This window comes from Coturnix japonica, unplaced genomic scaffold (assembly GCF_054131305.1).
Source record: "Coturnix japonica strain WE unplaced genomic scaffold, WE-NBRP24 Scf040, whole genome shotgun sequence".
NCBI lineage: Eukaryota > Metazoa > Chordata > Aves > Galliformes > Phasianidae > Coturnix > Coturnix japonica.
Window position 1 is genome coordinate 4,836,792 of NW_028188943.1, and position 70,189 is coordinate 4,906,980.

Consider the following 70,189-nt stretch of genomic DNA (forward strand, 5'->3'; position numbering starts at 1 on the left):
AGCAGCATGTGTGCTCCTGGGACAAGCACTCAAGGAGCTCGCCAAGGCTGTGGTTCTCAAGTCAGTGATAACAGGATGAGGTTGCAAGATACATTTAGGATGATATCATGCAAACAAGGAACATTTCTTTTGAATGAAAACACCAGAGCTGGAGTGAAAGCTGAGTTCCCACTGAACTAAGGAATGGGTCCCACAGCTTCTAGACTGAATTGCATCTATTTCTTTGCATCTGTTTTTGTAAATGCAGAAAGAACTGCTCAGAATGGTTTAACATCAAGGAACCAATGCTGCAGACTGTTATCCATGCTTGGATGAATGCTGGTCAAGGATGCGGATCAAATCACCAGCAACCATCTACTCTGCAAGGCCAAAGCCAACCATAAAGAGCAGCTGCGCTATGGAGAAAAGGAGGAGTTTTCATCCTTTCATTAAGCTATCAGTTACAGAACACAAATGCAATTAAAGTAAGTATTAAAAGAGTGATCCTAACTTTTGGCATTGGTAAATAGCTCAGCTAAAGCAGTGTACATTTGCTGTTATTACGTAGGTTTGCCGCGAGGTGGGTTCTAGACAGCATCTGGATCCAAAACTGGTTGATTCCTTGTAACAAAGCTCAAGCTACAGTCAGACAAACGTATTGAAACCTATTTGCTGCCTGCAGTTTGGGGTGGGCTGTCTCCAGTTTCACTTCTCTTTAATATATGGAAAAGTATTCAAACTCTGAGTGTTGCTTTGAGGGTAATCTTCACCATTCCTAAAGACATCTCAAGTGCATTGAAGCACCTACATGTTGTATTAGGCGAAATCGGACCCTCGGGATGTAACGTGATAGGCCCTCCCCTGCTGGGTCATGCATATGTAAAAAAGATAAGGATGAAACTGGATACCTATATAAGGGACCCTCACATTCCAATAAACGCCATTTTACAGCTCACCATAATGGTGTAACAAACAGCTGTGACTTGGTCGGGGCCGTCGATACACATTCACAAAGGGACTTGACTTTCCAGGTTACCAGATCGAGGTAACAAATGGTGCCCCGTGTGAGGAAAAGTCCTGGAGGTGAGTGTGCGACGGCTAAAACCGCGCTGACGGACGCGGTATCCACGGTTCGAGCCCGTGGAAGCACTCTCGGTGGGGTGCAAAGGGGAATGCAGCGCTGCGCCTATCCTACGGCCGATAGTTCGTAGAAGACCAGGAAGACTTCAGGTCTCTGGGTAAATGTATTCCGTCATTAGAGTAGTATTGCAACTTTGTAAAACCTACTATGGTAGGAAAGATACGCCTTCTAAGAAGGACATTGCGGCCGTCATTAGTTGTCTTGGAGAGGGAGCTTTCCTCTCCTCAGGTGATTTTGGATCACAATAAACGGGACTCTTTAACTTTTTCGCTCTGTGAGCGCGCAATGAATGAGCAGAAAGATGCTGAGTTCAAAACGTGGGGGTTGGTGCTTGGGGCGCTGAAAGCGGCTCGGAACGAGGGGAAGACTGAAACTCAGGTTGGGACGGCGGAATGTGGGTCGGGAAGCTTTTTCTCTTGCAGATGTGAGGATTTGAAAGACAAAGACAAGGTGGCGGGAGCCATCCAGACCGCACCCATCACTCCGGCTGAACAACGAGCAGATGGCCCCGTCCAGCAGCATTCCACACATTCCACATCCTTATCTCTTGACCAGGAGAAGCCTTCCTCTGAGGCCCCATATCGGTATCCAAAGCAACCGGTATCTTCTGCTCTCCTTCGCCCATCCTTGGGGGTGGGGAAGGGGAGTGAGCAGGGGCGGGAGGATGGGTCCCTTCCTCGAGATGGGATGGGTTGTGGGTGTGGCTCCGCCCCGTGGGGCGGGGTGGATAAGACTAACCAAGATAGAAGCCAATCCTCATCAGCGGGGGCGGAGGCAGAGGCGTTCCTAATCATCATAACCCTTCCCCAAGAGGGTGGGCTGCTGGTCCAGCTCTACCTGGGGGGAGGGAGAGGGGAGAACAAGAGCGACCAAGTCTCGGATTGGTCAAAGATAAGAGAGGCATTCCTTTTTATCGTTAATTGGGGGCCCGGTCAGGGGGCCCCGGGCTCGAGTGGAGTCTCTGAAGCAGAAACAAGTCCAGCTGACGAGCGAGCCACGGCAGCCCGAGTTGGAGTCGGTTAAACTCCTGCTGACAACTTGGAGGAGAGGAAGAATGCTTAGGATAAACTGTATTGAATATTGTCACTGTCGTCGTGATTGTTAAATGTTCATGGTATGTGAAAGTATAAATGCAAATGGTGTATGGAACTGTTAATGTTATAGGGATGTGTAAACATGAATGCTATATGGAAGTGGAATTATTAATGTTACATGGAAGTGTAATTGAGGGTTCGAGTAGTGGAATTGTGAAAAACAAAAAAACGGGAAAAAGGTTACAAAAGAACAGTGAGTTAAAATATTGAATGTGATCTGCTCTAGCCAGAGAAGTTTAAGTGCCAGCAAGAGAATGCAAACCCCCGCGCTGCCCCCCCTCACTGCTTACCCCCCCCCCCGCCCCTCGGCTCCGCCGCTTGCGAAAGTAAACAAATCGTTACTTCTGAATAGGGACAAAAGCAAGACATTAGAAGTATCTCTTGCTACTCGGAGCAAGAATGCCTTCATTTTCTCCCAATAATATACACATTTAGGGGACTAGGGTAGGGACTTGGACAAATTTGTTGATGGAGCTTGAAATTGTATGGAGGGGGAATTGTGGGGGTGGAGTTGGATGGAACGGTGGCAGCTTTACTAGAGCAGGTCCTGAAGATCCCAGGATGAGTTTTGCCCGTAGTGGGCTGAAGAAAGCTAAGGGTGAAGCAAGTAACAATAGAAATAAGTGACTATAGCTGTTAATAAGTTTTCTGAGTAGTTTGTATTGTAGAGAGATCTAATATAGTGGTTTGTTATCTTTTAAGAGCAGGTATTCCACCTGGGCTCTGTATCATGCACTGGCCATGCATATATGGAGTACATGTGAAAAAACCTTGCAATCTCTAGCAAGAATTAAAACAGGAGAGAATCTGTGATGGGTGAGAAAGGCAAAGTGCACTTTGAAGCAGGGGACGCCCTGCAGGCACTGCCTATCGCATTCACCGCTATTGTATTCCTTCTCTCTCCTTTTGGTGGTTTGCCACCTCATAGTTATCGATAAGTAATAATACATTAGCTTAGAAATTTTCATTTATAGAATTGTCTAAAATGAATGCTTGAATGAGTGTGTATATGTCAACTCAAAAGATTATGACGTTACATGTAATCTTCTGTTTAGTGTATTATCAGTCAAGGTTTTGATTGAGTGATGGTTATGTTAACATTTAAGTCCCCTGCAGCTCAGCGACACTGGGCCACTGCCATTGTGGTCCTTGGTGTGCTGCGACACATCAAGACAGACAATGGCTCGTGCTTCATCTCAAGATCTACTTAATGAGCATTGGGGAATATCTCACTCGACAGGCATCCCTGGGAATTCCCAGGGACAAGCATTGTGGAAAGGGCCAACCATCTCCTGAAGGACAAGATACGTGTCCTTGGGGAGGGGGAAGGTCACAGAGGTAGGATCCCAATAGCCCAGCAGGCTGAAGTATTGGCACAGCACATTATGCAATCAATCATTTTGAACGAAGAGGTTATGCCACAATAAAGGATAGAGAATCAGAAAAAATTTTATGGGTCCCGTCAAGAAGAATAAAACCTGATGCAGTCATCACCCAAAAGGGCGGTCTGGGAGAAACGGAAAACTAATCGAAAGCTGAGTACTTTTCTTTCAGGCATACTGTTTTACAGAAAAGAGCTGCAATAGATTTCCTGCTGCTGGCTCAAGAGGCACAGGTGCAAGGACTTTGAATGAGAAAATGGAGTTCCAGCAGATATATGAGAAGCTTTGAGCAGAAGGATGAACTGTATAATATAGCCCAAGATGCCTTGAAAATACTAAATACAGAACCACTAACATTATTACACACTGCACCACATACCTCTGCATGTTTACGTCACTTTTTAAATAACTCACCACAAAAAATTATATAAGTACTAACACTTTTATATATTAGGATTAGGATCGGCGCTTGCATTGTAACGGGGCATGGTTTTATTAAGCATGGGGAGAGGGAGATGTTGTATTAGGCGAAATCGGACCCTCGGGATGTAACGTGATAGGCCCTCCCCTGCTGGGTCATGCATATGTAAAAAAGATAAGGATGAAACTGGATACCTATATAAGGGACCCTCACATTCCAATAAACGCCATTTTACAGCTCACCATAATGGTGTAACAAACAGCTGTGACTTGGTCGGGGCCGTCGATACACATTCACAAAGGGACTTGACTTTCCAGGTTACCAGATCGAGGTAACACCTACACTTCCTGGTCTCCAGCTTGCTCCCTCTTTACTCTCATCCTGGCTTCTCTCCAGTCATGGCTTTGTACTGCACTTCATAGCACCTCCGAGTGAGAAAATGTATTCTAGCTTCCATCCTAAATCTGACTTCATCACCCTTTTTTTCCCCCTAAACTTCAGTTTTTTCTGTTTTGGTTCTTGGGTTCCCTTAAACATATAGGAAGATAAGTGGAACATGTTGTCAGTCTAAAGGTTTTCTGCTCTTGGGTAAGGTGATACAGTTTTGCCCACTGACAACTTGTCTTATTGGTAACCTCATAGTTTGTGTAATCAGAAAGCATAGTATTAGCTTCACAGACTCAAAGCAGAGAACAGATGCCTGAGAAAGGGAGGTGGAAAGTCACTTGAACTGTTTTTATTACCGGCTGTAGAAAGCCCAGGAAGGTTCCAAATTTGGAGATGGGAAGTAAGACATGATGCTATTTTTATTTGCCTGCTGTCCTGAGAATAGAACAACCAGTGGAATGATGCCCCAAAGTCATTTCTGGTACAGATGTACTTATGTTGTTAAGATCTACTAAAAGCCTGGATTTTCAGTGCTTAAATTCAATTGAAAATATGCCTAGGGACTCAAACTGCACAGACTTGCTGAGAAGTTTGTTTTGAGGGAACTTCTTCGTGGGATGCTCTCTCATGGAGCAACCCCCAAAATATCTCATAATTTTAGGGCAAGGAATTGCTCTAAGTCATCACAGAAGTTCTTCGGCAGCACAGTTTGGTGCTGGTGATAAAATACACGTAGCTTTTTCATCTTGAAATATTTGGTATTTTAAAAAAGAAGACAGTGTTATTTACTTCCCCTTTTGTCCCCCCCAATGGATGGTGTTGCTTATGTGCTGTTGGCAGATGGGATGTGGATCATTTTAATTAGATTTTATTGGACTGTTATACGGCCCATAATTGTGATCATTACTCATTTTCACTGTGGTTCAGACAGATCCTCTATTTAGACATGATGATATTTTGATGAGACAAGCCCCATGTAACTTGTTATGTTCGGGGCCAGTAGCCAAAGCAGTGGAATTGGGTGTTTTCACACCATAAAAATTAGAGTAGATTAATAAAGGACGTAATGGTCAATTTGTGTTTCTAATTGTGCTCAGACTGCGTATGCTATGAGCAGAGTGTCTCCTTGGGCTGCTGGGTTCTGCTGCAGGCTTTTGCAGCCAAAGGAAGGGAGATGTGGCAAGGGGACAGGGGTTAGAAGCAAGGTCTGAGCTGCGAATGGATCCATGATCCAACAGATGCTTTTGTGAGGCTGTGTCCTTTTCTCAGATAGGACTGTCTGCTTACCTCCACCCCATGGTCTCCTTATTGCTTGGTGATCAGAATCAGCTTTCGTCTCCTGGCTATCCAGAAGCACAACTGGCATTTTGGATGTAATACTTCTGGAGTATGGAGCTGCCTCTCCTTTTGTGCCCTGAGGAACGCTGGTCATACATTGACAGGGATCATGGTTCAAGGATGTTGCCAGAAATACTTGGAAGAAAGATGTAGGTTTTGACATCTTCTGACCTCAACTACACTGTGTTTGCAGATGTTTGTGTTGGAGAGTTGAAAGTATTGGGGACTGTGGGCTTTGGGGTGCAATATTAGCAGCTGCTGATGCACAGATGTTAACTGAACTGCAAATATCTCCATCCCAGTAACAAAATGGTGAATATAGTTCAGTAAAGCAATCAGCCACCTCCCTCCAGCTGCCTGGTTTGTGTGTAGAGCCTTTATCTACTTTTACTTTATCTGTCTCCTCCTCCTTTTAAACAGGGGATGAAACAAAGCAGAATATTCCAACAAATGGATACAGCTGACTTAAAGATCACTTTATTAGCCATTATGCTCTTGTTTATGGTCAATGATTGTCTTACGCTTGAAAAATAAGTAGTGCTCCAAATAAAATGCTTCCTGTGAAGAATCAGTTAGAAACTCAGTCGCTTCCTTCTGCCTAGTGGTAAATATTCTAATTTATTAATAAAATGCCTTTTTTTTCCTTCTTGGAATTGGATGAGCTCACCTAAGAACACTGTTTTTCTCTTTCGTTTAGTTCTAATAGACTCCAAATCAATGTTACTGCATAGGATGAGAGAACCTTTCCTAACAAGAGAATAATAGTCACTAAATTCTGGTGTGAATTTTCACAGAATGAAAGCGTACTAAAATGGATGAAACATCATGTTTCATTTTCTCATGCTGATTTTTCAAGTGAATAATTGCGAGCCATGATTAATGTCACCCCAGAAATCTGGCATGCTTATTTGTGAACATATTAATGAGTCTAGTTTTATTATTATTCAACCAACTCTAATGCCTCAGTGTGAGCCTTATATTTCCCAGTGTTTCTATCCTTATCCTTACAGAACTTTTTTTCTTCTCATTGGTTTTGCAATCCAGATTTTAAAGGCAGTAACTTTCGGCTTTTCAGGACTTTTAACAGTCCCCTTTGTGCTGATGGTGCTATGGCAGAAACTGCTTTCCTTGTGCCATTTAATCTTAATGTAGATATGTGGGATAGGCAAAATAATTACACTAAGAGCGCTGGATGAATCTTTTATTTGGTTCTTAAATGCTCAGATAAAGAACATTACTCATTAAAACTGAATCTGTTGGGTGGAAAATTCATGCACATTTTCGCTGCAAACCAACCAGGAAGCCTTTCCGAGTTGAATGTTTTAGGGGAGTGAAACATGCATTGGTTTTGCCCTTTGGTGTGTATACAGTTCGAATAGACTGTGATATTTTTGTCCTCTTATCTCAAATACACGTTGGGAATCGGAAAGGTAGAGCAAAGGGGAACAAAGGTGATGTAAAAATACAAAATAATTAGTCACACTCTATGGAGATGCGAACTTTGGATTCTTCAGCTTGGAAAAGGAATCTCTGCTGTGATAGAAGTGAATAAAAGCCTGAGCTGCCAGGAGGAAACACGTAGGGAGAACCTGATCATTGCGTTTCTCACAAGAGAAAATGAAAGACATCACAATGATTTATCAGGTTGCAAATTTAATACAAACAAAAGATGATACTTTTTCATATGACATATGGTTACATTAAGGAGCTGTTTGCCATGCAGTAATGGGAGATGGAAGTTTGCCTGGGTTCCGGTATCCTGATACATGGGAATAATGTTATCACTAGACACTGAATATGTTGTTACGTATCTTGCTAAGGCTGCTTGACTTGCTCCTACTTTTTGTTTTTCCCAGGCTGGCTGCTGGTTGGAGGAAGGTCACAGAATCAGATGGGCTTCTAGCTGCCCCATTTCTGTCATTAATTGTAATGATTTCAGGAGGGATGTGAAAAGGATCCCCCAAGGCCTGACATCTCATTGATTTCCCCATCAGTGTACCAAAGGGTCCAAGAAGCAGTTATCTTGGAGGTTAACACCTTCAGGACTGCACTTGCTGCCACCTGGATGAGTTTGTTTCAGCAAAGCCCCGCTGAGGTCTTTGAGAAATACTTGCATGCAAGTCCCTGCAAAATCTGAGTTCATTTCTGCATTGCCAAGGATGAAAAGGGGAGCATGTCTCAGAATGGCAGAGAGGAAGGTAAGGAAGAGGGGACTGTCAGCAGCAAGAAAAGTCCTGCTTTACCTACCGAGAACAAATCGGACTAGGAAATATCTGGCAGAGTTCACAATAATTCAGACATTGTCCCAGACCTTAATTGCTGGCACAGGCAACCGTGTCCCTGGTAGGAGGGAGGTGGATCATGTCTGTGTGCTCCACCTGCTGCCTGCAGAGACGGGAACATTCCAGGCCAGGTGTTGCTGAGCATTGCTCTTGTCTAGCAGCAAGATAAGTTTAATTATAGGGCTAATTATTCCCATTCTGGAACGGACCTATTCGTTGTACTTGCAATTGCTTTCTAACTCTCTTCCTCTGGTGTTCATGAATTATACATTTATCTTCCATTGTCACATTACTGACTTGTTTTGCTTAAGTCTTTGGTGTGTGTGAAAATTGGAAACAAAGGGAATTGGCGAGACTTGAGTTTAGGTGATACTTCATTGTAATGGCATTTGTCAGCACAAAAAGGCACTTCATGCTGGCTTTCTAACTTTCTTGTGAAATAGGTATTTTACAGTTGTGGTAACGAAGGGCTCCTATCAGTGGGGAATTGGACCCAGATGTTTGTGTTCTGCTACAACTGTTAAGAGCATCAGGCAAAACTTTTCTTCCAGTTCAACAAGGAGTAACCCACTGATGTCCAAAGAGCTGCTGGATTTACTTCAGGAAGGCAGTCCACTGGAATATGTCTGATTTGAAGTGTTATTCTTTTACATTCAGCTTAAAGTCTTTAATGTAACCTATGCTTGCTTTCTTTGGCTCCGTGGGTCTTGCAGAGCTTTGAATCTTTGCACTACTAGTAGCAGATGATAGTTTTCTCTGCCAAAATGTTACAGACTTGCTCATTAAGATGCTGTGTTCTTGTGGGTTACCTTCCTTTTGACATTTTTGGACCTTACTCAAAAACAGCCAGTCTGGGTGAAACATTGGTTTAGAGCCATACCTTCCTCCTCACTCTTTGGAAACCTGCTGTCCTTTTGTAGGGTCCACAGAAAGGATATTCATAGATCACCCTGTTGACAGTGCAGAGCTATTTGTTGGAAACAGGATTAATTCAAGTCAAATCTATTCTGATAAATGAGCAGCTTAATTGCATTTTCACTCTTCTCTTTTCTACCTTACAGTGAGGACTTTGGTTTCTGCACATGTCCTGGAAAACTGGAAAGAGAGAGGGAATCTTCCTGTGCCTAGTTTTGTACCTATGACATCTTACATTAAACATAAATGACTACTTTTATCTAGAGCAGGAATTTTATTTCATGTCTTTTTAGGCCTTTTGTCAGTTAAAGCTTTGAACCAGGTCAAACCTACATGTGAGATTTTTCTCCCTCCACGTAGCCAAACTTCAAAAGACATGTTACTCACCCCATTTTAGTGTTCAAGGCTTGCATTAATTAACCACGAAAGGCATCTTCCATTCCTTTTCCTTTCTTTCTTTTCCCTGGAAGCAGTTTTTATCTTAATCATGGAGCCAGGAGAACCATCACTAGGATGGATAAGGATATACACACAGTGTCGGTAACCTGAATATAATCTCTGAATATTCCATGACTCTGTAATGTCTGTCATGCTGGGATTGAGCCCTGGTGCTGATGAACTGCCTGGGGCACTGTGTTGCAAATGCATTCTTTCACAAGCTAAAGCAAAGCAGAGAAAACCATATAATGAATTCCAGTCATGTAACATTATGGACTAAGCAGAAGTGCCACTCCTTTACTAGGATAGTTGTAAGAAGACATTTTTGAAACCACGTAGCTCAAATGATAGCAGCCACCAGCCAAAACCCCAAAATATTTCTGCATATGAAACAGGCGCATGTGGAATACATGGAAAAGCTACAGACTGGTTTATAAACTATATCTGTAGAAAGACCATGAAATTGGAAAGTGATAGCATTGCAAAATATACTGCGAATATAGTTTTGTCAGAAAAACTAGAGGGAGGATTTGGATCTGAGTGTTGATCAGAAGAGCCACAGTGTGGGCAATTCTGCACAGCAATCTCTTCTCATATTTAATGCCATGGAAGGGAACAAGGGACATTCAGTGTCCTTTGTGAACAGACAGGATCTGCTCATTGACTCCGCTGTTAGTCCTTTTCCCCTTACACAAGAGGAAAACTTGCAAGTACCCAAATTTTTTGCTAACTACTGAGGACAAAAGGGGATAAAAATAATCTGCAATCTCTTGAAACCTATGCAAGCTATCTAGGATATACAGCACTGTGACAGGGCATAACTAAGCTCTGAGATCTCCTATCTAAGTTTTCAATGTAAATACGTCTAACATGCATCCCATAAGTACAATTGAAGGCTGGAGAGAGATAAAACCCCAAACCACAATTAAACATTTTTGCACCACGGGAAGACTGGAAGATGTAAAATGGTGGCAGTGGGGCTCAGACTTGGCAGTATTTATGTGAGGAGACATTGATTTGTTTCAGCTTGTGTTTTGAAAATATGGTGTTTCAGCAGAGGTTTATTGTTGATGCATTTGTTGTGAAACCAAAGAAAACGTACATGAAGTTCTTGTCAAAACCATCATGGGAAGGAAAAGGGCAGCCAAAAGTGGAGGAATGGGCGTTCAGGGGCTTGTCAGAGAAGTCAGATGTATTTGAATGTATGGGTCCGAGAGAATCCACCCAAAGGTGAATTTCAGACCCGTGGGTTTGAAGGAACAAGGTGAGAATCTGAAAAATCAGTATGGGTTTATGAAGGGAAAATCATGCTTGAGCAGCACAGCTGCCTTTGGTTAAGAAATAACTGTATGGGTATAGCACAGGACAAAGCGGCCCATCTTATTTGTGGAACTAAAACCATAGCCTAGTGCTGGCAACAGTATGGAGCAGCAGGTGGGATCAGAGGGCCCTTCCAACCATCATTTCCTAGATTTTGTGGGTTGCTGAGCTGAAGCAAACGAGGAGCTGTGAAAACATTTGTATGACTTGGTATGGTACTCAGCTATTCAGTGCCATGAGGAGCTATTAGCTTTGGGAAGAGTTCTAGTATATACATTTCTGTAAGAAGAGAGGTTTGTTCCAAACATTCATAGGAAAAACCAACCTTCTTTACTTGAATGCGGTCAGAGAAAGTTTATAATCAGGAAAGAAACCTGGCCTGTCATGGGTCAGCAAGGACCAAAAGCTAGGAACCCAGATTATTTATATTACCAGTGTCTTAAAATAATTTAAACTTCAGTCAGTTTTCAAAGCTTCCAAAAACATTAATCCACAACAATGTAAAACTCAGAGATCTCCAGCTTTCATTTCCACAGCCTGTGCCACTCAGGCTGAGCTGGGTGCAGAGAGGCCAGGGTGTGAGCAGGATGGATAAATGCTGCCCTTATCCACGCATCAGATCCTGCATGTAGAAATCCTTTGTATTCGTTATTCATGAATGCAATATGGCATGAGGATCCATGATCTTTATGGACAATGAATTCTGAACTCCCTGGGAGAGGAGAATATTTGCCTGTAGAAACCCAAGTCCAAGAACTGAACGTGCCCAGCTGGGGAAAGCACACACAGAAATAGTCTCTTGTTTCTGGCTGCAGCTCATACAGGCAGATCGCTTATTTACCTCATCTAAATATTTGACCTTTATGCTTTTTGGAAATTGTATTTTTTTTTCTTTTTCTTCTTAATTATGTGGAAGGAGCACCTCCTTTCAGTGCTCTGATGGACTTCTCTATAAATAGCCCCTCACATCCCAGAACTTCACAATGAAACCTTCAGCAAAGTCAGCATCCTGAGGACTTTTTAAGCCTGAGATGGGAACCACGTGGAGTTTAATCATTAATCACCAGCCTTTAATTAACAGCTCTGGGCTTTGAACAAAAGGTGCTTGCTGCAAGGCTGCTGAGGGGCCCTGAGCTCTTCTGTGCGCTTTCATTTGAGGGACCCAGTGGCATTCCTAAAGGGGGCTGTTGGAGTAACCTTCTCCTTGTGGGAAGGGGTCACGCTTCCCAAGAAGAGCAGATGTTTGTGGCCCAATCTCCATTTTCACAACTGCCCTGCTGGCAGGCTGGAGGTCTGAGATGGCTCAGTGCAGGGATGCTACCAGTTCCCTAAGCCCTACTTTGCTCTGGAAAGGACTTGAGCATCTCCAGAGCCTTGTTGCCTCCATCAGGTGAGGTGGGCTTTAACCAAAGGAAAGAGGAAAGTTGCTCCAGGCTTGGAAAATTTTATAGGGGAGTGTTCAAAATTGAGCACTTGGGAGAGAAAGAAAACATTGCTATAAAAGTTGACTCAGCCAATATTTTCTACATTCTTGCTGCTGTGATTGAAGATATTTGTTTTTAATATAGGTTTCTCCCATTTGTAGTCTGGCTTTCCTGTAGTAAAAACTAAAGGGCAGATCCTCAGCTGATATAAATTGGCTCCACTGAAGTTAATGAAGCCATGCTGGTTTGTACCAGCTGAGGGATCTGGCTTGTGCTGCAGTGCTCCATACCCCCATTATCCTGCCATGATTACGATACTAATTCAGTAAAATGGCTTTGCAGTGTAATAAAACCAACCCAGAGCATGGAAGATGAAAGGACTCCCTTCTCCATTTGACCTGGTATTTTTCAACAGAATGTTTTCCCTTATTTTCTCTTTTGTTAGGAAATGCTCTAAACTTTTTTCTTGCTTTCTTGCTTTTTGGCTTCAGCACGAAGGCTGTGTGTGTGCAGAAAGCATGTGGCACATGCAGTGGTGTGATGGGTCAGGGCACAGTGAGCCTCGTGCAAGGGAACGAATTGGTTCTTCAAAGGGCAGGGCTGATCCTGCAGAGCAGCTGAAGCCCTGAGCTAACCTTGACTCCTGAAAAATGGGAGTTATCATACTCCAGGGCAGAGCATTGATCATTTTACTCATTCTCTGCCCTGTGTAGTTTTTCTTGATCTGCCTGTGGTGGAAGACGCAGCCCAAGAAGCTCAATAAAGCTGCATCCACTTCTGTCACAGGGGGAAAAAGACGTGTTGGTGGCTTTCCTCCTTGTGATCAGCTCTTCAGCCATAGCAGAAAGGTGAGCAGTGGGGAGCAGGACGAGCTGTGCTATCTGGTTGCTTGGAGCTGTTGAAAACCGAAGGGAATAAAGAGACACAGAGATGTGAATAAAGGCAGACAGATGCATGGCTGGATCCCTAGGATGAAATGTTTTGTTTGCCACAGCGCAGCTGAACTGCACAGAGGTTTTGTTCTGAACCAGGAGGGAGTTTCACAGGGATGTTGCTAAATGGAGGCAGTAAATTTAACTTTAAAGGGCCGTGAATGGAGGCTTTTGGCTAAAAGCTGAAGTGCTGTTACTTTTTACTGGGCCTGTTTAACTCCACTTGGAACAGGACAGTGTGTTTGACTTATAAGGCTCCTGGAAGGCTTGGCCTGTGTGTCCTGCTCCTGGCAGAGTAGCAACGAGCCATAAAGGTGAGTGTGTGCCAGCCTGGCCCTTCTGTGCTAAAGGAAATACAAACAGATCTCACCTGTGGCTTAGGGAGAGCTGTGGGTGTAAGTGCTGGGAGCCGGGCTGTGCCATGGCAGCACAGTTTTAACTGTCAGAATAGCTAAAGGGTTCAAAGGCAGTCAAAATGTCCAATGTCCAGAATTGGCAGGTTTGCTTGAATCCTGCTCCCAGACCTGTGCTAATCCTCTAATATCATCGTAGTAATCCTGATTCAAAGAAGGGTTTTCTTACCAGCTCATCATTTCAAAACAGTCTGAGCCTTCTTGTAGTATTATCCAATTTAAAACTGTTTAAACCTTCTGCTTCTTTTAGGGAAAAACATGTGTTTTGCACCAAAGTCTGCTCAGAAGCAGCAAAACCTCTCATGCTCATATCTACTAGAGTCTCGTTGCAAGCAATTTTAAAACATGCCCTGTGTTTGGATTGTGTTTGAGACTCGGTTATTTGTTGTGGGTTTAGCAGACTGCAATCACCCACTTAAGGTGGAACTTGGCCACCTTCATTCCTTTCCTCCCAATGCTAAGGAAGCATCCAAAATTCTTGTATTTGGCACAGGTTGGCAGTGGATGCTGTCCCAGACTGAGAGGACCATTCCTCATGTTGTGTGGTTGTGGTCTGAGTGTCTTGGCAGTGGGAAGCTCTGTTTACCAAGAAAGATGGACCCAAGCTGCCTGGCTGAGGGGACAGGAGCATGCACACAGGCCTTACCTGTGGGGTAAGTGCACCCTTTTCTTGCATTAATTGGAGAAAAGAATTAATGATCTGGAAAGCTCTGCAGAACACAGGTGTCTGTGTCCTTAACCAAGCATTGGTGGCCAAGTGATGGCTGTGCAGAGCCCAGGGAGCCTCTGTGCCCCCAGTGATTGTGCACTGTTCCTGAGAAGGGGAGGCAGAGCTGGAGCAGTGGGTGCGGGCAGCCATCACTAGACCTAATCAGGCAAGGAAAAGCTTTGGAGCATATGGACCCCAATGTGTGGTCCAAGTACAACAGCTTGGTGAGTGTCCTGCAGGGAGACTTTTACTAGTGCTGCAACAATAATTCATCACTGCCTGAAGGCTTGATGGGTCTGGTACTCCTTGTCTTAATTGACCTCGGCTGGAGACCTGCGTTTCAGACCAGCTTAGTCACAAAGGACTTGGTCTGTACCTGGGCCTTAAAGAGGATATTTATCAGAAAAATCATATGATTAATGGAACTGAGTGATGTTCGCTTGAGAGTGGATGGGAATTGAATTAACAGAGTAGGGATTTTGGCAGGTGTGAAGTGCTGAGACCGATGATGTCTGGGGGACAGAGCACCCCAAGCCCCACTGTTGTGCAGCCATAGGCTGGGAGCTCAGGGTGGGGGGCTGAGAGAAACACAGTGCCAGAGTCTGGGCTTGTATGTGGGTAACACATGGTGTGCAGCTTGTTAAGCCCTCACACCACAGTGCCCAAATTGCCATTGCTGCCAGCCCTCTCAGAAAGGGCAAGGATAAAAAGGAAGCTGATACCCCCAAGTAAATGGTGATGGAGGGGGAAGAACAAGTGAAGAAATAATCAGAAAACTCCCAAAGCTTACTTTCTTGCCTGCTTCTTTTTCCCCACTCTTCTTTCTTTTTCCCTCCATATCAACACCAAACAAGACAGGACTAAAATTAATGGGGAAAGCAGCAATTAGCAAATTAGGTTAGCGGTGTGTTGCAGTGTGCCATGGCTGCCAGGTGTGAGGGGCTCTGGCAGTATATTTATTAATGGCTGTCAGAAAAGTGACACTTTGATGAATGAAGCTGGGTAATCGGCACCCTCTGACAGCGAGCACTGAGAGGCCTCAACATGGTAAACTGCAAAATCAAACCTTTTTTAACCCCCATACAAAAATACAACAACAGAAATTGCTGCAAGAGGAGTGTGTTTTTCCATCAGGGGCTGGAATTCATGTTCTCCCCTAAATACCTCCTTTCTGTAACTTGCTGGGAGGAGCTGTCAGCATGGAAGGTTTTCCCTTTCCTTCAAATATGGGCCTCAAGAGTTTATAAATGCAGGCAGCTTAAAAGTGTGTTTTGTTTTGGGTATATATGGCAACCCTATTAAAGGCAAGGGTCCTGTGCTCGTGCTTTTTGGCCTTTGCCCTTTAAACATGATGGTATCAGTAATCTACAGACTGAGATGGTGTGTTAGGTATCGTTTTCTCTTGACTGGTGGTCAGCACTTCTCCTCATTAGTGCCACTGATGTGTGATGTCCAGGAGCCCACGCTGCCTACAGGAAGAGAGAAAATGCAACAATATGTAAGGTTAAATGTGTCAGATGAAACTTCACCTGCAGCACTGTTGCATACTGAAGTTTCCACTCTTGATAACCTCAGCTGTACTGAAGTTTCCACTCTTGATAACCTCAGCTGTGGGCATCTCCCTTCTGATGAATGTGTGTGTGCTGTGGGACATCAGCTGCCATGCTCCCAAGTGAGCATGGCTATATGGTATAATGGCAGGGTGCATTGCTGGTCACTTGGTGAATGGGAATTCAGAATTACTGGCCAACAAGATGTGAGTTTAGAAGTTCTCTTCAGGAAAAAAAGACCACAACAGAACTGTACTGAAGTTGTTGAGGAGATCAGCCCAGCTGCTGGGATAGCATCTGGATTAAAGATTGCTCTGCAAAATGCTGCACTATGTGAAATATTTCTTCCGAGTTTTCAGGCTTTGCATTGCACGCCGGAGGTAAGTTCTGTGCACTGCTTTGATAGCTCAGCACGGGGTTGCTCAAATCCCCCAATTCCATAGAGAAATTGAATACCTTTCTACAAAATCTTGGTTCTGGGTTTGGCCAGCTAAAAGGACTGTGTAAGTTTTGATTAAAAACATGAGAATCAATGTAAGTCATATCCCAGGCATTCATCTGGTCTTCTAGTTTGAAATGAAGCTGAGTGATCTGTGTGGAGTTACTTGCCAGGATCTGTGGGCTTGTTAAGTTTGAATTGGCACTTGTAGCAGATCTGAAATTATTCTCTTATGCTTTAATAATTGTATTTAGTTTCCTAATTTGGCCGCTGAGTTCATCAGAAGATAATTGAACTTTTAAAAACATAATCTGATCGGGCTGTAGGAAATACTTTAAAATAAACTTCTTCTGAGACTTTGATCTGTTTTCACGCCCTCTCTCACGAAAGCAGCCTGTCTGCAGGGCTCCAACCTGCTGAGGTGCGTGTTCCTAAACCAGGCAGTTCTTGAGCAGAACCGGGTTGCTCCCTGTATGCAAAGGAAGCCAGCAGCTCCCTGCCAAGACAAACTCTGGCTGCATGGACTGCTCCTGGGTGCAGCCACCTGCCTGCATGCTCTGCCTGGGTGCAAAAATCCCCTTGTAAATGATTCCAGGGAGCAAGAGAAATGGCTCTCAAGTCACTTCAGTTTTTTGATACAGCTAAAATTGTTACTTAAAGGTCAGAGTATTGTTCTCTTGTGCACTGAGAAGCGGATCAGTTACCTTGCATGGAGCTGTGGGCTCAGTTCTCCTGGGCAGTTTGGGTTCCTTGCGAGCTGTGGTTTCAAGTGATGTGAGCTTTCCTGCCTTCTGCTGTTGGCTTCCGTCGAACAGGCATGTTTTCCCTTTTTGGTGAGATTTAACCCAATTCCTGAAGTTCTTATAAGCAGTTCCTGAGTTTTGGGGGTAATGGAGTGTGGTTCTCCAGTTTCAGTGATAGCATGTAGAAGTTTATGGGCCCACTGCAGGCCTGTAAACTCAGGTTTTCCAGGTCCTACATTAGCACATTAACTACTGGGCTGTTTTTCCTGCTCACCTACCTGACTTCCTTCCTGTTTTAAAAAGGATTTGCTGCTTTTCATGTTCTCCATTTTATGAATTTGCAAAGACTTCTGTCATTGTATAAGCATGCACCAAACAGTTTATTTTCACTTACTTCAGTGCTTATGGTTTATATTTACTTCCCATTGACTTGCTCAGGACTCAGCCCAGGGAAGACCTCTGACTTTCCTCTTGGTCTGTGACATGGCTGGGAGGCTCCTAGCCCAGCAAGCAATCACTGCACCAAAGCTCAAGGAGTAAGCAAATATGAATGATTGTCCAGGCAGAGCTTGTCTTGGTTTTTAAAGGGGAAACACTGCTTGAAGTTCCCTCTGTGAGTGCCAGGAGGGTGAAATCACCCACTGCTCACTGTGGCTCTGCTGCACAAATGGTCTCTAGGCACCTGCAGTGCTGCCCCTCACAGCTCTGTCCATCCCCTCCATATAGACGCGAAGGTTTGTCCATGACTTGTTCCACCTGCACAAGCTATTTTCTGATTCCTTGTCACTGTCAGCTCAGTAGCGCTGTCATTTTCCAGATACGTGGTGTGTAATTAATGTGAATGTCATTTCCAGATTGTTTCAAAAACTAGATTGAGCATCTGAGAAATTATTTCACTCAGTGCCTTAAGATAGCTCGTTCATTCAGAAAGCTATCTTGGCTGCTTGATTTGAGGGGAGTTGTGGAGGGAAGCAGCTGTGCTTATATTATTAAGGACTGCCAGCCTTGAACTCTTCATGCAGATGCAAAGCATGGGTTCACGTGCTGCCAACCAGGCAGCTGGGTGACAGGGCAGGGGAGGGATGTGCCCAAATTGCATCAGCCCTGGCCATGACAGCCTCACGTCTGTGTGTTGTGAGGATGGTCTCCTTGTGGTGGTCTCTGGGAACAGCAGCTGCATGCTGCAGGGCTGGAGGGATAGGAGGACACATTGTAAGTTGGCTTTGTCCACTCGCTGCCCCTGGGGGCTCACCAGGCTGGGCAGAGATGTTGGCCGGGATATAAGTATTTTATTAGATCTATTATTTCTTTCATGGGGGCAATAAGTCTGCTTTATGTGAGACCTCGAGTGACTCTGTATGGAGCACAGAGATTGGTTTTAGCCACCTTTGCTCCCCAGGACATTGCTGTCCAAAGCACTGGAAGACTGTGCCCAGGTGCAGGCTCCAGTGATGCATGGCATATAGCCATGGCAAGGGCATCTCCCTTGGGTTCTTACTAAGAGCTGTGTTTGGGGCTCATTTAGGGTTATTCTCTGCCATTTTTCTCCTGAGCAAACATCTCCAACTGTCTCCACTGAGGCTTATATTGCTCTATACTTTAATTTTATTTTGCTGTTTGTAAAATGAGGGGTGAAGGGAAGGACTTTGTCAGCAAATGCTTCTTTGCCTCCTTCCTGCCTCAGTGGGTTAAAGCAGCATTCCCCCAGCTGATAATGCCTTCAGGCATTCCAGCAATGCTTTGCTATGAGCTCTGCAATGCCCCTCATGTCCTACAGGCTGGCCAAGGCTTTGCCTCCGTGTGCTGGGGTGGGTTTGTGTTTCTACGTTTTATATGTTTAATTTTTATATATTTGAAAGTAATTATTGGAAAACAATGAAGTGGTTGCTTCCATCAATTTTCTGTGGTTATTTTATTCCCAATAATCTTCAGGTGCCTCTTGAATGGGTGAGATTTGCACAGAGCTAAGCGTGTGCATGTGTCCGTGTTTTCTGTGATATACGGAGCTCTGGTGCTGCAGCTGCCATTAGTGTTAATGGGCTAAAAACCCCCCACATCAAGCTGAGAATACACTCCTGCTAATTGTGTACCAGCAGTCCCCTGAGACCTCTGTGAGAATGATGCATCCGAGGATAGGCGCTTCCAATGGTAGGTTGCTTTGGGATAAATAAATAAGGGGCTAAAGTTAGACGCTGGGTCAGTGCCAGCATTATAACACAGGGAAATCGGCTAACGGCCATGCCAACCTTTATCCTCTTCGTCCTGGCCTGGTCCACTGCTGCACGGTACCATCTTCTGAGCCATACATCACTACTCAGCCTCACCTTGATGTATGATGCCCATAGATCCTTATAGTGGGAGTGCACTCTGATGTATTGCGCCAATACATCATGGACAGGGATCGCCCAGGTGATGTATTAGTGCCCTGAGAATGTATTACTCAAACGCTGGTATTGTTCAGGGATAAAGCAAAGCCAAGGAGTGGATTCAGTTTAATTACAGCGCAGATGATAGTCCAGAGCCAGCAGCACTTTGATGCTGAGATGCTGGCACCCTGTGGAAATATGAGTTGCGACTCTGGTGCTGTTGAGTCACATCGCAGTGTGCCATGAGAGGAGGTGCCGTATTTTAAGGGAATGGTCATTTTTCAGAGAAATATAGGAGGACCATTTCAAGAACTCCATGGAGAGCAATGTGGCTGTGTGTAAGAACTCCTGAGCAGCAGAGGAGGGACGTGGTGGTGCAGGTGAGACACGGGGACCTTTCTGGAAGGCTCTGAATCCAACCTGCTTGCAAATATTTCTGTTGTTTTTGGCAGAATGACATTATGAGAAAATTGGAGAGATGATTCTGTAGTTTCCTTGGATTGTCTTATATAGATGCCATTAAAAAAAACACCTGGAGAAAAAACACTCAGGCCATTAAAAGCAGCCCTGATTATTAAGGGTGGGAAAACCACCTAATGATGCAGTCAAAAAAAGATGGAGAGCCAGGAGGAGCAAGATGGCAGCAGTATTTGGCTCATGTTCATCGTTCTATGTCTATAAATGAGTGCATTTTCTAACAAAGGTAAATACAGTTTTGCAGATGAGACGCTTTCAGCACAAACAGATGAAGTGACTTGTGCAAGGTCACATAGTGAGCTGGTGGCAGGGCCTGGAAGAGAATCCAACTGATCTGACTCAGTTCTCCTCCGACATCCCTAATTTTGGATGCAGAATGGAGAAGGCTTAGTCTGCTGCACAGGAACAGTGGATGCTCCCAAGAAAGTGAGTTCCTTGCAGAGCTCCTCAGTTGTCCTTCCCTGCCATAGCCATACCTGCAGGTAAAGCAGCACAAATAGTTTTCTGTTAGTTGGCTGCTTAAAATACAAGAGAGAGGCAGTATTATTCAGGAATTCATACTCCTTCTTGCAGCTCCTGAGCTTTCTGAATTTGGAGAAGAGCATGTGGTGATTCTGAGTGTGTTCACAGAATCACAGAATGGGCTGGGGTTGAAAAGGCCCAAAATGCTCATCTAGTTTTAACCCCCCTGCTATGTGCAGGGTCGCCAAGCACCAGACCAGGCTGCCCAGAGCCACATCCAGCCTGGCCTTGATTGCCACAACCTCCATGGGTTCCTTCAGGGCTCATCCTTATCGTGCTCCAGGACACACACCAATGTCCCTATCTATGTGTGACCTAGGAAGCTGTTGATTCCTTCTCTGTTGTGTGGCCTCCTCCTGTGACTGGTTCATCACCACTTGTCAGCAGAGCCTGTGGTTCACAGTCATCCCTATCGCCCTGTGATAACCATAGTAAACATTTCTATAAATAGAATTTTCTCCTGTCCAAGTCATCTTGCTTACTCAGCTGTTTTATTTTTAATAGAAAGGCATGTTGATGCTAAGCAGATTTTTTTTTTTTCTTCTTCTTCAAATCTCTATTAAACATAAAAAGATGCTGTGTCTGAATAAAAAGAAAAGGTGCCCCTTAGATATTTTTAAAGCTTCCAAAAATAGTCTCAAGTCTGCGACAAAGATTATTGAGTGGGAATATTGCAGACAGTGGTTCTGCAATGGAGACAGTCGTGGCTCCATGCGCTTTTGGCTGGGAGCTACAAGGAGGGAGACTCGTAGGACAAAGACCTCAAAAGGAATGAGTTTACTGAGGGGCTGCTCTTCAGGTGGTGAAACCACAGCACTGCACAAGTAGTTCTGCTGGTGATCTCATGTCTCTTTTCCCTTCTGGGTTTGCAACTGCCCTTTGAGGCTGGCATCTCATTGCTGGAATTCAGTCTTTGCTGGAGACCTGCAGCCCCACTGCGAGAAGCACCGCTGTGCAGTACAGGGGTGACGAGGGAAGGCAGTGAGTTCTCTGTCTGGAATTTCTGAGTATAAAGGCAGAAGGAAAAGGGACTGCTGATTTTTGCCTTGTAAGCACAATTGATGTTTGACTTGAAAAAAAGTATAACTTGGGTTATTGTTTCTGCCGCTGCACCCTCGGGTCAGAGCACTGCCATATAAGCAGTTGGTTCAGAGCAAGAGGGGAGGCTGAAACTTGGAGAAGAAAGAAGCACATGGGAGTGGAGCTGTCCCAGCAGGGTTCCCAATGCTTTCTTTCTCTCCTATCGTGAAGGCTTTTGTTTCCTTACTTGTGGCAAATGCCAAATCTACCGCTTGTGCTTTAATGCCTGGTGAGAGGGGAGAGGTCTCCAGAGAAACCATGAAAATGGAGAAAGATAAACTGGTGATTATTGAAATGACAAAATATTGCATTGGTGAATGCTGAATGGCTTATATGGAGAAGAGAGCGCTGCAGAATGGAGGGAGCTCTTCTATTGTTTGCACTTAGGAAAAAAAAAATAAAGGGGTAGTAAATATTCGCCTGCGTTGATCACACAGTGAGTAGTTTGCTGTGCCAAAGCAGCCTGCATCAGTGCTCAGGGTTAGTGCTTATTGCAGGTGAACTGCCCATGCAAATGGTGGGTAGTTTGGAGGAGCACAGGTAGTTTTCATCCTGTATGGGCAGACACGAAGGTTGGTTCTGGTGGGCTTTGTTGGCCCTCAAAGCAGAAAAGGAACAAAATGGGACTGAGCAGTGGATAAGGATTTGAGGCTCAGTTCTTATTTCTCCTGTAAATACCCTGTATCCCCTCAATAAAACTGATTTATGGCTTTTAGCCATGGTTCCTCACCTGTAAAATTGGGAAAAATACTTCCTTTGTGCCCCATTTATTTACATGGTCATCTCTTCCTATCTAACACCGCGCTTGGTGCAGCGGGGCCTCGTTCCTTTCTCAGCACTCCATGCGGAATTTATATTGCAGCGATTCTTGTAACTATCAGCAAAAGAAAATTACTGCAGACAGGCCTGAGGTGCCAGTGCTTCAGCTCTGCTCTGATAGTGCTGCTGGCTGTGGTTTGGTGGCTGTCCCCTGCCCGTGGCTCTCAGCCTGTACCCACAGCTGTCAGTGTGAATGACAGATTAACAAATGCACAGTGGCTTTGTTCCTCACTGTGCTGCCCCAGTGCCACGCTGGGTCTGCAGTGCAGAGGGATGCATGGCATTGTCTCACCCACTAACACTCTGTCTGGTAACTGGCAAAAGCAATGCTTTTCACCCGTTGCAATGGGTGTGCTGTAGAAAATGAAGACCGTAGGGATGTGAGGGTCTCGTTTAATTTGTTTTATTTCTTAATCCAAGAGTAAGAGAATGCAAAACTTCCAAGCTGAAAGGCTTTGTGCTCTGCTTGCTCCAGGAGATATTAGTGAGGGATCAGCTGGGTTCACCAGTCTCCACAAGGTACCTTTGTTTATGGATGAGGCCGTGCAGTTGGGGATCAGAGGTTGTGCATAGCTGCTGTAGAGCACGCTGGGCTGCGAAAAGTCGGGCACCAGAGATTAATTTCTTGGTTTCTTAGAGCCAAGGTTTAATAGCAGACCTGGGGAGGACAGTGATTGAGCTCACAACCAGCAGAACCTATAGTTCAGGTCAAGTGAAAGGAAGGAGCTAAGGGACTCAGCATGCTGCTTGCAGGAGGAATTCTAATGGCTTCATGGTATGGGGTCTGCACAAGGCATACAGGAGCTAGTGCCCGGGCTGCCCCATGAAGCCTGCACAGCCCCGACCCCCTGCTCACTGCCCTGCTCACAGCTGGGCATGGCAAGAATAAATCTGGAAGGGAACAAGAGAAAACATAAAACGCTGGCAGTTTTTCAGTAGGGAGAATGGTGTGTTTGAGCTGCAGTGGAGAGGGATAACTTTTGGTTCTAACTTTTTGAGTTGCATACTTCAACAAACAGTGTAAATTTGGCAGGATGAAGGCTGGGTGACCTATTCTGGCTGGATCGAGGACTGATTCTGAAGCTGGGATTTAACTCAGCTCTGACATTTCATGCTGCTATTCCATTCCACTTCAGTTTCAAAGTTTTCAGACTTTTTTTTTTTAAAGATGTGCCCTTTATGTAACTCATTTAATTGTGTCTAACTACACGGTGATTTTTTTCCCCTCCCTACCTTCACAAATGCGATTGGATATACATGTAGATCTTAACTTATAGCATATATTACAGTAGGGGCAAGAGAATCTGCCTTGAGCTTTCATATTTATCCTGAATAAGGCTGTACCAACTGGTTCTGCCTTAAATTCTCTACCTCAAAGTCTCCTGGTGTTCTGTTTTCTCAGGAAGGAAACAGGTTGCACTGAACGCAAACTGCGCGGCATGGATTTACTGGTTAGACACAGATGGGATTCCTCTATCAAAGTACTCTTGTGTTGTCTGCATTCATTACACTCACTAGAAAAGCTATTGACATGACAGCATTCTCCTGTTAGGTTTTTTTCTGCTCTTTTAGAAGTGCCTGTTGGGTTGCAGTGGCCTGAAAATGCAGTGACCAAGATTAGAGGTTTGGACCTTGAGAGCCACAGGAGAGGAGCTTTCAATGTCTCCTGTATTTGTTATGATCAATTCATAGTGACTTGAGTCTGCAAATGAAGACGTTCTTATGAAATGTTTTTGATTTTATGCATTTTGATTCTGGTATTAAGTAGTGTGAGAAAAGCAAATCAGTCTTTTTGTTTGGCTGCTGGTTTAACGTCCAGTTCACATTAGCAGGATGCAAGGAATCTGGATGCTTGTTTGGAAGCCACTTATGAGATGTTCGATTTCCTTCTATGGAAGGAAATACTGGAGAAGACTTCTAATCTTATGATTCAAAGCATGAATCAGTCCCCAGATTGGATCTGTGCCTGCAGCAGTAAAAGGGGCAGATTGTCACAGGGTTGCTGCTTTGTTCTTCTCTGGAGCACCCTGTACAGCTGCTATCAAAGGCAGAAGAGCAGCATCAATGGAACCTGCTCTGCTCAATGCAAGCTCTGAGTCTGGTGATTTTCAGCAGCATGTCATCTTAAATATATATATTTTTTCTTTTCTCTTTCTTTATTAGTTTCATGTTCCAGCTGACTTCCTCCAAGAGAGGAACATGCTTTCCCATCAGAACTACGTGAAACACCTGAGTTCATTGGGACTGGAAGAAAACTGTCTCAGAGACAAAGATACACAGCTTCCCTGGATTGCTGGCTACGTGCCTGATCTGAGGTCTGTGGTCATTTACTTTGCAATGGATTTTTCACTTTTCATTTGCCTTGTATAGGTATCACCAAGTGGTTTATGCTTTCTGCTTTGCACTGTCTTTTTTGGGGGAAAAACTACACAACAGCTCTGCACACTCCTTGTGCTGATAATCCCTGATGTGGCTGAACTGAAACAACACCCAGCCTGTGCCACTTAGCTGCTGCTGGACAGGACAATGCAGTGATGGTGGTATTTGAGGGAATGATATTCTATCACAAAGGGAATTTGTTACAACCATAATTTTACCAACACAAACGCAGAGAACAGCACTGATCTGAAAAGCCAGAGCCCTGCCTGTGAGTGAGCACAATCTGCAGATGGAGAGAAGCAACTTTCTGATTTCACTGCTAAACTTCCCCTCCTCAAACCAAAACAGTTTAATCAGTCAGATTCCTGTTTAATGAGTTGCACTGCTGCCTCTAACCAGGACAGTATCTTAGATGATGGAAATAATGGTTTCAGTAAGACTTACTGTGATCTCATTACCCCATAGATGGCCTGTGTACATTCTTCCCCTGCCTCTACCACTCACCTTCACAAGCAGGACCCCAAGTTTGAGACTGAACCCCTCTGGCTGTGTGAGCTGCCACATGAAGGTGCTTTCCTGCACACTGTCCTCTAGTTGCTGCCATCGAGCAGTTGGTAAAGTCTGCAGCTTGCGGACAACTTTTCTTGCCAACCATGCATTACAGAGGGCTAATTGTAAAAGTGGTGCACCTGCTGGCTCCCTTGGTGGCTGGAGCCAACAGGAAAAAAAAAAAAAAAAAAAAAGTAATAGTAATTTATTAATGATCAAGTCACAAATAGTAATGAAAACAATAGGAGCATCTGAAGGAAGCGCTGCCGGGGGCAGAGGTGCAGGTGCTCTGTGCCCTGAGCAGGCTTGTCGGCATTTTTATAAAGCTACTTTACAACCCTTATCAATTTCCTACTGCTTTCTGTGTACCCCCTGCCCCTTTGCAAATGTTTTGCCTGCACAACAGGCTCAGCATTTCTTGTTGTAGGTGATAAAATAGCTGTCACCCTGTGGAGGGAGAAAGGAGGCAAATAAAATAAAATCAAATAAAAATGTTAGGTCCAGGGAAACAAAGCAGAGGAAGCAAAGCATTTCGGAGCAAACAAATGAGTTCTAAGGGAGACGCTGAGTCGGCACAGGGAGAGCGATGATGGGAGCTGAGCTGAGGAATGGGGAAAGATTGAGGATAGCAAGAGCTGGAGGGCTAGGGTGGCTCTGCTGAAAGTGAGGCAGGGCTTTGTGCATGGCCCTGGGTTTCAAAGGAGACTGTATGTACAGCCAGCGCCATACATGAGGAGTTTGGGATCTGAAAATCCCAGCCGTAGTCTGAATAACTGCACTGCATTGGCAAGGTGAGAATTTGTTTAAGTAAGGAGAACAGAAGGCATATGAGCAACACCAGTTCAGGTGACATCCCCATACCAGGTGTCTTAAGTAGACATGGTAGAGATTAAGTAGACATTAAGTAAAGATGGTCGTGCTGTATCTCAAAATACAGTTTCTATATCTATATCAGAAGCCATGCTAGAGCTGATAGATAGATAGAGCAGACACCAACCAGCCCAGTGTTGTTCTTTGAGCCGTAGGTAGGGTCTGCAGTGCTCCTTAGGGGTACATCTGCTAATGTAATATAGCAGTTTAATTCAGCTTGCAACAAAATAAAGCTGAACTAAGTGGAAAACTCTAGACCTGCGATGGCTTAATTGCTCATACATGAGCCTTTACTATGCAATTTGGAAACTTTAGGCCGTGGGAACTTGCTTCTGTGTTCTTGAGCCCATGAACTGCCTTAGTCTGTGGGTCTAACAACAATCAGCTCATAAAATGCTGTGAGTGCAGATTTCAGAGGTCAGCCTGAGTCCGTACCCAATCCATGTGGCTCCTGTGCCCTGCATTCGGCGCTCCAACGAGGTCAGTGAGCTGTCGAGCACACAGTCAGTGCTCTTTAAGCTACTGTGAATCTACCCCTGCTTTCTCTTTTCCCTTTTCTCATTCTCTCCTTGCTCTCACACACCCCCAAATCACAAACCCTCACACCAATGCCAGAAGCCTCTGAGGCTGTCGTAAGCCTGCAGTTATCTGCATTAGGAATAAAGCTGCCATTTTTAAAGCTTTTATACTTTTTATTCTTAACTCCACAGGACCCAGGAATCTTTTCCTGAAGTTAATGTGAATTCAGGGGGTGCGTGTTTTAAGAACTGAGCTGGGTCCTGTAAAAGAGGTAAGAACCAGCAGTTGGCAATGCTAATTATTGCCCGGTGATTTGAGGGGACCTGCACAACGTGCTAACGTGCCTATGATGACACGCAGCATGATACATGGGGAAAGGTGAAGGCAAGGCTCGTATATCCCCATAACACTGAAGGCATATTTCCCTCTCTAATAACTTACAAACAGTCACCATTTGCTGTCTGCAAAATTAACCTCTCATCTCCTCCAGCCTGCTGATCTGGTGCATAGATATAGGATTTTAAGCTTCTCTATTGAAAAATGTCCCTGCAAAGCTGTCCATCAGAACTCCCGCTGCTTTCCAGAGAGTATTATTAATAAGTTCTTCCTATCAGAAATGGGACCCTTTTAGAGCTCAGATAAGGTTTTTTTCCCTGTTAACCAGCTGGGCTGCTTGGCTGTGGACAAATGCCATGATGAATGACGGGTCAAGGATGGAGCAGGCTGATTTCTCTCCGAGCCTGACCTTGTCTCTGGTGTGACATCTGAAATGACAGGTGCATTAAAAAGTTATTTATGTAGGGGAGCTGCGATGCATTGTACCCTTTGCAAGGTAGCACCCAGTTTTGCAAGAGTATTAGAATAAAGGCTGCCTCTGTGTCTGCTGCCTCTTGTACTGCTGGCTTTCTGTAAGCAGCTGCTGTGAAAGCAAGAGGAGAAGCACGAAGCGTTTTTTATTGCACAGAGGATGCTCTGGAAACTGAAAGGCAAAAAAGGGAGCAGGGTCTGAGAGCAGCAGCAGCAGACAGCTTCCCAGCAAATCACCTGCGTGTCTGCAGATTACTTGCCTGGAACAGCAGTAATCAGCTCTGGAAATGCACCTGAAGGGTTCTGGGCTGTTGAAGGGCCAATGTTGTGGATAAAATGCAGCACTGAGGATTAAATGATTTCTACTGTTCAGCTCTTTATGGCCTCAGTGCACTTGTAAGACTTTCTCTGTTGAATCTCAGACTCTTTGTGAGTAGTTGTGCTGTGGCTCCCTTCTGTCTTTACTGTTGCTGAAATTAAAGGGACACTTCTGGCTTTGTCCTTCTTCCTGTAGGACACATAAGTGGAACTGTAACCATCCTGTGAACAGTCACTTCATTCTGGGAGATGAATAGTTGCTGAATGGCAAGAGATCGCAGCCTAAATCTCCAGAAAAATGCATGCAAACCCTATCAGGTTTCTATTGTCATCTGCCTGACATTGTGCTCCAAGTAGGAAATAGGAAAGGCAATAGGAAAGCTGCCTGTGTTTTGAAATCCAGAACTTTCTCTGGACAATAACACACTTGCTTTTGCATGGCCAAATGAGGACACAACATCCTATGGCACAGATTAAGTTGTAGAGCAGGGTTCATGGAAGAGCCCATGTGCAGAGATTTCTGCATCTTTCTGAGTGCTGATCAGATTAATGAGGACCACAGAAACATTGGAAAACTGTCGTAGTGACACATCAGTATCCTGTTAGCTTCAACAGAATTACAGCATTTGATATCAGCTCTTCCTTCCTTGCTGTTTCTCCACCCCTCCAAAACACCCCCTGAAACACTTGCAGGAGAAATTGTAAAACACATGTAACAGCTTATTTTGTATGATGGGACTGTTAGAAGAGCTGCATGCTGGTGTGCGTCCAACTCACATTAACTTCAGTTTTGGGCTGCAGCCATACTCGAGTGACTTTGCAAGTCTTTTCTGACTGTCCAATTAAAGTTGATGCGTGCAGTAAATCTGCAGTATCCAAACAGTATTTGATATCTCCATTTTGGATCAGTGGTTGGGTCTGGGAAGTGGATGAAGCTTGCCTGAAGGCAGCATCTGCAAGTTGTTTTTTTTCATCAGAAAAATGAATGGTCTGGTATAATGAATGATTTTGTATAATATCAAAGAAAGAGAGTATCAGCTGTGCACTTCATACGCAGTATTGATTGCAAGTACGCTCATTAATTTGTGTGGTACAGGAAATTCCAGCCAAGGTTAGGAGAGCTTTGCTCTGTAGTGGAGCTGTGACTCCTATTGCCTTCAAAGAGGTTTGAATCAGGTTGCAAACAACCAAAATTCATACTTCAGTTATTTCGCTATAGAAGTGTGTTGTCACAGACGACTTTGTAGACTTCTGGTAGAACAGCAAGGAAAAATGGAAATGTCCTGTCCCTGTTTGAGCCTGCTTAAGGGTTTGATCTGTACAGTTTGGGTGCTCTGGGCAAATGTAGGATGCACGGTGGAACTCTGTTCTCATTGTAGCACAACAAAAGAGAGGAGCTGGGGAGGGGAGGGAGAAGGTATGTTTTCCACCATGGCCTGTTTAAAACATTATGAGCTACCTCTCTTCCATCATGAGTCGTGGTTTAAAGCTACTGCCCAGGGGCATAAAAATCAACTCCTAACAACTTCCAGTGGGACCACTATTCCATCAGTGCTCCCATCAAATGTTGACTCCATGATTAATATTCACCCTCTTTCTTCGTTAATCATCAGTCTTCATTCATTTCTTTGTAACTTCCTGCTGACAGGGGCACTGTTCATACAGCAGCTGGTAGGGAAAACAGAACGAGCTGAACTGCTGCACGCAAGCTGTGAAGGGAAAAAGCCACAACAGTGCATTGTGTCAGCTCAAAATGATTCCTACGGATGCAGTTTTTTTTTTCTCCTTGCCCTATATGCTCAATTTTCAATAGACGTTGTGAGGCAGGACCTTCAAACAATCTGTGGTTACTATCGCACTGCTTTACCTTGAGTGCCATTGGCACTTGGTAATTTAGAGCAGGAACTCTGCTGATGAAGAGTGAACTGTCAGAATTTGGCTTGTCAAATAAAATCTGTGTACAATCCTAAAATAGACAGTTTTGCAATTAACGCTTGCACTGTGATTTGCCAACAGGAAGCCCACTCCCAGCTTTGCCACAGCCCTCCTGAAGACCTTGTGTGTGAGACCAAACCTCTTCCCCATTGCCCAGCCTATGAGCTGAGAAGAGCTGCTGATTTCTCTATCATTCTGACTCTTTGGGCAGCTAATATTGCCCTTCTGCAGCGCAGGGATCCTGTCCAAGATGCTCAAGGGGTACAAGCTCTGCACCAAGGCAATACTATTCTGCACAGCCAAGGAAGTTACTTCTTCCTCCCACTAATTTATTCCCCAAAAAGCTGCAGTAGATGCTGCCACGTTTACAAGTACACAGATATTTGCTCTCAGTGCCAGTCAATGAATGCTGCAGCTATGCAGTGTAACTGGAACACCATTGAAGATAATTCCATTTACTTGTGTGAGGGGCCCAATAATTAAATTTGGACATTATTCCTTTAATTACTACAATTTCGGATCACGGTTAGTATTCTTCTAAACTGATGTGATTTCATGCTAAATGTAGGATGCAAGTCTGTCCTTGCTCAGACCCCTCAACATTCTGGAGTAAGATCCTGCACTGTTGGTTTTTGCAGACCTACAATATGATGTAGCTCCTGGTGCAGGAAAAAAGCATTGGATGGTTCAAGCCTTGTGATACTTCACTGACAAGCTGTGCTGTTTTTTTAAGCCCTGTGCTATGCTTGTTCTTCATGCTAAATGGTGTTTTGATCATTTGTATTATAATAATTCATACTAATTAATTTGTAATTCCTAAATTAAGTGCACATGGGTTTCAAGCAGAGAGGTTACACTCAGGTTAACTATTGATTTTGGTCTTTGCTGTGAAGAAATTTAGATCTCGTGTCTGTCAGATTTAAGACAGCCATCTTGACATCTATTAAGAGAGAGATACAGTTAAGAATCAGATTTTGTGCCTGAAAATATGCTTGCCTGGTGACTTTTGGGATCTGTTCTGCACACAGTACTGCATTCCTTAAGGCACCAACTGCTATACGTGCTGCAATGCCACTCAGCAGTGAATTGGTGCTCTTGCAGATGCTGATATTATTAATGTCTTCTCAAAGAAACTGTGATTTTAAGAAAATCCAAGTTGAGTAGAGTCTGTGAAATAAACAGCTGTTTTAAATACATATGATGCTTTTGCACCCTGCGGAGTAATGCTTTAAACAACCACTCCCAAACTGCAAAGGAAAATAAGGTGTTTGATTTGTTTTCGCTTCTTTCCAGCCCATTTTCTTTCAATGAATAGATAGAGATTTTAACAACTTAATCATTCTGGTGGACTTGGAAGGAATTTGGCTGGATGCTACTGGCAAACTCCTCAAACCTGAGGCTGGAGGTGCCACAGTCCGTGTGTTCTGGATCGAAGGGACAGAAGGCAGCTGCTCATGGTTATGGATAGCTGGACGTATAGAGTGCTCTGAGCATCAGGAACAGTTTCCAACTATGTAGAGAGAAGAGTTTCCTTGAACATGGTCACAATCTCATGTTGCTCTTGTGCCTATAGGAGTATGAATTCTGGAGTGGGGGGAAAGATAAGACTTTGCAGGGGAAGTAAATGTTCCCATTTGCAATAAGCACGATAGATTTTGCTTTTTTCCTTTTCCCTCTATTCGATGGAGAGGAGTTCGATTACTTTTGGATACGTTTTCTTTTGCATAACCTTTTCATGCACTGTGTTTTGAGCAATGTGACCACTAGAGAGCAGACTTAGCCTAGTAACAGGAGTTAATTAGTTCTTGGCCTCTTCATTTCCTCCTGTCCCCTTTCCCCTCCCCCTGAATACACAGGCAGAGGGGGTTTGGGTGGCTCTGAGCTTGCCTCCAACGCTGTGCAATCTTAGGCCTAATTAAAACGCCGCAGACGGCCTGAACCCCGCATTAAAATTTGATGAGGAATTGATCAGCCAAGCAAACAGGAAATTTAGCTGTGTGAGTGAATAATGTTTGCTCAAATGTGTAATGAGGTCCATGGGGAATATTTATGGGGACCTCAGTGACAGTTTCAGCAGTTTCTTCTCCTTGAAGTCATCTTCCCTACTTGCCCTCTCTGTTATGAGGCTGTAGGCAGAAGGGAATCCAACACCGCGTCAGCCGGGCGGTGGAAAATGGTCAATGTGTGTGGCTGCGATGGTGCCATGGAAAGGTCTGCAAGAGGAGTTGTGAAACTGCAACCTGACTTCTTTAAAAACATCAGTGGCTCCATAATGTAAGGAGTTGTGTAGCACAATTGCTGATGGAACTCCTTGCAGCGTGTTAGAAAGCAAACCTGCCCCCTAAAAGGGTCAGGTGTTGTGTTACAGCAGATGCTACCTTTATCTCCATGGACTGCAGGATAAGCTATACATGCTGTCAGCACAGGTATTTGGAGGTGAGGCGGTACGTTCACAGGGTAGGGAGCAATGCCCTCCTCAGCACATCTTATCTATTTCTAATAATCAGTAAAAGTGTAAATGCCTTCTACTTGCAGCAAACAGATAAATTTACATGCTTCTTATTTATCACTACTCTGTCAAACGTAAATCAGCATGAGAGAGTCTTAACCTAAGCTGTTACTGACGGGTAAGATCACCCTCACACCTGTATCTGCAAGTCACTGCTGTTGCCCTCAGCTCCTGGCAGAGGCTTTGCAAAGATGTAGGGCTCTGCATTCAGGGCTCACACAGGCCCCGAGCTGCAGATGTGCTCGTCCCAGCCGTAGGACTTCTTGTGGTTCCTTCTTGTACCACTCGTGGCTACTTTTGACTGGTTGCAATTAAAGTTGAAGCTGACTCTGTAAGGACTTGGAGCGAAAAGCAGAAGGATGGGCAGCCAACAGTCTGTGCCCAGTGGAACAAAGTAGGAAGGAGAGATGATGGGTGTCTTGGTGTGAGCCCTGCAGATGGGTGAACAGGGTGGTGGCAAGCCAGTGCTTTGCTTTCTAATGCAACCGAGTTGTTCAACCTTGTGGCTTATCTGGTCTGCACTGTGTGAAGATGAATTGTCTTGGGCCACATTGAAGAGCAGAAAGGACCCCATAATAAATGAAAAGGGAGCACTTTGCTACTGAAAGGGAAAGGGGGCCTCATAGAAACCAAAGCAAAGGGTAGTTACAGGTAGTTTATGTTGAGGGGGAACACATCAACATGTACAACATTATATATGGTTTATATAAGTAATATAATTTATTTAGTATATATTTAAAGAAAAGAAAAAAAAAAAAAAAAACAATTGGGAAAGATACAAGGCCATAAAACTGTTGGGATACCAGACCTTGTTTTTCTGAAACAAATGCATTGGTCTGGTTTGGTGACAGTGGCTGCCATTCTCAGTAAGGCCATGTTTGGTTGTTGTGAGTGACGGGTGTGCACTGGGGCCAAACTGAGATTCACTGCCATGATGGCAGGGGATGGCTGCAGGATGGGGTGGGTTGTTTGTCTGCGGGTTGGGATAGGAAAGGGAAGCTGCTTACAGTGACGGTGGGAATGACTGTCACTGAATGCAGCATGAGAAGTTGGCAGAGCTGTAGGATTTCTTGTTGCCAATAAAATCCAGGAAGATTTGCTCAGTCCATAGCATGTGTAGGGTGGCACTTGCTATATACATCTTCCAGGTGTTGCATCAACAGCAGGGATGGGATTAATGCAAGAGATGGCGATTTTTTTTTTTTAGATTCTGGTGGCAAAAATCGAGGGGAGCTTTATGTCCCATTTCAGGTGCACTCTAATTTCTTGACAGTGTCCCGCTCCCCGTGCACCCTGTGTGTCGCAGGAGGGCCATCCCAGCCCTATGGTCGTGGTGATGATGTTCTGTTCTTCCAGCTCTCAGCTGCAGCTCTGAGCTCTGGGTGTTGCTGTTCCCGGCTGAGGTTGGGCCGCCCGCTCACACCTGGGGCCCATCGTGGCGCCGCGCGTGGTCTCCGGCGGCCATCCGCCGCTCCTGGGCCACCCGCCTCAGCCATTCCCCGTCCTCTTCTTCGTGGGGTGGCTCCTCGAAGCGGCTGCGCTGGTTGGGGTCCCCGTGCCAGGAGTTGCTGCGCACCAGCGGGCGGGGGGGCCTGGAGGGGCTGCGCTGCGTGCGCCGTGCTGGGACGCTGCGGGAGCGATGGGCAGATCTTGATCTTGTCTGCCGCCGCTCCCTCGTGCGCTGCAGCCTTCCCCGGGGCCGGCGGGTCGGGGGGCGACCCGAGGGGCGCCAGCTGAGGCGCAGCATGCCGGTGATTAACCCCCGGCACAGGGGGCAGTTGGGCGTGTTGGCCGTCCAGTGCTGGATGCACTCCCTGCAGAAGATGTGCCTGCAGGGCAGAGCGCGGACGGCATCCTCCATGGGGCCCAGGCAGATGGGGCATGGCTCCTCGTGGGCCTCTGCCGGCCACGTCCATGTCTCCCTCCTCCTCCGGTTGGAAGCCGCCTCCCGGCTCATGGCTGTGGCTGCCCTGGCGCTGTGTGGCTCCAAGGATGGATTTGGGTGAAGCTGCCTCTTGCAGAGCAGTCGGCAGCCTCCGGGCCTCAGCGCCTGTCAGGCGTCCTACCTGTGGCAGACAGCTCGTGTGCCACCGGCAGAAGCTCTGAGCTCTGGGGATCCTCCAATGGGATCCTCAGTGACTCGCAGTCCTCTCGCAGGACTCTGATGTCTCTCGCACTGGCAAGGTCTCAGTGTCTCGTGCTCCCACAGGAGACGTTCACACCTCGAGAGTCGCCAGCAAGACTCAATGCGGGCTGGGCCCGCTGGCTATGGGTAGGCACCCGGCCCACTGTGAGGTCACGGGGCCACTGTGACCCTGCGCTGCCATCACAGACTGCACAGATAGGTGGAGGTTTGCTGTCCGGTGGTTGTGGCGTTGATATTTGTGGCATTTTCCAGCCAGAGTCCACCCTAGGGCTTTAACTGGGACAGTTTCACTAACAGTGAGAATAAATGATCTATTGAAGCTAGAAATGTAACAGATTTGTGGATGCTGTTGCTCAGTGCTGTAGCTGTGATCGTGCTGGTATTTGGTAGCAGTGCTAGCAAAGCAAATGCTATCCTGGGTGTTTTTCACCAGGAAGTGAAGGGGCAGTGCTTACCAAGAAGGGATCCATGTCTTGGTTAGGAAAGCGCAGCCCAGCTTCTTGGTTTCTCTCCTCTACTTAATCTCTCATCCCGCCCCTCCTCTGCACCCTCCTGTACTATCCCTCACATCCCAGCCTTCTCTCTTCCCTTTTTGGGTGATGTTTAACATGACTTGGATGGAGAGTTGTGAACATCAGCCTCATGTTTATAGCATGTTCTTATGGATTGTGTGATCCTACTCAGGGCTTTGCTCTTTAATATTACACTTCTGCCTCCTGCATGTCATTTGTTAGCCATCAGTCCCCCTGTCTTGTTTGTTGGTGGGATGTGGGTTGAATATTTTCTGTCCTCTCCCTTTTCTGGCCAATGTACTTTGGTAGCCTCTGTTTGTCTCCGTGTCCCTTGCCAACGTTGCTTCCCCGGGGCTTTTCTACAGGGTTGCTTTCCAGCTGGTCACTCCCCACCTTCCCTGGTGCCTCATTTAGGTCCTCCACAAGGGAGGAACTTTGCCCTTTCCCTTGGTGCAATCTTGAGATTTCCCGCAAGCTGTTTCTGGCTGCACGGCCTTCTGCTGCATCAGCCGCTGCTCCCAATTTGGGATCCTGCGTTGCCCTGTGAGGGTACGCTGTGTTCCATCACCCAGAGCATCCTTGGGGCTCTTCTATGGGTCTGGACCCACTTTTGTCCCCTGCAATGATCCTGCAGGGTGGCTGCAATTCTCCCACATTCAGGCAGAGCAGCAGAGGTGTAGAGTTATGAGGAGAAACAGGTGCCTCTGCTTTTCATTGTCTGCATGTTGCCCTGAGTCATTTTCCAGGTGCAGGTGAAGTTGTTTCATGGCACAGTTACAATTGTCACCCTAACGCCTGCACTTGCTGATGGCACTGCTAGCATGTAAACATCCCATACTGCCATCTGAGTGTGGTCGCTCAGCTTGCAGCCCTGTCTCTGAGCTTCGTTTCCCTTGGTCAGGATCCGGCCTCATGTCACAAACTCATGTTTCACTCCCATGGCCTGATCTTGTGAATTGCTACGTATTAACTGCTTGAGGCTTTAATATTTCCAATCCCAACAGACTTTCCTGGTAACAATTCTAAGCACAACTGCATCTCTCTGTGTTCTTGGGCTCACCTCATGGCTTAGGTTGGAAAGGACCTTAAAGCCCACTCACTTCCAGCCCTTTGCCATGGCCAGGGTTTCCGTGCAGCTGCTCAGGCATCACGAGCTCCATCCAACTTGGCCTTGGAATCCTTTGGGGTTGGGGCACCCACACTTCTCTGGGCAGCAGTGCCAGGGCCTCACCGCCCTCTGAGTAAAGAAATTTCCCTTTGTGTGGAACCTGATTGTCCCTTGTTTTGCTTAAAACTCTTTCCACTTGTCCTGACAGTGGTAAATGTTGCTCTCCCTCCTGTTAGGCTCCTTTTAAGTGCTGGTTGATTTAGAATCCAGAACCAAGAGGTGTGAGATTTGCTTGTAAGCATATGGGCAGGTGAGCCTTACAGGCAGTAATGAGCCGCTTGTTGGGGCAGAGTCACTGCCATGATGGCAGGGGATGGCTGCAGGATGGGCTGGGCTGTGTGGCTGTGGTTTGCAATGCAAAAGGGAAGCTGTTTACAGCGATGGTGGGAGTTACTGTCACTGAATTTTCCGTGTGCTGCTGCACAAAGCCATGGACACACCAAACCCGCTCTGTCTTCAGCATGGTGCTTCACTGTGCCATTTCAGTGTGTGTATTTAATTCAAGAGCAGCTGTATTTACTTCCTGTCTGCAGCAGATTAGAAAAGTTGAGGCCTGGCAAACCAATCACACTGCAGCCTGCCTCTGGTGGGAGCTCCGTCCACCCGGCCTCGTTTGGTTGCACAGGGGAAGTGTTGTAGAAACCAAAAAGTGTGCTTGAAGTTGAATCTGATCATTTGTGTTGTAGCTGGGTGTCACCTGTTGTCATCCAGCTTAATGTCCGTTACCAAATGTGCTGCTTCCAGCCTCGCTGACACTTTGGCTTATGAGATGTGGCATTGAACAAAACACTGGAATTGCTGGGAGCTGCCGACTGACTTGGGTTGGAAGGGACCCTGGGATGCCTGTTGTCTGTGGTGCCCCGTAGACTCGTGCACGTTCAGTCTCATCAGGCTCCTGTGGCAGCCTCTGCTCTGGCCGTGCCAAGTCCACCTCCCTGGCAGCCCCACACTGCCCTGCTTGCAGCAGCAGCCCCGACAGGCAACAGCAGGCGGAGAGCTGGCACCCAACATGGGGGCTCTGGGCATAGGGGAGAGATGGGCACCAGGGAAGGGTTCCTATTGGAGGAGTTGAGTCTGATGGTCTGATGGTGCTGAGATTAACCAACTCTAAGCAGGCCATTTTACATAGAGTGCTGGCACCCAGTTCAGTGTTATCCATCTGAGGGTTTGGAGTCTCAGTGTTCTGGGAGTAAAGTGCTGAAAAGCTGTGGCACCTGGGTGTCTGAATCGTTTTCTTTTTGACAGTCTTAGGCTGTTCTGTTCCTAGCCGTCAAAGTCACGGTGGTGGATCTGACTGGATGGTGTTGCATCACAAAGCAGGGGTCAGTGTAAGCAGCATTAGAGACCTGTTCAATATGTTCGTTTATCATTTGCAATTAAATGTCGTTGTACCTCACAGCAGTGGCAAGTCGTCAAAGTAGGGAGGAGAGATAATGGGTGTCTTGGTGTGAGCCCTGCAGATGGGTGAATAGGGTGGTTGCAAGCCAGTGCTTTGCTTTCTAGTGCAACAGAGCTGTTCAACCTTATGGCATATCTGGTTTGCACTGTGTGAAGATGAATTGTCATGGGCCACAATGAAGAGCCGAAAGGACCCCATAATAAATGTAAAGGGAGCACTTTGCTACTGAAAGGGAAAGAGGGCCTCATAGAAACCAAAGCAAAGGGTAGTTACAGGTAGTTTATGTTGATGGGGCAGAGGGGGAACAAATCATCATATACAACATTATATATGGTTTATATGAGTAATACAATTTATTTAGTTGTTTTTTTAAATAAAAACTGGGAAAGATACAAGATCATAAAACTGTTAGGATACCAGACCTTGTATTTCTGAAAGAAATGCATTGGTCTGGTTTGGTGACAGTGGTTGCCATTCCCAGTAAGGCCATTTTTGGTTGTTGTGAGTGACAGGTGTGCACTGGGGCCAAACTGAGATTCACTGCCATGATGGCAGGGGATGGCTGCAAATTTCACTCCTGCTCCATCATCGTTCTTAGTGACGTTCTTTATGATTAGGCTGTGAGTAGTTTGGGTTCTCTTGATGCTGCAGGTCTCACTTTCCTGTAAGACTTTACTACTGGGTAGTATTGGGTTTAATACTGGGTGATAAGGAGGTTATCAGGAGTACCCAGCATGGGTTCACCAAGGGTAGGTCGTGCTCGACCAACCTGGTGGCTTTTTATGAAGATGTCACTAGCTGAGTGGACGGGGGGAGAGCAGTAGATGTAGTCTACCTTGATTTCAGTAAGGCTTTTGATACTGTCCCCCATGACATCCTTATAACAAAGCTGAGGAAGTATGGGATAGATGAGCGTACAGTGAAGTGGGTCGAGAATTGGCTGACTGGCAGAGTGCAGAGGGTTGTCCTTGGTGGTAGGGTGTCTGGCTGGAGGCCTGTAACTAGCGGCATCCCCGAGGGGTTTGTACTGGCTCCAGTCTTGTTCAACGGCTTCATCAATGACCTTGATGAGGGGATAGTGACCACCCTCAGCAAGTTTGCTGATGACACGAAGTTGGGAGGATTGGCTGACACGCCTGAAGGCTGTGCTGCCATTCAGCGAGACCTGGACAGGCTGGAGAGCTGGGCAGTAAGAAACCAGATGAGGGTCAACAAAAGCAAGTGTAGAGTCTTGCACCTAGGGAGAAATAATTGCATGCACCGGTGCAGGCTGGGGGAAGAGATGCTGGAGAGGAGCTCTGCTGAGAGGGACCTGGGCGTCCTGGTGGACAACAGATTGACCATGAGCCAGCAGTGTGCCCTTGTAGCCAAAAAAGCCAATGGCATCCTGGGGTGCATTAAAAAGAGTGTGTCCAGCAGGTCGAAGGAGGTGATCCTCCCCCTCTACTCTGCCCTGGTGAGGCCTCATCTGGAATATTGTGTCCAGTTCATGGCTCCCCAGTACAAAAAAGACAGGGATCTCTTGGAAAGAGTCCAGCAGAGGGTCACAAAGATGGTGAAGGGCCTGGAGCATCTCCCCTATGAGGAGAGACTGAGGGAACTGGGTCTGTTTAGCCTTGAAAAAAGAAAGCTGAGAGGGGACTTGATCCAGGTTTATAAATACCTGAGGTGTGGGAGCCATAGTGGTGAGTCTGGTCTCTTTTCAGTAGTGCGTGGGGACAGGACTAGGAGTAACGGGCTGAAACTTCAGCATAGGAAGTTCCGCATTAATGTGTGCAAGAACTTCTTTACGGTGAGTGTGACGGAGCACTGGAACAGGCTGCCAGGGAGGTGGTGGAGTCTCCTTCTCTGGAGCTATTCAAGACCCGCCTGGACGCTGAGCTGTGCAACATGGTGTAGGGAGCCTGCTTTGGCAGGGGGGTTGGACTCGATGATCTCTAGAGGTCCCTTCCAACCCCTACAATTCTGTGATTCTGTGATGAAGCTGCAGGTCCAGTTCTCTTCCTTTCAAGTTCTTTCTCCCATTTTTGTCCAATTCTTTGTCCTTTTAAGTTTCTTATTCCAATTTTTTTGTCCAATTCTTTTCCTTTTTACTTTTATAATACAATTATTTTCTCTATTTTTTGTCTAATCCTTTGTCCGATTTGTGTACATTTTGTGTCCATTTTTTGTCTTTTTGCCCCTGCCCTACATAATTACCTCACCTGGTGCCTATGCCAATTTTACTGTGGTCAGAATGCCCGAGTCTCAAGTTTACTCTGTTCGGAAGCTTTCTTTGTGAAAGGCAATTTTTCCTATGCTACATACAGAAATACTGACAATTTATGCTGCAAAAACACAACCTACCTCTCACACCTGGAATCTATTACTCAGGGATGCTGTAGGGGACGCTGCACAGGTTGGCAGTATTGTGTGGAGCTTGGGGGCAGACGCTTCCTTCTGTTCTGAGCAGATACGAGGGCCCAGCCCCCTTCCTCTCGTGGGCTGTCTAGGTCTCTGACCTGCAGCTGAGCAGCTGGATTGGCTCCTCCCACTCGCGGGGACTTAGGATGAGGCTGTTTGTCTGCAGTGGAAGTAGGCTCAAACCTCCCCCTACCTGTCTCCCTCAGAGATTTCCAAGAGCTCCTCAGGCTGCTGATTTCTTGCAGCAGCCTGGCCATCTGCTCCAGCAGCTCCTTGAGCAGGGTACACCGGCAACCAGGTTCTTTTAACTTAACTAGCTCGTAGGTATGGTGAGATGTTTCCTTTATTGCCATCTAAATGGAAATCACAATGAGACGGGTGGCCTGCTGCTGTTCTTCTCCAGTGCCAGAGATGTCCATGTAGCCCAGCACTGTGGGAGGCGGTTCCTCCCAACACCGCTTCAATCCACTTTGCCCAGCCTCCATTTTGTGCTGGGGCCAGAAGGCCGCACTGCCCCACAGCACAGAAGGCCACTGCCCCACCCTCCATGACGTGCAGGGGGCACAGGGTCTCACTGCCCCATAGCGTTCAAGGCCACTGCCCCGCCCTCCATTATGAGCTGGGCCAGAAGGCCCCACTGTCCAATAGCACTGAAGGTCACAGCCCCGCCCTCCATTATGAGCTGGGCCAGCACACAGCACAGAAGGTGCTGGCGCAGCACCCCCAAGGCATTCACTGTCTGCACACCCTTGCGACAGGGACGAGAGGCAGTGGGCGCTACGGGGTCAGGGGCATCTGTCCTTGCAGATCCCACGAGTGAGAGTGAGAGTGATTGTTGGTGGCCTTTGGCTACAGCTTTTGGAAGCCGAAGGTCTATTCAGATTCCCATGGCCATGCTGCGAAGCAGTGCTGGACGGGGACAAGCCAAGTGCAGCCGGCCCTCTCCCCGCCGGGGCCCGGCACAGCCCCCAGCCTGCGCTGCGCAGCAGGAGGAGAACAGCTGGGAGCTGGAGATGCTGCAGGCCCAGCTGGAGGGCGAGCGGCTCCACTGCCAGGAGCTGCAGCGCCGCTGGGCTGCCGAGAGATGTGAACTGCAGAAGGCGGCAGAGCGGGAGCGGCAGCTGCTGACCGACCAACTGCGCTGTGCCTGGGAGAAGCAGCAGGCCCAGGAAGAGCAGCAGCTGAAGGAGTGGGTGCAGCGGCAGCGGGTGATGGGGACCCGGCAGCTGCTGCTCTGGAAGGAGGCCGAGCTGCGCGCAACAAAGGAGCAGCTGCAGCGTGATTGCGATGCAGCCCTGCGCCAGGCTCGGGAGCTGCAGCAGCAGCTGGCCAAGGTGCTGAGGAACCCCCCCAGCAGCGAGGCAGCCCATGCCCAGCTGCAGGACGTCCTCAGCAAGCTGTGCTGGGAGACGGATGGTGAGCAGCCTGCCTGCATCCGCCACCTCCAGCGTCAGCTGGAGCTGGAGAGGAGGCTCTTCACCTTTTACATCGTGGGGAGCTGGGCAGACGTGCTCCATAATGCAATGTCCTGCTCCCAGGAAAAACAGGGAGCTCTGCACCGCCACCGTGCAGAGCAGGGCTCCAGTCAACCAGCCATGAAGGACGCTCACGTCCAGGTAAGATGACACACTGAGAGAGTGGGGATTGTTCAGCCTGGGGAGGGGAGGCTCTGGAGAAACCACAGAGCGGCCATCCAGTGCCTGAAAGAGAAGAGGGGAAAACTGGAGAGGGACTGTTTATCTGGATGAGATATAAGAAGAAAGATGGGGCACTGTGAGTTGGAAGAGGCGCTGGCACAGGCTGCCTAGAGAGGCTGTGGTTGTCACATGCCTGGCAGTGCCCAAAGCCAGGCTGGAGGCACCTTTGGGACACCTGACCTAGTGGAAGCTGTCCCTGCCCTTGGCATGGGCTTGGAACAGGAGAGTCTGGAAGGCCCCTTCCTACACAAACCATTCTGTTATTCTATGATTTTCTGGTTCTAGGTGCCAGAGGCAGCCAAGGAAGACCTGGGGCTCCCGGGCAGCCGGCCCTCTCCCCGCCGGGGCCTGGCACAGCCCCCCACCTGCCCTGTGCAGCGGGAGGAGAAGAGGCAGGAGCTGAAGGCACTGCAGGCCCAGCTGGAGGGCGAGCGGCTCCGCTCCCAGGAGCTGCAGCGCCGCTGCGCTGCTGAGAGACGTGAGCGGCAGGAGGCGGCAGAGCGGGAGCGGCAGCTGCTGGCCGACAAACTGCGCTCCAAGTGGGAGAGGGTGCGGGTGTCAAAGCTGCAGCGCCTGCGGGAGCAGAGCCTGAGGCAGTGGCAAGCAGAGATCTGCCAACTGCTGCAGGAGAAGGAGGCCCAGCTGTGCCAGATGCAGGAGCTGCTGCAGAAGCAGCGCAATGACACCATCCGCCAGGCATGGCAACTGCAGCGGCAGCTGGCGGAGGCGCTGCTGAGGTGCGACAGCAGCAGAGCGGACTGCAGAATGCAGCAGGAAGTCCAGCGGCAGCTCTGCTGGAAGTCCCGTGCAGAGCAGGCCGTGGAGAGCAAGTGCCTCCAGTGTGAGCTGCAAGAGCAAAGAAGACGCTTCCTGCAGTACATCCTGGAGCACGTGGAGGGGCAGCCACGCGTCTTCTTCAACAGGGCCAGGGCCTGCCATCGGGCTGTAGCAGAGGTGGGTGTTCAGGCTACAGAGCAACAAGAGGCCTGCCCACCTGAGCGCAGGGAGCAGCAGGAGCAGAACACCCATCTGCTGAGTAAGCTGAAGGAGCTGCAGAGACGGTGCAGCCTCCTTGAAGAGAAGAGCAGAAGCTCTCAGCAGATGTGGGAGGAGGTGGAGTGGCTCAAGGACAAGATGCGTACGCTCTGCCTCCGTACCCAGCAGCTGCTGGAAATAGTCTGGCAGCTCAAGGAGGCCTCTTCCACATCCAAAGAGGCCACAGAGAAGGCAGAGGACGTCAACCAGCTGCAGGGACAGCATGTGGAAAAGGAGGCTGCAGAGCAACAAGAGGCCTGCCCACCTGAGCACAGAGAGCAGCAGGAGCAGAACACCCACCTGCTGAGGAAGCTAAAGGAGCTGCATAGACAGTGCAGCCTCCTTGGAGAGAAGTGCTGCCTGCTGAGGAGCAGAAGCTCTCAGCAGATGTGGGAGGAGGTGGAGCGGCTCAAGGACAAGACGCGTACGCTCTGCCTCCGTACCCAGCAGCTGCTGGAAATAGTCCAGCAGCTCAAAAAGGCCTCTTCTGCATCCAAAGAGGCCACAGAGAAGGCAGAGGACGTCAACCAGCTGCAGGGACAGCATCTGGAAAAGGAGAATGAGACGGCCAAGGAAGACCCGGGGTTCCCAGGCAGCACAAGCAGCAAGCTGCTGGAGCAGTGCAGCTACCTCCAACAAGCCCTGAGCAACCTGGAGAAGCAGTGCCAGGCCCTGAAGGCCCAGAACCACCTGCTGAGAGAGGGACGCTCTCCAGAAGCGTGCCAGAAGCTGCAGAGTCTCCAGCAGGCTGATGTCAAGCTTGGAGCGCTCAGCAAGCGTCTGGAGGAAAAATGCACACAGCTCCAGGAGATGGGGAAAAAGCTGAGGCCACACAGAAATCCCAAACAGGAATGCCCCGATCCCCAGGAAAAGCCGGGGGAGTCAAAAGTGTGGCCAGTGGCAGTCTGCATCTACATTTTCGCAGACCATCACCACCAAAATGAAGATTCTTAGCTCGTCACAGCTACAAAATCCTTATGAGGGCCCTAATGAGGACCCAGAAAACGAGCTTCCACTTACAGCTGGACAATACATACGTTTACATCTGTGGAGACATGGATGAAGATGGCTGGTTTCTGGGAGAGCTGACGGACGGCACAAGAGGACTGGTCCCTTCCAATCTGGTGGAAGAAGTTTCAGATGATGACCTGGATACCACCGTGCCTCCAGGGCTTCGTGATCTCCTGCTGGATACCGATGAGGAAGAGAGACCAGGCAGCAGGAGCAGGGGCAGAAAGTGACGGTCACCATCCAGAAATCTGTGTCCGTGTGTTGGCTCAGCCTGGGGGACGCCGAGATTCCTCTCCATAAGACAGCAACATCCCATCAAGATTCCACCTTTCTGGATGAAGGCTACCTCATGCTCCACTTGACGTTCAAGTGGAGTGTGGTCCATCAGCAGGAAGGCCTTAAAAATTCATCCCTTGTAAGACTGAGAATTTATTACACTGGACTGGACTAAAACAACAAAAAACAACAAAAACCACCAAAAACACCAAAAACACCAAAAACACCAAAACAACTTTAAAAAAAATTTATATTATATATTATTTATATATTATATATATTATAATATATGATTACACAACATATATTATAATATACATAATATACATTATATATATAATATAATAAATACAATAATAAATAATATTATATTATATATATTATAATATTTAAAAAAAACTAATAAAAATAACCAAACCCAAAATGTGTGTCCAGTCTTCTTGTTTTTAGACAGTCTGCTTTTGTAAAGGTACAAGGAAAGGTAGAGGCTGAGGAAAGCCTCCAAAGTCTTTCTCAAGTGCTCTACCTACAAGTATTAGAATCAAGAGAGAAAGGAATCATCACTGCTTGCCTCTGTTCTTTGGGACACCTGAAGTACCTTGGAAGGCCACACTTCCTGAGCCCTACAGACAGTCTGTTTCAAAGCAGCTGTTTGATCATTTCCATTGGGTGACAATGCATAGTGCTTGCATCGTCTGCGGGCACGGACTCAGATGCAAATCCACATCCTTAACTGTAGGTCCGTACATCCTTTATATACATGCTCCAGCTCCCTCTTGAAATTTTCTTTCTGTCCCTACATGTCAGCAGGGCAATTAGCAAGTCTCCTTCACGTCTAGACACCAACTGCCCATACAAGTGTGTTTGATAATGCACACGGCTGCGGCCAGCACTCTGTGTAAAGAGAAACTGTCAGAGAGCTGCACATCAGGGAGGGGTTCCTTGGTCTCAGCCTCTGCTTGCTTTTCTGGCTGGCTGTGAGGGACGCTCACGACCAGGTGAGACAGTGGAGATCTCTGGGAGACAGGAGAGTTACATTCCTTGGAGCCAGATGTGAGCTCTTCATTCTTGAGAGTTGAATTCTCTTCTGGTGACACAGCCGGTGAGACACAGACAGAGGGACACCAGTGGACTGTTTGTTCTTGCACACTTGTGTGTATGCACATGGCTGTGAGCAAGGCTGTGCACATCTTAATGCACAAGTGAGCGTGCACGGAGCTGTGGACAGTGCTGGGGTTGCACACATGTGGGTGTGCACGGGTGAGTCCATTAGTGCACGCATGTGGGAGGGTGTGCAAGGATGACGTGGTACGTGTGTGTGCGTGTGTGTGCAAGGATGGGGTGGTACGTGTGTGTGTGTGTGTGTGTGTGTGCAGGGATGGGGTGGTACGTGTGTGTGTGTGTGTGTGTGTGTGTGTGTGTGTGTGTGTGCAGGGATGGGGTGGTACGTGTGTGTGTGTGTGTGTGTGTGTGTGTGTGCAGGGATGGGGTGGTACGTGTGTGTGTGTGTGTTTGTGCAGGGATGGGATGGTACGTGTGTGTGTGTGTGTGTGTGTGTGTGTGTGTGTGCAGGGATGGGGTGGTACGTGTGTGTGTGTGTGTGTGTGTGTGTGCAGGGATGGGGTGGTCTGTGTGTGTGTGTGTGTGTGCAGGGATGGGGTGGTACGTGTGTGTGTGTGTGTGTGTGTGTGTGTGTGTGTGTGCAGGGATGGGGTGGTGGCCATTTGCACGAGCACAGAGGTGTGCAAAGCGGTGGGCGATTGCTCCGTTGAAGCAAGAAGCAAGCGTGACAGTGCTCCAGTTGTAAGGAAGTGCATTGCTGGAACAGGGCAGAGCTGAGCCTGCAACTGCAGCCTCCTTTGCACAGCCCAGCTCTCAGAGGGTGAGACAGTTGTGCTTCCTGAGCAGCTCAGGGACGTTGTGGACAGAAGCAGCCGAGTCCAAAGTTCCTGGTGTGAAGTGCTCCGAACATCGGGCTCTCTGGGCGAGCTCCCGGCTGACAGCACTGCTCCCCTCTGCCCTCGCCCGGGCCTGCTGGGAGCTGCAGGGCCTGCTGGGAGCTGCAGGCCCCGCAGGAACTACCACTCCCAGGATGCTGTGCGGCAGCACCGGGCGCCGCCATGACAGTGCTGTGTGCAGTGCTGTGCAGGGCTGGGCCTGTGGGCTCAGGGCACCGGGTGCTCCTTCCCTGAGCCTGCCAGGAGGTAAGGCACCGTGAGGGTGGTTTGGGGGAGACCAAAAGACGTAGAGAGGACGTAGGTGGGACATGGAGGTGAGATAGATGGGGCATGAACTGGATCTAGAGAGAGGGGTGAGAAGGCAAGGTGGATATCCGACAGGTGGGGACAGGGGCCTGTACAGGTCAAGGGCCAAGTCCAGCTCTGCAAGCACAGCAACATGTCGGGGACGCCGGGCTGCGGCTGGGGATGGAGCAGAGCAAGATGGAGAAAGGGGGGAACATTCAGGGAGCGAAGAAATCTCCAAGTGGGGCTTTCTCCATAGCTCAGCCTGCAGCGCAGCCACACGACCTAGGCAGGCCTCAGACTGGGATCCTGCTGCTGGGTGCTGCAGGGTGCAGCCTGGCTCAGTCCTCTCTGCACCTGGGGACTGATGGCTGTGTCTGGGATGGCAGTGAGCCTCCTCCACTCCAGGCTGAGCCACTCAGCTCTCCCAGAATTCCCGTCCATCCCCCTTTCTCATCCCTCCATTCCCACGCAGAACTGACTGAGGAGGGGAGGGATGGGTCCAATGGTGGTGGCAGATCTGGGACACTGCCCTTTCTGCTGCCCTTTCACATTGCCCTGAAGGTGGGCCCGGGGGCCTGGGGAGGTGGGCTTTGTAACTGAAGGAACGGCCGCAGGCAGGCAGAAATATGGCAAAGGCATTTAATAATTGAACATACCAGTAAAGAAATGACAGTATTCCCAACCATTTCCCACACTAACAATTCTTTCTGATCCCACCCCCTAAAACTCCCACCCCCAATCAACTTCTCGCCCCCCCGCTCCCTCCCACCAATAGTTCCCTCCCTGTGCAAAAAAAGCTCCCAGCCCCCTGTTGTAATACAAGAAGAATGGCAGCAGCCATGGATCAAGAGAAGGACTTGACAGAGCAGCAGCTGTGGAGCAGGATAAAGAGCAAACCGTGTTGGTGGTGGATGCGGCAGGCAGTGCCAGCAGGGCGTCCCCTGCTTCAAAGTGCACCTTTCCTCTCTCACCCACCACACATTCTCTCTTGCATTCAGGGTCTGAGGGATTTCTTCCAGTTGTACTCCATATCCGCATGGCCAGTGCGTGATACAGAGCCCAAGTGGAACACCTGCTTGGAAAATGAAATCAACTCTCCCATTCAGTTCTATGAGCGTGCGCCTTTCTCTCAAGTGATGCGTGGTCATATTTGAAAAATCCAAATTAGTTGGATATAAGAGAGGTAATAGCATCATAACCGAGCATTACTAATACATTCAATGATTATTCCCGCAGATTCCAGCACCATTGGTCACATCAGACCCCAATGGATTCACATCCAATCTATTAAATTAGTAGAAGCACACGATAACCTGGATAATGCCTAATAACTCTGGTTCCTGAGACAGTAGTTGGCGAACCTGAAGGCAAAAGGTCAGCGCGCTAGGACAAACAGCCAGACAGCAATATGGTTAAATATGGCTGCGTCCATCGACTGCCCGAAAAGCCATGCTTTTATAGCAGACAGACGAGGGCGTTTAAAACCATACACACCAATTGGAGGAAAGCTACCGCAATAACAACCCCTGGTCAAAGACCCCCCTTGAAAGCCGCGAGCTACTCATTCTTTTCCTAGATGTGTCCTTGGTCCTCATGCTGTTTCTCCCTCCACAGCTGCTGCTCTGTGAAGCCCTTCTCTTGATGCATGGCTGCTGCTCTGTAAAATTCTTCTGGTATTACAACGGCCCCCCAGATTCCCACCCCACCAGTAGCAGAGTACAGACATTTCATTGCCCACCCCAAAAAGGTCCCACCGCCAATTCCCACGAATTCCCACCCCAAACTCCCGCCCCCCAACCACTCCCCCACCCCAAAAATTCCCCACCCCTGATTCCCACCCACCAGCCACCCCCAATTCCCACCCTGATATTGGCCACCCCAAGAATTCCCACCCCTTCCCCCCCCAACCATTTCCCACCCCCCACCCAGCATTTCCCAGCCCGGAGCTTTGACAGTGCAACACTTTGTCGGTCCATCAGCTTCAGAGCCCCGCAGTGCCCCAGTCCAAGATGCCATTTTGCGGACAGCCCAGTTTGGGAGGGGTAGGGCTGGGGCTGGTGCTGGTGCCCCTGGAACACTGCCGCTGCTCTCTGGGTGTGGTGGGGGCCGGCCAGGAGCCCAGGGCTACAGGGAAGTGCCTTGGTCGGCTACGGCCACGTCTCCTGCTCCACCAAGTGGGCCGGTTTCCTGGTCCGCTCCTGCTGGAGCCGCTGTTGGGGTGTGATGGGCACCGAGTCCTCCTGCTGGCCGCCGTGCTGACATAGGAAGCTCCGCCTGGCGCCGGTGTTTGTGGCCTGGAACATGCTGGCAGCGCGGTGGCTTCCTGGTTGTGGCGGGGACACTGGCTGCCAGTGTGCTGCTTGTGCCCGCTGCTCTGGCCTCTTGTGGTGGTGCAGGTGGGTGCTGGGCACTTGGCCGGCTGGCTGCTGTCCCCGTGCTGCTTGTCTGCCATTTGGCAGGAGATGCAGCCGGGTGGCAGTCAAAGGCGGCTGAGCAGCACCCGGGGCTGCCTCCGCCGTGCCTCCTCCATCAGGTGTGCAGTGCAGGGCGACGGAGGTGCGGGGGCAGCCAGGGGGGTGGGCAGTGCCAGGCGGGTGAGAAGCACTCGGGGCTGCCTTCGCCGTGCCTCCTCCATGAGCTGTCCAGTTTGCATCAGAGGAGGCACAGGGTGCTTGGCCGGCTGGCTTCTGTTCCCGTGCTGCTTGTCCTTGTCTGCCAGCTGGCAGGAGATGCACCCGGGTGGCAGTGCCAGGCGTCTGAGATGCACCCGGGGCTGCCTCCGCCGCGCCTCTTCCATCAGATGTGCGGTGCGGGGCGACGGAGGTGCGGGGGCAGCCAGGGGGGTCGGCTCAGGCAGCTCAGGGGATGCTGGCTGCTGCCAGAGCGGGTTTGCGAGGAGCCCTGATTCAGGATTGGGCTCTTTGCTGAGCTCCCTGCTGGCCCCCGGGGAATCAGGGTGCTCTGTGTTGTTCTCATTCTCTTTGGTCCCCTCTCTTGTAACTGCAGGCAGGCCCTGGTTGTGCTGGGGGACCTCCAGAGCACTCGTCGCTTCTGAAAAAGCAAGAGCATCCCCCAGAGCAGAAGGATGATGGCAGCCTTCCCACACCTGCTGGGTGCAGACAGCCACCTGTCAATCACCTCTGTAAGCCACAAACTCACCAAGAATGCAGGTGAGGAAACTGTCCATTTCCATGTCGTCCTCACGTCTGTTGCTGCTGGGTGTCTCTTCTGGAAAAGGAAGGAAGAAAATCCCCAGTGGGGCAGTGCCAGCTTTCCCACTTGGCCACTCGGTGCAGACACCCCCTCAGCAGCTCTGCTGCCCCCAAACTCACCCTGGCTGATCCATGTCAGCAGCTGGTCAAAGTCTGCGCTGTCGTCCAGGATGGCCGTCTCGGATGTGACTTCTGGGGAAGGAAGAAAATCCATTGCCCAGTGGGGCAATGCTGGCAGCTCTCCCACAGCTGGGAGCACTGGGTACCACCAAGCCTGGCCAGCTCTGATGCCAACAAACTCACCGTGGTCGATCCATGCCAGCAGATGATCCATGTCTGCTGTGTCCTGCAGGGTGCCTGTGCTTGTTGTCCCTGCTGGAAAAGCCAGAAGATCCCCAGTGGGGCAATGCCAGCAGCTTTCCCACAGCCAGCCGCCCGCTATGCAGCCCCTGAACTCACGGCCTGATTGCGTCGTGGCAGTGCTGCAGGTGAGCAGAGCCGTGTCAGGATGGGGGCAGCCATGGGTGGGCGCTGGGTGCCCCTGGTCCTCCATGAGCAGCACGGCATCTTGCAAGGGCTCCATGGGTGGCTCCCAGCTGGCGGGCAGGGTGCAGGGCACGGGGAGCACGTGCTGCTGCAGTGCCGGTACCTGCAAAAGAAGTGGCGGGGGGCCGGGGCGGCCGGGGGCCTGCGGCAGGCAGGTGCCTGCGGGCTGTGAGGGCTGTGCATGGGGCACGGCCCCAGGCCACAGCCCCATGCGCTGCTGGGGCAGCAGCGTCCCTGCCAGCAGGGGATGTCCCCAGCAGTGAGCAGGGGCAGCGGGGGGAGCCATCGGTGGGTGCAGCCCCCCAGGCAGCAGCTGCAGCAGCGGTGAGTGCAGCCCCGCAGTTGGGGGCAGCCCCCCAGGTGGGAGCTGCTGTGCTGCCTGTCCCCAGACACCTGGTACCCCAGGCCAGACAGAGGCCTGAGGCACCAGGTGGGTGGCACTGGGGACAGGGAGGGGTTGGGGTGGTACCGGCATCGGTCCGCGGATGGTGGGCTGCATCCAGGCGGTGTCCGGTGGCGGCACAGTGGCTTGAAATAAAGTGGCTTCAGGCGTCACAGGCACCGTCAGCGCTCCTCGAGTGATTCTCTCTGTGGGGAAAGGCCATAAGGGGCACTGGGCTGAGATCTGGGCTGCTGGGCTGCTGGGCTGAGATGTGGCTCACAAGGGTGGCATGTGGGGCTTCAGCTGGGATCTGGGGCTTCAGCTGGGGCCAGCTGAAGCACGGGAGCAGGGGGAGCCTGCTGCCTTACCTGCCATGACAGCTGGAGAGTGGCAGTTAGGGGAGCCCCTCCCCCAACGGGGCTTCTGTGACCGTTGGGCTCAGCCCCTTTCCCCCAGGCTTGCCATGGTTCCATTTGTCAGACCCAAACATCCTTCCCGTCCCATCTCTAACCTGAGAGCGTGGGCCTTTTCTCCTGGCTTCCAACGTATCTTGGGGCAGAACACACAGCACTGTCTTTGCTGCTCTTCCCTCTTGGCTGCTTCCCTTTCCTCATCCACCATCCACCCTTCAGCTCTTCTCCCTGACTCTTCTCCTCTCCTCTTCAGCTCTTCTGCTCTTTTTCTTTCCTTGGATTCTCACTCCTCTCGTGCACGTCTACTCCTCTTCTGCTTTTCTTTCTTACCCGCATCCTCTCCCGTTCTTCTCATCTGCTCTTCCCACTTCACTCCATCCTCTTTGCACCTCTCATGCTCTACTGTTCTTCTCTTCCCACCACTCTCTGCTCTTCTGCTCCAGGCTGCGTTTCCTTCTCTGCTCTTCTGCCCTCTCTTCCTCCCTTCTGCTCTTTTTCTCTTCTGCACTTCTCACTGACCGCTGTCCTCTCTTCCCGTCTTCCGTCCTTCTGCCATGCAGCCATTCACTCTTCTCCTCTTCAGCTCCTCTCCACTTGTGCCTTTCTGCCTTACCTCTATCTGCTCATCTCCCTTTCTGCTCTTCTCCTCGTCTGCACGTCTTCCTTACCTACACCCTCTCCTTTTTGTTCTGCTCTTCTCCTCTTCTGCTCATCTCCTCTTCCTGTTGTTTTGCTGCCTTGCCTGCCTCCGCTCCTTTCCTGTGTTGCCCCTTTTGTCCGCTGCTTTTCTTTCTTACCTGCATCCTTTCTCATTCCTCTCTTCTGCTCTTCTTTAGTTCTGTCTTACCTGTATCCGCTCTTCCCGTCTGCTGCTCTTCTCCTGCTCTGCTCAGTGTCCAATGCCTGCACCGCAGCTCTATGTCAGAATTACTTTTGGGGTGGAGAAAGATACTCATATATTTGTGTGTGATTTTATATGATTGAACAGGAAATGGAACTAGTTAAAGACATCTGTATTGAAGGACATGTTCTCAACATGACCAGTACTTCTCTAAGAACCAAAATGATGGAAAATATGAGCTAAGCTTTTAGTGTTTGCTGGAAGTGCTTCTGGAGTGAGGCAGTCAAGTCTGCAGCTCACAAAAGGTTGTCATAGCACTTGGCACACTGTACCTCATCCTAAATCCAGCTTGCTATCTACTGCGACTGAAACTTCTGAAGTGGAATGGAGATTGCTGCAGGATGGGGAATAAAAATCTGCTGGTCTTGCTGCTGCCAGTATATATGTACAGACTTTAGACTGCTGGGATATAGTGATTGCTGTCCTGTTTATCTGACTTGTGAAGTTTTACATCCTAAATATATTTTGCTGATCATTTCATTCACGTTAGTGAACAGTATAAATTAACATTCTTTGCACTAGAAGATTATGTTATGTGGGGTAAGTTTTCTCCATTCAGAAAGAGATGATAATTTTCATGTTGCTGCAACAGTTAAGTTTTGGCATAGAGGTTAAGGGCTCTGTAGAGCGTAAATCTCAAGCAGATACCATACCTGGTGTTCTCAAGTGACTGTACATTTTTATTTTCTAAGTTTGGTCATGACCCTAATACAGAGTTCACTACTGGAAATGAAGACATACATGTCTCATGACAGGAAAAATCAAACAAATAAACAACAACAAAATAACCCCACAGCAACAAGAACAAAACCATTAAGCTTACAAGATTCTTTTTAATGGAAATGAAGTAACAGGTTGGAGAAATCTGTTTGTTCGTCCTGAATCAGGAACAGCAGGGGGCAGATAGAAGTAGTTCCTACTTCCAGCAGCTCAACTGCAGCAGGAAAAGCTGGGAATGCAGAAGGAGTGAGAAGATCCAAACAACAGGACAGCATTTTAATATGAGTTTTTCCTGGTGAGTGTTGAGCGTTTCTGAACATTGTTCTTAATGTGATATTAAGTTAAAAGATCATAAAATCACAGAACAGTTTGGGTTGGAAGGAACCTTAGAGATCATCTTATTTCAACGCACCCTGCTGTGGACAAGGACACCCCCCACTAGACCAGGTTGCTCAAAGCACTATCCAGCCTGGCCTTGAACATTTTGTCATGGTTTAATAATTTTGTAATTTTTGCTATCAGTATTCCACATCATAACATCATATAAAGCATGAATAATTTTACTGAATCTGCAACTTATCAGAAGAAGACTACATCTCCCAGGGAACAACACGATAGGTCACGGGACCTGGACTCTATATTAACTCTGTCGCAGAACAGACTGACGTCTTTCGAGTTCTGGCGTTCAGGGGAGTGTGTGGGAGCCTTCAGCCGTTCGCCTAGATTCACAGTAGGCCTCTCGGTTACGGGACTCATTCTCTCTCCTATTTTGCTTGATTCGTTAGCTCAATTTTCAATTATATTGTATTATATTGTGTTATCCTGTATTTCGATATAGTATTTAGTAAATAAGTGTGCCTCCTTAGATCGTTGCCGCTGTTTTCTTTTCCTAATTAATTTTTTTCCTTTCGGCCTAGGGCCCCTCTGGGGCCCACGGCCCCCTGTCACGGGCGCAGGTGGATTTTTAGTTCGAACCGTGACAGATTTTGGTGGAGAATGCGGGCAAATTGAGTTGCTGTTTTTTCTGTGTTTTCTTCTGTTGCTCTTTTAGCTTTTAACAGAGCTACGAGTTTTTTTCCCTGTTAAGGAGCTATCTCGTGTTTGCGATTCTGCACCTGCGAGCTTGACCTTGAAAGTCCAGGCGGACTGCCAATACTCCGGTATATTTTATAAACACTGCTGAGCTTTGTTTTCTTTTACTTTTTTCTCTCTATTGGAGGGAAAAAAAAAAATGTTTTCTCTACTAAATTTGTTTTACCAGGGACTGTGTGCCATTGGTTCCTTTTTTGAGACGCTCCGAACATATTGGGCCATGTTTAAGCTAGCCACTTTTTCTTATGGAGCTATACAATTGTATAATGGATTGAAAGCATGGTTAGCAATGCTCACTTCGTATCTGTATACAGCTCCAGAGGGAGCAACTAATGCAACTAATTATACAGAAATGGTGATTTTTAAGCGTGCTCCTCTTTCTTTCTATGAATCCTTTATGCAGTTTTTGAATGATCAGTGGGCCACACTCTTAATCTCCCTGATCTTACTGTTGATTATTGTAATAATCTCACTCAGTATCTGGATTTATAACATCCGGAGGAAGTCTTCCCTAGAACCAGAGAATACTGAGTGGCAGGGAATTGAAGAGATTCTCAAAGGACAGACATCTTCAGTGTTATGGAGCTTCACTCCTGAACACTTGAAGAATCCTGAGAGTTTGATTGCATATTTGAGGCAGGAATGTTGTGGCTCAGGCAGATCTCAGGAGGCACAAATGATTTTGGGCCTAGCTAATGCTTATTGGGCCTTAGTCAATACCATTCCTGAGAGGGAAGTTTTTGAAGCTGAGAGAGAGAGTCTCAGGGCCGAGAAGGAGAGTCTTAGAGCTGAGGCAGAAAAACTTTGGGCTGAGAAGGTAGAGAGAGAAAAAGCTTTTGAAGCTGAGAGAAAAGATCTCCTGTACCAACGAGACTCAATCTGGTACGAGAAAGAGAGTCTTAGAGCTGACGCAGAAAAACTTTGGGATGAGAAGGTAGAGAGAGAAAAAGTTTTTGAAGCTGAGAGAAAAGATCTCCTGTACCAACGAGACTCAATCTGGTACGAGAAAGAGAATCTTAGAGCTGACGCAGGAAAACTTTGGGATGAGAAAAGGTCCCTGCAATCCCAACTCAACACTCTCCAGTCCGAGCACAGCGCCCTCCGGTCCGAGCACGACACTCTCCAGTCCGAGCACGGCGCCCTCCAGTCCGAGCATGACACTCTCCAGACTGAGCGCGATGCCCTCCGGTCCGAGCACGACACTCTCCAGTCCGAGCACAGCGCCCTCCGGTCCGAGCACGACACTCTCCAGTCCGAGCACGGTGCCCTCCGGTCCAAGTACAACACTCTCCAGACTGAGCGTGATGCCCTCCGGACCGAGCACAATGCCCTCCAGACCGAGCACAACACTCTCCAGTCCAAGTATGACGCCGTCCAGTCTGAGTGCGGCACCCTTCAGGCCAAGCATGATGCCTTCCAATCCAACTGTGATGCCCTCCAGTCCGAGCACAACACTCTTCAGTCTGTGCATAATGCCCTCCGGTCCGAGCATAACGCTCTTCAGACTGAGCACAATGCCCTTCGGACCGAGCACAACACTCTTCAGTCCGAGCATAACACTCTTCAGACCGAGCACAATGCCCTCCAGACCAAGCTCAACACTCTCCAGACTGAGCGCGATGCCCTTCGGACCGAGCACAACACTCTTCAGTCCGAGCATAACACTCTTCAGACCGAGCACAATGCCCTCCAGACCAAGCTCAACACTCTCCAGACTGAGCGCGATGCCCTCCGGTCCGAGCATGACACTCTCCAGACTGAGCGCGATGCCCTCCGGTCCGAGCACGACACTCTCCAGTCTGAACACAAAGACCTCCAGTCCAGGTACGACAATCTCCGGGCAGCGCGCAGCGCCCTCCTGTGTAAGCACAACGCTCTCCAGTCTGAGCACGACGCCCTCCAGTCTAGTTATAACGTCCTCAGGGCAGAATGCGACACCCTCAAGTCTGAACCGTATGTACTCCAACTTAACCAACCACCGGGGGCACCAGATACAATGTTGGTTGCCCCTGTAAGAGGGCGAAAAACAAAACGAGTTTCAACTCAGATAGAGAAAATGCAGAAGGAGTTAGAAGAGCGGAGGGAGTTAGGAGAGCAGGACTCAGGAGAGCAGGGGGACTCAGGAGAGCAGGGGGACTCGGGAGGTCAGGGGGACTCAGGAGAGCAGGAGGAGTCAGAAGACCAGAGGAAGTCGGCGGAGCAGAGGTTGTTAGAGCAGTATAAGAAGATGTTAGAGGAGGAGAAGAAGTCAGAGGAGCAGAGAAAGTTAGGAGAGAGAAAGTTAGGAGAGAGGAAGAAGGAGGAAGGTCGCCTGGAGGAAATAACACAAGCGTCAGAGTCAGGGTCAGAGTCAGACGAGGAGCCAAAAGCTAAATTTTCTTTACGAGAATTTCTCGAGTCCAAACTTATAGATGGGGCAGCCTCATCAACACAGCTGCCAACATCAACACCTGGGACTCTTGATAGAGCAAAAGGTGAGCAAAGTATTACGACCATTATTGATCGATCTTTTAAACTGAGTGAAATTCGAGATCTGAGAAAGGATTTCACACGTCAGCCAAAAGAAAATATGGTCACTTGGTTACTTCGCTGCTGGGACAATGGTGCCAACAGTGCGTGGCTCGATGGCAGTGAAGCTCGCCAACTGGGTAGCATTTCCAGGGACTCACGTGTGGACAGAGGTATAGGCACATGCCAAAGTCGGTCCTACACCCTCTGGAAGCGGATGTTGATAGCGGTAAGAGATAGATTCCCCTTTAAACGGGACTTGGAGCCTGAGAAAAAGAAATGGACTGATATGGAGAAAGGTATCCAATTTTTGAGAGAAAGGGCTCTGGTGGAAATGCTCTACAGCCCCCAGTTCAATCGTAACAATCCAAACCAATTACATGATCCTGAAGCAGTCCACGTTCCACGACAAATGTGGCGTGACTTTACAAAGGCAGCTCCAGAAAAGCATGCCAGTGCACTTGCATTGGTATATGGCAAAGGGGAAAGAAAGCCCCCTGTAAATGAGCTAATTAGCAGACTTCAGGAGCTTGAATTATTTATAAGCGCTACAGAAGTTAAGCTTTATACTTCAGCCATTGTCCAAATGGGAAAAAAAATAGTGGAAAGGTTAGACAAAGTGGAGGAAACACAAAGTGATATTATTGACAAATTGGCTAATGTGCCTGATGTAGATGAATCCACGGTGGTACCAGATGATGGAAACCAGGATTTCCACGATCGCCTATTGAGAGAGCTAAACAACATGAGTTCCTCTCGACCTGTATCATCGAAAATCTCAACCATAAAAAAGAGACGTCCTCGTATTCAAGCAAATGACAACGATAAGTCACCTCGAATCAACAATGAGACTACACGTCTTGCCTTGTTGCTTTTCCTCTGTAGTCATGGGGAGGACATGAAGAAGTGGTGTAATTCATCCACTTCTGCACTTCAGGCACGAGTGAAAGAATTACAAGGTGAAACAACTACCAAGGTGAACTCTTCCAAGAAGGGGAGAGTTCCAGTTGCTGCAAGTCAACGAGGTAAACAATAGAGGGGCCCTGCCCCCAGCCAGGGGGGGGAAAGGGACAACAGAGTATACTGGACTGTGTGGATTAAGTGGCCTGGCACATCTCAACCACAGAAATATAAAGCCTTGGTGGACACTGGTGCACAATGCACCCTAATGCCCTCAAGTCACCAAGGGACACAACCAATATATATCCATGGAGTGACTGGGGGTTCCCAAGAATTGACTATGTTGGAGGCCGAAATAAGCCTCACTGGTAAAAACTGGCAGAGACACCCTATTGTGACTGGTCCAGAGGCTCCATGTATACTGGGAATCGATTACCTTAGGATGGGATATTTCAAGGATCCCAAGGGGTATCGATGGGCCTTTGGGATAGCTGCTGTAAACACAAATGGTGTTAAGCAGCTGTCAACTTTACCTGGTCTGTCAGATGATCCTTCTGTTGTGGGGTTGCTCCAGGTAAAAGACCAAGAGGTACCAATTGCCACCAAAGTGGTTCACAGACGGCAGTACCGCACCAATAGGGACTCATTGCTCCCCATTCACAAGCTAATTCGCCAATTAGAAAATCAGGGAGTGATTAGCAAAACGCACTCGCCTTTTAACAGCCCCATATGGCCAGTGCGTAAAACCAGTGGGGAATGGAGGCTGACGGTAGATTACCGTGGCCTGAATGAAGTTACACCTCCATTAAGTGCTGCTGTACCAGACATGCTAGAACTCCAGTATGAACTGGAGTCAAAAGAAGCTAGGTGGTATGCCACCATTGATATTGCTAATGCCTTCTTTTCCATCCCATTGGCTGCAAAATGTAGGCCACAGTTTGCTTTTACCTGGAGAGGTATTCAGTATACCTGGAACCGTTTACCCCAGGGGTGGAAGCACAGCCCAACAATTTGCCATGGATTGATCCAAGCTGTTTTGGAACAAGGTAATGCTCCTGAGCACTTGCAGTGTATTGATGACATTGTGGTGTGGGGCCATACAGCAGCAGAGGTTTCCAAGAAAGGGAAACAGATAATCCAAATTCTTTTGAAAGCTGGTTTTGCCATTAAGCGCAGCAAGGTGAAGGGGCCTGCCCAGGAAATCCAGTTCTTAGGCATAAAATGGCAAGATGGACGTCGTCACATCCCAGCAGATGTGATTGACAAAATCACTGCTATGTCTCCGCCCACAAATAAAACAGAGACCCAATCTTTTCTGGGAGTAGTGGGCTTTTGGAGAATGCATGTCCCAAACTACAGCCACATAGTGAGCCCTCTCTATCAGGTAACACGGAAGAAGAATAATTTCTCATGGGGTCCTGAGCAGCAGCAGGCTTTTGAGCAGATAAAACAAGAAATAGCCCGTGCCGTGGCCTTGGGGCCAGTACGGACGGGACAGGATGTGAAGAACATCCTCTACACTGCTGCTGGAGAGAAAGGTCCCACCTGGAGTTTGTGGCAAAGAGCCTCAGGAGAGACCCGAGGCCGACCCCTAGGATTTTGGAGTCGAGCATATAAAGGGTCTGAGGAGCGCTACACTCCAACTGAGAAGGAGATCTTAGCCGTGTATGAGGGGGTTCGGGCTGCTTCTGAAGTAGTTGGGACAGAGGTTCAGCTTCTTCTAGCACCTCGCTTGCCAGTAATAAACTGGATGTTTAAAGGACAGGTTCCCTCCACCCATCATGCTACTGATGCCACTTGGAGTAAGTGGATTTCATTAATTACTCAACGAGCTCGAATGGGAAAACTCAGCCGTCCTGGAATTCTAGAAGTGATCATGGACTGGCCTGAGAGTAAAAAAATTGAAACACCACCTACAGAAGAGGTATCACGTGCTAAAGAGGCACCACCATACAATGAGCTACCAGAAAACGAAAAGAAATTTGCCCTATTCACAGACGGATCATGTCGTATTGTAGGGAAGCATCGCAGATGGAAAGCTGCTGTATGGAGCCCCACACGACAAGTTGCAGAGGCCACCGAAGGTAAAGGAGAATCAAGTCAATTCGCAGAGGTAAAGGCTGTTCAGCTGGCTTTAGATGTGGCTGAACGGGAGAGGTGGCCAATGCTTCATCTTTATACTGATTCATGGATGGTGGCAAATGCCTTATGGGGGTGGTTGCAACAGTGGGAAGATGATAATTGGCAACGAAAGGGTAAACCTGTTTGGGCTGCTGAACTGTGGAAAGACATTGCTGCCCGAATAAGGAACATTGTTGTAAAGGTGCGCCATGTAGATGCTCATGTGCCTAAAAGTAAGGCTACTGAAGAACATAAAAATAACCATCAGGTTGATCGAGCTGCCAAAATTGAGGTGGCTCAAATAGACTTGGACTGGCAGAACAAGGGTGAATTATTCCTAGCTCGGTGGGCCCATGAGACTTCAGGTCATCAAGGAAGGGATGCAACATATAAGTGGGCCAGAGACCGAGGGGTGGACTTAACTATGGACGCTATTGCTCAAGTTATTCATGATTGTGAAACATGCGCCATAATTAAACAAGCCAAGAGGATGAAACCTATTTGGGGGGAAGGGCGATGGCAAAAGTATAAATATGGAGAGGCATGGCAGGTTGATTATATCACCTTGCCACGATCTCGCAATGGTAAGCGTTATGTACTCACCATGGTGGAGGCAACCACTGGGTGGCTCGAAACATACGCAGTACCCCATGCTACCGCCCGAAACACCATATTAGGGTTGGAAAAGCAAATCCTGTGGCGGCATGGCACTCCGGAAAGAATTGAATCAGATAATGGGACCCATTTTAAAAATTCCCTTGTAACCACTTGGGCCAAAAATCATGGCATCGAGTGGATTTACCATATTCCCTATCATGCACCAGCTTCTGGTAAGATTGAACGATTCAATGGGTTATTGAAAACTATGTTGAAAGCAATGGGTGGCGGAACGTATAAAAATTGGGAGAACCATTTAGCAGAAGCCACCTGGTTGGTCAACACTCGAGGATCTAGTAATCGTAATGGTCCTAACCAATCCAGCTCCCTACGTACCATGGAGGGAGATAAGGTTCCTGTAGTACACATAAAGAGTGTGTTGGGAAAAACAGTTTGGGTCCTTCCAGCGTCTGGAAAGGGCAAACCTCTCCGGGGTACTGTCTTTGCCCAGGGACCTGGGTGCACATGGTGGGTGATGGACAAAAATGGGAATGTTCAATGTGTACCACAAGGGAATTTGATGTTGGGGGAGTGCAGCCAATGATTTTCCTGTAAATATATAGGTAGAGTCTCAGAAAATATTTCAATTAGGTACAGAATAGTTCAATTACGTATAGGACTTAAGATAGAGTGGATTAATGTTAAGGAAACACTTTTTCTCTATATACCTTAATTAGGCATTCTGTAAGCAAGTTTTCCATCTGGACTCTATATCCTGCACTGGCCATGCATGTGTAGAGCACACATGGAAAGAAGTATAAGTTAAAAGGAAATCTGCCGTGGTGGCTGGGAAAGGATGAGTGCACCTTGACGTGGGGGACGCCCTACCAGCGCTGCCTTTCCCCTCTACCGCTGACATGTTTTCCTTTTTCTGGCAGTTTTGCCATTTTCTCAAAATTAATAAATAGTAGGTAAGGTTATAGAGTTTTGTTCTCAACTTAGGGATTTGTATGGAATAAATATAAATTGTTGAGAAAAATAAGGTTGCTGATTATTCACAATTATACATATGAGTGTGTATGTATGTATAAATATAATGTAATGATGTAGAATAAGGGGTGGAATGTCATGGTTTAATAATTTTGTAATTTTTGCTATCAGTATTCCACATCATAACATCATATAAAGCATGAATAATTTTACTGAATCTGCAACTTATCAGAAGAAGACTACATCTCCCAGGGAACAACACGATAGGTCACGGGACCTGGACTCTATATTAACTCTGTCGCAGAACAGACTGACGTCTTTCGAGTTCTGGCGTTCAGGGGAGTGTGTGGGAGCCTTCAGCCGTTCGCCTAGATTCACAGTAGGCCTCTCGGTTACGGGACTCATTCTCTCTCCTATTTTGCTTGATTCGTTAGCTCAATTTTCAATTATATTGTATTATATTGTGTTATCCTGTATTTCGATATAGTATTTAGTAAATAAGTGTGCCTCCTTAGATCGTTGCCGCTGTTTTCTTTTCCTAATTAATTTTTTTCCTTTCGGCCTAGGGCCCCTCCGGGGCCCACGGCCCCCTGTCACGGGCGCAGGTGGATTTTTAGTTCAAACCGTGACACATTTCCAGAGAGGGTGTGTCCACAACTTCTGTGAATTCCCATAGGACCCTTATTAATAATCTTTGATTGTGTGTGAGTGTGTGCAGGGATGGGTGGTAAATGAGTGTGCACGCACGTGCATGGAGTGCAAGGATGGGGTTGCACACATTCATATGAGCGGAGGGGTGTGCAAAGGGGTGGCGTTGCACGTGCATCAGTGTGTAAGCAAGGAAGAGGTGGCACACGTGTGTGTCGGTGGTACGTGTGTGTGTGTGTGTGTGTGTGCAGGCAGGGAGTGCAAGAATGGTGGTGCATGTATGCATGCAGCTGGGGAGCGCGAGGATGAGTTTTTGAGTTAGAATAGTTCTAACCTGGTCTGGGGCTGTGACTACCAATTGCCTTCCAAAGGTCAATTTTCTGCTCTCTTCTACCCGAAGGGCGGTTGCTGCTACGGCTTGGATGTACTCTGGCCACCCTCGTGATACCGGATCTATCAATTTAGATAGGTATGCCACTGGTTGACGCTTATGTCCCCATTCCTGGGTTAGCACTCCCAGTGCTGCCCCTCGATCTACAGTAACAAAAAGCTGGAAGGGCTTCAAGGCAGGAAGAGCTAGGACTGGGACTGTAATTTGGCCTTGTTTTAATTCTTTTCTTAGTTCCTTCTCTTCAGTAGTCCACTGAAGCATGTTGGGTTCTTCATCTAATAAATTAAGGTATCAGCCCTTGATATTCTGAGCATATGCCTCTATCCAGAGTCTGCAATATCCTACTACCCCCAGGAATTTTCTCAGTTTCCTCTTTGTTCTGGGCATGGGTAGCTCGATAACTCCCTGAATCCTCCCTGGGGTTTTTTTATACATTCCCTCAGAGACCAGCTGTCCCAAAGACTTGGCTTCTCTTTCCACGGACTGTGGCTTAGTCTTTGATACTCTCAGTCCTTGTTTCCCCAGGAAGTTTAGCAGTTCATTTGTGGCTCTTTTAACTCCCACTTTCTCTGACCCTGACAACACGAGGTCACCTACATCTTGTAGGAGTAATGCTCCCTCTGGTGGCCGAAAATGTTCTAATATTTGTTCCAAGGTTTGCCCGAACCAATTGGGTGACTCTGTGAACCCCTGGGCTAGAACTGTCCACCAATACTGTTGTTTCCGCCCACGCTCAGGATCTTCCCACTCAAAGGTAAATATGTCTCTGCTTTCAGATCCAATGGACAAGACCAAAAGGGCATCCTTTAAATCTATAACACTGAACCGCCTGTTCTCATTTGGGATTTTGTTCATCAAGGTATATGGGTTTGGAGCCACTATATTTTGTACTATGTCATTAATTTTTCTCAAATCTTGCCCTAATCGGTAGGAACCATCGGGTTTTTTTAACTGGCAAAATGGGGGTATTGAAAGGTGACAGACATGTTCCAGCAACCCATCCCTTAGTAATCACTGTATTACAGGTTTAAGGCCAATACGTCCCTCAAATGGATGTGGATATTGTCTCTGTCTTATGACTTCATATTTTGCTTGCATTTTTATTTTCAAAGGGGTTATTTTTAATCCCCCTCTATTTCCTTCTTTGACCCAAACCACGGTCTATCCCTCTCTCATCTGCCTTAGTTAATATATTTATTGATACAGTAATTCCATCTTGACACGTTGTTGTTTGTATTCCTGGTTTCATCATGAGATGTCTCCCCAGCAAGTTAGTCCCTGCATCAGGTACGTAGAATAATTGTCCTGTGATTGCTTTAAACCCCAGTTTCAACTCGATACTTTCATCCCATTTCCCTCTACCCCATTTATCTTTAAGGTCTCATTTCTTAATTTGAGTCCTGACACCTTATGGGCCAGCGATGAACAAACTGGCCCTGTAAAAACACAAATTCTTCCCCCTCAGGTTCCACTTTTATATTTACCAGGGGCTCCTGGTGGGACCACAGTTTTGAAAGCCCCGGACCCCCCTATTCTGAATTCAAAGCAGCTGGTAACTTTTCCTCTCTCTTCCGTTCTGGGCAGTTTTTCTTTATGTGTCCTGGCTGACCACACCAGAAGCATTTCCCTACACTTGGTTGCAACTGGGGCCTCACTGGATATCCTTGGGATCTTCCTTCTCCCTGCTTCCCTCCAGGGCACAACCTTCCTCCAATTTTCTTTTCCCTATTACCCATTCTTTGTTTCACCACCTGTTCTGCCATGGAAACCATTAACTTTGCCTTTTGTTTTTCCTTCTCATCTCCCCTTCTAACGTACACGCTCTGAGCCTCTCGTAAGATCTCCTCCAGAGACCTCTTACTCCATCCTTCTGTCTTCTGAAGCCTCTTTTGCACATCTGGCTACGCCTTGGTTACAGAGTTAACTTTTAGAAGCCCTTGGGCTACAGGATCCTCAGGATTCATTCCCGAGTATTTTCTCAATTTATCTCTAAGCCTTTCCAGAAAATCACTGGGGGGTTCTTCCCTGTCCTGCTGAATCCCAAATGCCTTGGTAAGATTCAGGGACTTGGGTACTGCCTCCCTAATCCCAGCCATTATTATGTCTCACCGATATTTTGCCGATGTTGTGCGTTACTACTATCCCAGCTGGGGTCTTCCACTGGCTATTTTTGCTCTGCTGGTACCACTCCAGGATGCCCAGGAGGGTTATTATTTTCCCACTCTTGTGTAGTTGCTCGCCTAATCATGCCTCTTTCTTCTCCAGTAAACAACATATCCATAATAGACATCATTTCCATCCACGAGTACAAATTTGGCCCCAGAAATTGATCTAATTGTTCTGCTACTCTTATAGGATCTTCAGTCGAGGATTTCAATTCCTTTATAAAATGTCTGACTTCTCCACTAGTGAGTGGGGAGTTTACACAGCCTATTTGTCCTTGTCCCAGTGGTACCTCCCGTAAGGGGTACACTGAGGTGCTGGTACGGCTGGTGTCTGGTGAAGGAAAACTTTTGATATCCCTTTTACATACAGGGTCTTGCAAATGACGCCAGGAAGGAAGTACAGGCAGGAGGCCCAGCACCCTGCAAACTCCAGGTGGGGGAGAGGAGCCAAGGATTCCTTTGGGATCTGCAGGTTCATTGTGTGGAGCATTGCATCAAGAAACATCTGTGTATAGAGATGATGGCAGAGGTACAGAGCTGAGCATCATAGAGAGGGAGAGTTTCTCATCTTGTTTCCCACCATAAGACAGGAACTAGGAGCCACAAAGAAAGTGTGGGCACATTCTGCTTTCCTCTTCTATCCCATGCCATCTGCCCCGTCAGAGGGGAGGAACAGCCACGCTTCCACTGAGACGTTCCTCTCACAGCCAGGCACCCCTCAGGTTGGAGCATTGCCGGCTGCTGGATGGGAAAAGCAGCTGCAGAAGTGCGTGTACACAGGAGTGTGCGGAGAAGTGGGGTAGCAAAAGTGTGTGAGTGCAAGTGTGAGCGTGTGCAGGGATGGGTGGGAAATGTGTGTGCATGCACGTGCATGGAGTGCAAGGATGGGGTTGTGCACATTGGTATGAGCAGAGGGGTGTGCAAAGGGGTGGGGTTGTACATGTGTGAAGATGCAAAAGTGTTCCTGGATGGTATTTGCACGTGGATGTGCAGAGCGTCTGCAAGCATGTGGATGCACGTGCATAAGCAGTGTGTGAAGGGATGTTCTTTCACGTGTATGTGTGCAAGGATGGGGCTGAATGTCAGGGTGTGCAGGGATGGGGTGGTACGTGTGTGTGTGTGTGTGTGTGTGTGTGTGTGTGTGTGTGTGTGTGCAGGGATGGGGTGGTACGTGTGTGTGTGTGTGTGTGTGTGTGTGTGTATGCAGGGATTTGGTGGTATGTGTGTATGTGTATGTGTGCAGGGATGGGGTGATACGTGTGTGTGTGTGTGTGTGTGTGTGTGCAGAGATGGGGTGATACGTGTGTGTGTGTGTGTGTGTGTGTGTGTGCAGGGATGGGGTGATACGTGTGTGTGTGTGTGTGTGTGTGCAGGGATGGGGTGGTACGTGTGTGTGTGTGTGTGTGTGTGTGTGTGTGCAGGGATGGGGTGGTACGTGTGTGTGTGTGTGTGTGTGTGTGCAGGGATGGGGTGGTATGTGTGTGTGTGTGTGTGTGTGTGTGTGTGCAGGGATGGGGTGGTACGTGTGTGTGTGTGTGTGTGTGTGTGTGTGTGTGTGCAGGGATGGGGTGGTACATGTGTGTGTGTGTGTGTGTGTGTGTGTGTGTGTGTGTGTGTGCAGGGATGGGGTGGTACGTGTGTGTGTGTGTGTGTGTGTGTGTGTGTATGCAGGGATTTGGTGGTATGTGTGTATGTGTATGTGTGCAGGGATGGGGTGATACGTGTGTGTGTGTGTGTGTGTGTGTGTGCAGAGATGGGGTGATACGTGTGTGTGTGTGTGTGTGTGTGTGTGTGCAGGGATGGGGTGATACGTGTGTGTGTGTGTGTGTGTGTGTGCAGGGATGGGGTGGTACGTGTGTGTGTGTGTGTGTGTGTGTGTGCAGGGATGGGGTGGTACGTGTGTGTGTGTGTGTGTGTGTGTGTGTGTGTGTGCAGGGATGGGGTGGTACATGTGTGTGTGTGTGTGTGTGTGTGCAGGGATGGGGTGGTGGCCATTTGCACGAGCACAGAGGTGTGCAAAGCGGTGGGCGATTGCTCCGTTGAAGCAAGAAGCAAGCGTGACAGTGCTCCAGTTGTAAGGAAGTGCATTGCTGGAACAGGGCAGAGCTGAGCCTGCAACTGCAGCCTCCTTTGCACAGCCCAGCTCTCAGAGGGTGAGACAGTTGTGCTTCCTGAGCAGCTCAGGGACGTTGTGGACAGAAGCAGCCGAGTCCAAAGTTCCTGGTGTGAAGTGCTCCGAACATCGGGCTCTCTGGGCGAGCTCCCGGCTGACAGCACTGCTCCCCTCTGCCCTCGCCCGGGCCTGCTGGGAGCTGCAGGGCCTGCTGGGAGCTGCAGGCCCCGCAGGAACTACCACTCCCAGGATGCTGTGCGGCAGCACCGGGCGCCGCCATGACAGTGCTGTGTGCAGTGCTGTGCAGGGCTGGGCCTGTGGGCTCAGGGCACCGGGTGCTCCTTCCCTGAGCCTGCCAGGAGGTAAGGCACCGTGAGGGTGGTTTGGGGGAGACCAAAAGACGTAGAGAGGACGTAGGTGGGACATGGAGGTGAGATAGATGGGGCATGAACTGGATCTAGAGAGAGGGGTGAGAAGGCAAGGTGGATATCCGACAGGTGGGGACAGGGGCCTGTACAGGTCAAGGGCCAAGTCCAGCTCTGCAAGCACAGCAACATGTCGGGGACGCCGGGCTGCGGCTGGGGATGGAGCAGAGCAAGATGGAGAAAGGGGGGAACATTCAGGGAGCGAAGAAATCTCCAAGTGGGGCTTTCTCCGTAGCTCAGCCTGCAGCGCAGCCACACGACCTAGGCAGGCCTCAGACTGGGATCCTGCTGCTGGGTGCTGCAGGGTGCAGCCTGGCTCAGTCCTCTCTGCACCTGGGGACTGATGGCTGTGTCTGGGATGGCAGTGAGCCTCCTCCACTCCAGGCTGAGCCACTCAGCTCTCCCAGAATTCCCGTCCATCCCCCTTTCTCATCCCTCCATTCCCACGCAGAACTGACTGAGGAGGGGAGGGATGGGTCCAATGGTGGTGGCAGATCTGGGACACTGCCCTTTCTGCTGCCCAGACTGGGGAGGTGGGCTTTGTAACTGAATAAATGGCCGCAGGCAGAGGTATAGCAAAGTGAATGCAAGGCATAATTGAACATACCAAACAGTAAAGAAATGACAGTATTCCCAACCATTTCCCACCCTAACAATTCTTTCTGATCCCACCCCCTCAAACTCCCACCACCAATCAACTTCTCGCCCCCCCCTCCCGCTCCCTCCCACCAATAGTTCCCTCCCTGTGCAAAAAAACCTCCCAGCCCCCTGTTGTAATCCAAGAAGAATGGCAGCAGCCATGGATCAAGAGAAGGACTTGACAGAGCAGCAGCTGTGGAGCAGGATAAAGAGCAAACCGTGTTGGTGGTGGATGCGACAGGCAGTGCCAGCAGGGCGTCCCCTGCTTCAAAGTGCACCTTTCCTCTCTCACCCACCACACATTCTCTCCTGCATTCAGGGTCTGAGGGATTTCTTCCAGTTGTACTCCATATCCACGTGGCCAGTGCGTGATACAGAGCCCAAGTGGAACACCTGCTTGGAAAATGAAATCAACTCTCCCATTCAGTTCTATGAGCGTGTGCCTTCCTCTCAAGTGATGCGTGGTCATATTTGAAAAATCCAAATTAGTTGGATATAAGAGAGGTAATAGCATCATAACCGAGCATTACTAATACATTCAATGATTATTCCCGCAGATTCCAGCACCATTGGTAACATCAGACCCCATTGGATTCACATCCAATCTATTAACATAGTAGAAGCACAAGATAACCTGGATAATGCCTAATAACTCTGGTTCCTGAGACAGTAGTTGGCAATCCTGAAGGCAAAAGGTCAGCGCGCTAGGACAAACAGCCAGACAGCAGTATGGTTAAATATGGCTGCGTCCATCGACTGCCCGAAAAGCCATGCTTTTACAGCAGACAGACGAGGGCATTTAAAAACCACAGACACCAACTGGAGGAAAGCTACTGCAATAACAACCCCTGGTCAAAGACCCCCCTTGAAACCCGCGAGCTACTCATTCATTCTTTTCATAGAGATGTCCTTGGTTCTCATGCTGTTTCTCCCTCCACAGCTGCTGCTCTGTGAAGCCCTTCTCTTGATGCATGGCTGCTGCTCTGTAAAATTCTTCTGGTATTACAACGGCCCCCCAGATTCCCACCCCAATAATTCCTTCCTCCAAATTGCAACACTGAATTTCAGAGTGTAACATTATCAGAGTACAATTTCTCCCCCAGAATTGCCACCCCACCAAGTTCCCTCCTCATCTCCCTTTCTGCTCTTCTCGTCTGCGCGTCTTCCTTACTTTCACCCTGTCCTTTCTCTTCTGGTGATGGATATCTTCAGGCTGGAGGAGCTCTTGTCTTGCTGCAGCCACCCCAGCATCTCTTGCCAGCTGTGCTGTGCCCAAACTCATCCTCGCTGATCCATGCCAGCCGATCATCAATGTCTGCCATGTCCTCCGGGCTGCCTGCGCTTGTTGTCACTGCTGGAACAGCAGTCTGGAAAAGGCAATCTGGAAAAGTAAGTTCTTTGTACTTGATAACTTCTCAGTTCCTTCTGATCTCGATATACAAAGTAGTTCCAAGTCCCTGTAGCTTTTGTGTTTTCTTTTGCAGAAGGATTCTGTGATTCTGTGTGATTCTGTGATCTTTGAGATCCTTTTCAACCCAGGCCATTCTATGACTGTACAGTTCCATACTGGAACAAATATAAAATGCTAACTATGTAAAACATGGAGTCAAACCTGTGTGATTTGTCCACACCAGGAGGTGATTAGAAAACAATTTGTAAGCTACAAAGCTGCTTGCTGGAAAGGAAAAGAAAAGAAAACTACAAGAATAAGGGAACAGAAGAATAACATTTCTTCCTGAAAATAGGAAGAATAATGGACCTGCCATGAAATTTGGGTGAAGCTGCCTGATTTTATGAAGCTATTCACATTATTTTCTTGGTGCTGTGTTTCCCAAATGAGTGGTTTCTGGCTGTGCTGCAGCACCAGTCTGCATGTGAACATCAACTCTATTCTCCATCTGGGAAGATTAGGACTTCCCTTCTCCCACCAGCACCACTGAATTACAGTTACTCAGTGGTTAAACAAAGGAATCCTTAAAGAAGGGTTTACAGCTGTCCTGTTGTCTGAAGTGCTTGGGGCATTCTGATGCTATTAAGCTCTATGTATTAACAAGTTAAAAAAGAAAAGGTAGGCATCTGATTGTTGTGACAGTTTCTAAGTTATTTGGAAAGCTGTACCACCCAACCACTCCTTCTATTTGATGGAGGTGACAAAGCTCAGTTTAATTTCTGACTGCTGTTTAAATTCTGAAGCTCGAGCTGGTTCCTGGAGCAGAAAAAGCTCGGAAGCTGTCCCTCCTACAAGCAGGCACCTCTGAGAAAAATATGACATCTCAATTTCTGATGGTAAGGTCAGGAGATCTGATTCCAGCGTCTAGCTTTCAGCTTCATGCTATGTTAGTGGGACCTTTGGCATCTAGCACTGACCAACAGCAACTGACAGGCTGGTAACAGTGCACCCCAAAGCAGTTATGTGTCTCTTTATGTTATGAGGGAAAATTGTATCACATTGAGATTTCCTATTTTTACACTTTGCAGATCTAACTAGCTGCTGGAAGAATCCTGTACGCCATGTTCACACCATTTTCAATCAGCTGGATGAGTCTGTTGTTGGCATTTTAATACCATTTACCAGGCAGGCAATATGTATGGAGTATTTGGCTCTCTCTACAGTCATGAATATTTGAGTATCTTCAACATGTGGCTCATTGCTTCCATTTCAGGCTGCCCAGAGAAGCTGTGGGTGCCTGTCCTTGGTGTTGAAGGCGAGGTTGGATGGGTGATGGGCAGCCTGAGCTGGTTAGTGGGCAGCCAGCCCATGGCAGGGTGTTTAGAACTGAATGATCTTGAAGGTTTCTTCCAACCCAAGCTCTCCCGTGATCTTATGATTCTGTGATTTCGTTCAGGTTTATTAAGATGAGATGAGTTCTCCTAAATGTGCTGTTCTCCATATGATTATAATTGGAGTCTAGATGGGTGACTGAAACCAGACACCAAACTTTCTGATGGCCAAAATGAAATGAAATCAATCCTTGACTGTGTCAGTAGTCTGTAACTAGAGCTTATCAGGTAATTCCCAGCCTCCTGCCTGTATCAGTGGCTGCACACAGTGAAAAAGTCTGATGGGATTTTAACCTCTAAAATGTTCCAAAGCAACCAGAGGGTGAATATATTCACTATGCAAATACCTGCAGGAATAAGCTTGTCATGTATGTCCTCAGGTAGCACAGTAGTTAATGGTGGGACTCAGTAGGTCATGCTGAAAGTTGAGTCTGCTGATCTTGAAGGTCTTTTCCAGCCTACATGACCTTATGCTAATATTTCTGTATTTATTTCTGTTCAGCTCCCAGAAAACCTCCCACCCAGCCCCCAACTGACCCCGTGGTGGAAAATAAAACAGAAACCTCAGTGATGCTGGCATGGACCCCTCCGAAGATGCACCGCCCCATTCCAATCAATGGCTACGTCGTGGAATGCAAGAAACTAACTGGCTTCACCTGGGTGAGGTGCCACGAGTCTCATGTCCCCGTCCCAGA

The 70,189-nt window shown here is 48.0% G+C and overlaps 2 protein-coding genes and 2 long non-coding RNA genes across 6 annotated transcripts; 3 read left to right on the plus strand and 1 right to left on the minus strand.

Annotated features, from left to right (window-relative positions):
- Positions 1–2,804: 2,804 nt before the first annotated feature.
- Positions 2,805–4,264, plus strand: LOC146753083 (uncharacterized). The gene is made up of 2 exons (XR_014940264.1): positions 2,805–3,552; positions 3,785–4,264. It is a non-coding gene; the product is annotated as an uncharacterized LOC146753083 (long non-coding RNA).
- Positions 4,265–12,921: 8,657 nt separating this feature from the next.
- Positions 12,922–30,115, plus strand: LOC146753084 (uncharacterized). 2 transcript variants are annotated; one of them, XR_014940335.1, is made up of 5 exons: positions 12,922–12,969; positions 13,960–14,119; positions 24,335–24,486; positions 26,680–26,759; positions 29,630–30,115. It is a non-coding gene; the product is annotated as an uncharacterized LOC146753084 (long non-coding RNA). The 2 variants fall into 2 exon arrangements; XR_014940336.1 differs by lacking the exon at positions 29,630–30,115 and adding an exon at positions 27,810–27,980.
- Positions 30,116–47,918: 17,803 nt separating this feature from the next.
- Positions 47,919–51,724, minus strand: LOC146753085 (uncharacterized). 2 transcript variants are annotated; one of them, XM_085531193.1, is made up of 5 exons: positions 49,622–51,724; positions 49,466–49,537; positions 49,283–49,354; positions 49,110–49,178; positions 47,919–49,001 (listed from the first exon to the last, which is right to left on the minus strand). In XM_085531193.1, the coding sequence occupies exons 1-5, from the start codon at positions 50,205–50,207 to the stop codon at positions 48,430–48,432; spliced, it is 1,371 nt and encodes a 456-aa protein (XP_085387319.1). In that variant the 5' UTR covers positions 50,208–51,724; the 3' UTR covers positions 47,919–48,429. The 2 variants fall into 2 exon arrangements, with proteins under 2 accessions (XP_085387319.1, XP_085387317.1); XM_085531191.1 differs by having other exon boundaries at positions 49,283–49,537.
- An 881-nt stretch (positions 51,725–52,605) lies between these two features.
- Positions 52,606–56,530, plus strand: LOC146753086 (uncharacterized). Its single transcript, XM_085531194.1, has 2 exons — positions 52,606–55,040; positions 56,399–56,530. Exons 1-2 carry the CDS (start codon positions 53,356–53,358, stop codon positions 56,400–56,402), a joined length of 1,689 nt encoding a protein of 562 aa, XP_085387320.1. The 5' UTR covers positions 52,606–53,355; the 3' UTR covers positions 56,403–56,530.
- The last annotated feature ends 13,659 nt before the right edge of the window (positions 56,531–70,189 follow it).

What these genes read in the sequence shown, in the direction of transcription:
- LOC146753086 (XM_085531194.1), top strand. Translation starts at nt 53,356, where the DNA reads ATGTTTTCTCTACTAAATTTGTTTTACCAGGGACTGTGTGCCATTGGT.
- LOC146753085 (XM_085531191.1), bottom strand. Translation starts at nt 50,207, where the DNA reads ATGCAGCCCACCATCCGCGGACCGATGCCGGTACCACCCCAACCCCTC. An exon ending in TGCCACGACGCAATCAGGCC is followed by an intron (nt 49,538 to 49,621) that starts GTGAGTTCAGGG and finishes TGGCTTTTCCAG; the next exon opens with CAGGGACAACAAGCACAGGC. An exon ending in TTTCCTCACCTGCATTCTTG is followed by an intron (nt 49,002 to 49,109) that starts GTGAGTTTGTGG and finishes TTGCTTTTTCAG; the next exon opens with AAGCGACGAGTGCTCTGGAG.